Raw genomic sequence first — 72,089 nt, 5'->3', positions numbered from 1 at the left:
AACACATGTTCACTTTGAATGTGGCCTTAGTAGAGTCTTTAACTAGTTTGCCTTGATTGATGCACTATGTAATGGAATTGGCATATTTAACTTGAGACTAGCGGAAATTAATGAGAGTACTTTTGAGAAATGACTTTGTGAGCATAGCGGGTGAACATAAGTGAAGGTAGCAACATAATCATAGCAATTAGTTAACTTGGCATGAACAATACTTTTGCAACAGAGAGAATTTAGAGAACATGAGAACAATTGAGGACTGGATTTATGTGGAGCCGTCCCCCCTCCAATAGGCATTTGTATTATGATTTCTCCCATTAAGAGAGACTTTTACAATACAATCTTTGTGTTCCTTGTAACCTAGGTGATGCAATGAAGATGGAAAGCTTCATGCATCATAAGCATAACATAAACTTGAAGAAAGCTTTAACTATCCCAAGCCTCAGTCCCAAGACCTCATCACCTTTGAAGGTGGAGAGAGCTAGTAGGGAATGAGGGTAGGGAAGAGGAAGAGGAAACATTTCATAGGAGAAAGAATCAGCTCCTCACTTATCATAACTCTTCTTGCTAGCATACATAATAGCATAGTAATGAAGAAGAAGGAGATGGCAAGCTTAAGCATTGAAGCATGGCTCTTGGTTGGATTTGCACTCCATAGCCAAGAGTGTTGGTGTAGGCTCTCAACCTCTACTTGCTTGGAGAAGGAGAGGGAGCTCTTGCACTTTGCATAGCACACAATGAGAGTGTTTGTGAGTGTGTTTGGGTGAGTATACCTTGTAAGAAACCCCCTAGATTTCTTGGGTCAGCCCCCCCTTGTAGCTCATGCTTGAAGCTCGTTGCACCCCTCCAGGCCTAGCCAATCACAAGAAGGAGGCATTACAAGCAGCAAGGGTAGCCTTGAGACAAGTGTCCCCCTTTCCCCTTTGGGAGAGAGGACTTGATAAATGAAAAATCAATAAATTAAATATCCTAATTATCATTGGACCCCTTGGGTGGCAAACCAATAGGCTTCAGGCACACCATGAGGGCAACATGAGGAGGAACTTGACAAGTGTCCCTTCTGCTTTCTTTGTACCATGCATGTCTTGTGTGAGTGTGTGGGTGTTCTCTCTCATCCCCCCTCATGTAGGGCTCGCCCCCTCCTTGTAGGGATTGAATATTTGACATTTTGACACCTCAAGCCCCTCATGCATAGGCCCAGTTCCCACCACAAGCTTGGCCCTTAAGCACTTTAAGCTTGGGCTGGGTTCTCACCTCAAGTGCAACCCTAGCATCTCAAGCATGTCAAGCACCTCAAGAATCTCAATCATCAAGCACCTCAGTCATCAAGCATGACAAGCAGGACTAGCATCTCGAGCTGGGTCAGGTTCCCGCCTCAAGCTCGGCCTAGCTTACCTAAGGTCAAAGGACTTTTACACACATTATTGGAGGTCTTCAATGAAGGTAACCCTAAGGTATTATGCTGCATTGGTTAAACTTGCTCTTTGATAGACCATCTCTCATTTGATAGATCATCTCTCATTTGGGCCCCTTTACCATTGGCCCCCTGTTGAGATAGATCTATAAGTACATGTCTATATCTTAACACTTGTTCCCGTTTATTCTCCCACATTAAGTGATCAATTTAATATGAGAAAATCATTTGGGTTGGTTAGATATCAGATATTAGATTTTATGACATTACCTCTCTCTTAAAATCTTAATCGTCCTCGACTATGAGGTAGAAGAGATATAAAGCCTTAGTCATTAGTCAATTTTACTTAGCGGGTAGAGGATCCCTTTTTACCCTAGGACATCTTTCCAAGATGGATGACTAATCCATTTGGTGCTTGGGAGACATAGCTGCCGCAAGCATGTCTTCTCTTTATTCCATTTCATTCTCCCAAAGTAGAGTAACAAATTCTACTTGGTGTTTGAGAGACGCCGTCATCACAAACATGATTCTAAGCATACATATTAGTTAAATTTGTGCACAATTGAAAAGAGGGCTAGTCGTATAAGACAAAAACATGAGTCATTTAAAAGAAATTTGTACATTTGCTTACTGTAATGTAGCATTGTAAGCATTGACAAGGTTCATACTATCCTTAAGTTGTATTCCTTGCATCCATCTAGCATCTTCAAAAGGATAATTTTTGAACTTAATAAGATACCGTCGGATAATCTTACCATGTCGTAGTACCTTGTCTTCATGCCGAAGGACAGCTTCGGGTTGTAGCACCTCTTCTTGGTCTTCAACTTCAGGAGGATCTTCAATAATTGGTTCACTTGGTGGCTCGCCTTTGTAGGGCTTAAGTAGGCTTACATGAAAGGCATTGTGTATGAGCCAATGGTTGGGCAACTTGACTTGATAAGCCGTCTCATTGATGGGCTTCAAGATTTGGAAAGGACCATAGTATCTTTTTGCTAGTTTAGCATAATATTTTTGATGGCCTGTAGGATTTTTGCCTGTCATTTGCCTTAATCGAGCCTTAGGAAACTTGAGTAAGACCCAATCATTTTCTTTGAACATTAAGGCCCTTTTGTACTTATCAATAGCAGCTTTGTGCCTTTGTTGAGAGATGGATATAGCCTCCTTAATCTTTTGAAACGATTATTGTAGGTCACGGCTATACTCATCGGCGGCAAAGATGTTCCCATGTACTTTGAGTAGCAAGGGACTTTTAGGTCTTCCCTCAATGATCTCAAAAGGTGCTTTTCCCGTAAACGTATGTACAATATTATTGTAGGCATACTCTACAAGTGGTAAGTACTCTTCCCATTGTGATCGTTGATCTACTTCGGTAACATAAGTCTTGAGTAGATCGAGCATCATAAGATTGGCTATCTCACTTTGGCCATCCGTTTGTGGGTGATAGGCCAAAGAGAAATTCAATATTGTTCCTAGATTCTCAAAGAGACCTTTCCAAAAATTACTGGTCATTCTAGGATCTCTATCTGACATGATGGATGTGGGTAATCCATGGTGCTTGAAAATTTGAGATATGAAGAGAGTTGCCATTTGATGTGCCTTAATAGTCTTTTTGATAGGAATAAAATGTGCTTGTTTGCTAAACCTGTCTACTATTGTTCATATTCCCGTATTCCCATGGATAGACTTGGGTAATCCAAAGATGAAATCCATGGATATACTCTCCCATGGTGAATTTGGGATAGGCAGTGGCTGGAGTAACCCAGGTTGCTTCCCTCTATCATACTTGGTCTTTTGGCATAATACACATTTTGAAGCATACTCTTGTATGTCCACTTTCATGGTAGGCCAATAGAAGTATGTCACTACTCCTCGGAGAGTAGGTTGAATACCTCTATGCCCCGCATATGGAGGAGCATGGGATTCATACATAACTTTATCACGATGGGAATGTGTAACACATAGCCTATTGCCGTGGAGAAGATAACCTCATGCAGGTGAATGGTTCCTCTTTCTTCCCAAAGTAAGGGCTGACATTATGTCTCTATAGTCAGGGTCAGTAGCATACTCATCTATCATAGAAGATAGATCTTTGTGAGTAGCTATAGATACCGCACTAACTTTTGGTTGTCGTGAAAGTGCATCGGCCACTTGATTGTGCTTACCAGCAATGTGAGCAATATGAAATTAAATTGCGAAAGAAAATTTTCCCACCTCATTTGTTTGACGGAAAGCTTGGTTTGCATCATGAAATACTTGAGACTTTGGTGATCGGTTCGTAGAATGAATGGAGTCCCCAATAATTAGTGCTTCCATGTGTCTAGGGCATGTAGAATAGATAAAAGCTCTTTCTCGTAAATGCCCAAGACTCGTTCATCAGTATTGAGCCTTCGGCTCTCATATGCTATGGCATGCCCTTCTTGAAGCAAAACTACTCCAAGGCAATCACCACAAGCATCACATTGGACCTCAAATGGTTTTGAGAGATCCGGAAGTACGAGGATTGGTTGGGAAGTAAGATTCTCTTTGAGCTGATCAAAAGCATTTTTCTCCTTAGCAGTCCATACATACTTAACGTTCTTCTTAGTTAAGTCGTGTAGTGGTCCTGCTACTTGAGAGAATTTTGCTATGAAGCGTCTATAATATGCACACATACCAATAAATCTTCTTAGCTCATGTAGATTCCTTGGATTAGGCCATGCTTTTATTACCTCTAACTTTGATGGATCCATACGGATACCATCTTGAGAGATAATATGACCTAGGTATTGAATCTCTTGAAGGAAAAAATCACTTTTCTTTTGGTTGAGAAAAAGCTTATTCTCCCTCAATGCTTGAAAAATCACTTGGAGATGTTGCTTATGTTCCTCCAAAGACTTGGAGTAGATAATGATATCATCAAAGAACACTCCAGTGAATTTGCGGTATGGTCTAAAAATTTTCTCCATTAGACGATTGAATGTAGCTGGTGCATTACTCAAACCAAAAGGCATGACTAGATATTCATTAAGACCAAACGTTGTGCGAAACGCGGTCTTTGAGATATCTTCATCCACTATCCTTATTTAATGATAGCCACTCTTAAGGTCAATCCTACTGAAGTAGGTAGAGCCTTGTAGCTTATCAAACATATCTTCTACCCGAGACACGGGAAATCTGTTTTTGATAGTGATATGGTTTAATGCTCGATAGTCAACACACATGCGGTATGTACCATCTTTCTTTTGCACTAAAAGGACCGGAGAACAAAAGGGAGAGGAACTAGGCCTCACCATCCCTTTGTCTACCAGCTCTTGTACTTGCCTCATGATCTCCTCTTGTTGAGCTTGTGAGACTCGATAAGGAGGCTTGTTAGGTGGTGAGCTTCCAGGAAGGAGCTCAATGCAATGGTCATCATCCCCTCGTTTTGGAGGTAAGTCTATAGGGATATCATAGATGAACACATCTTGGAATCCTTTTAGAAAATTAGAGAAGTCTAACTCTTCTTGATTCCTACCAGTTACTTTTGATGAAACATTAAGATCTTTTGGACACTCTTTGACAAAAATCATATATGCAGAAACTGAGCTCTTCATTGATTTATCAAAACCAGGAGAATTTACAAGTGGAATAGTGCGACCACGCTCACTAGCATCTATATACATATTATTTCCCCTGTAAGTGAAGTAAATTCTCCTTTCAGGGAACTTCATATTGGCAGCCATGTGATCAAACCATGGTGCCCCTAAGATAACATCCTCATGTTGGAGAGGAGAGATGGAAAAGTCTTCTTTGTCGACATAGCTTTGGACATGAAGCCTCAACTTCCCAATCAAGGGAGTAACAGAGGATTTTTGTCCCTTGAAAGTTGCGTCAGCGGTTACCATATCTCCCATCACGAAAGCTTGAATGCCCAACTTGGTGGCCAACTCCATTGAGATGAAGTTGTGAGTAGAGCCAGGGTCAAACAAGATGAATGCATCATGCTCTCTTACCTTTACCCAAGCATAGGAGAGTGATGAGCCTTTGCAATGACCATCCACTTTTGGAGCTTCGATGGTGGAAGCCCTAGGAGTCTCATTGCGAGTATTCTTCTTGGGGCAAGAACGATAGCCATGTCCTTGCTCCCCACACTTGAAACACTTATGGTCCTTGCGAAAAGCTTAAATCTCTTCAAGAGAGAGTTTGTTTTTACCTTTGTAAACTCCCTTCTCCTTGGACCGATTGTTGTTGTTGCTATTGGAAGTTCTTTGGGAAGAATTTTGAACATTGGTCTTCCCCTTTGCATCATTTTTGTCATTGTTCTCCATGGGCTTGACATTATGTCTAGCCCCTTGATGGAAATTGATGCTTGAAGAAACCATGGTGTGATGGATTACTTCGCTAATAGTACCAAGTCGTTGAGAGTTAATGTATTCGGCCATCTCTTCAGGTAATCCCGCACGGAATTGTTGCGTTTGCTCGGCAAAGTCTATCTTTTGAAAGATAGTAGCCTTGAGATGTAAATCCCAAAACTTTTCTACATATTTGTGGATAGACTCATGGGAGAGAAGCTTCAAGATGCGCCATTCGGTAAGCACTTTGTCCTTTGCATCACTTGCAAGGAATTGCTTCATGATGGAAACTCGTAGAGTTTTCCATGTCTTTGGGGCTTCACCATTTCCACGAAGGCTAGCCCACCATTGACGAGCTGATTTTTGGAAGTGCATAGCTACATGGCATAGCTTGGAGGACTCTATGAATCCCTCATCTCCAAAGTCCGCATCAAATTGTTGGATGAAGGCCAACACTTTGTCGGTAGCACCAAAGGTACCATCATAGGTGAGAAAAGAGATACTCTTTCCTCCCTCCTTGAACTTCTTTAGCTTTTGTGACCTTCGCCATGCAGGAAATGATTTGCGATGTCCTCCCCTCTTGTATTCTCTAGGAGAATAGCCATAAGTTTCATCGGAAGAGGAGGAAGGTGAAGAAGAAGGAGAAGAGGGTGACCTCTTCCTAGCCCTTTTCTTCCTTTATTTCCTCTCTCGCCTTTCAGAGTGATGAGGAGAAGGACTATGTGTTGATCTTTTCCTCTTGGGAGGAGTGGGCGATCGTCTAGACCACCATCTTCGTGGAGCCACATCTTCAGAGGAACTTAAACTTTCATTGCTTTCTTGCTCTTTGGATTCCTCCTCTCAAATGGGAGAGAGTCTTCTTTTGGGGGTCTCTTCAAGAGGCCTCCTAATCTCTGTCTCCTCTTGGAGAGGAAGGGAAATTCCATAAGCACGAAGTTGTTGAGTAACTTTGGCTTGCAAAGCAGGGTTGCCCATAGCTTGCTGCAACCTAGTGACGGGGTAATTCACAAACATGGGAGCATCATCATTAGCACCTTTCATGTGAAAAATCAAAGCTATCAATGTTCATTCTACTCTCTTGATTATTGTCAGCCATGTTAATAAAATTTATGTATGTACTTAGTGTGCGCTTTGGCAATTCAAAACCTTAGTTGCCACTCCTCTTAGCCTTTGAAAATCTATTAAGTATCTACACCCACGGCTCGAAGTGGTTAATTATAGAGAGTAGAGGAGTAGGTCTAACATAGCGGAGTTGCCAAGGGCTAGCTCCTTTCGGAGTTCTTATGGCTCAATAATGGTAATGCTGGCAAGTCTAAAAAGACTCCATTATTAAGTCCAAATCTCCCGAGGTGTGCACCATCCCCCACATAGTGGGCTCAACAAAACCGAATCCCAGTTCCACTTACCCTAATATAATTAACAACATCAACCATTTATAGGCTACTTAAGGACCTCTCTTCTTAAGAAAGAAAAGAGAAGCCAAATGCTCTGATACCAATGTAATGGAATTGGCCTATTTAACTTGAGAGTAGCGGAAATTAATGAGAGTACTTTTGAGAAATGACTTTGTGAGCATAGCGGGTGAACATAAGTGAAGGTAGCAACATAATCATAGCAATTAGTTAACTTGGCATGAACAATACTTTTCCAAGAGAGAGAATTTAGAGAACATGACAACAATTGAGGACCAGATTTATGTGGAGCCAGTCCCCCCTCCAATACGCATTTGTATTATGATTTCTCCCATTAAGAGAGACTTGTTACAATACAATCTTTGTGTTCCATGTAACCTAGGTGATGCAATGAATATGGAAAGCTTCATGCATCACAAGCATAACATAAACTTGAAGAAATCTTTAATTATCCCAAGCCTCAGTCCCAAGACCTCAAACACCTTTGAAGGTGGAGAGAGCTAGCAGGGATTGAGGGTAGGGAAGCGGAAGAAGAAATATTTCATAGGAGAAAGAATTAGTTCCTCACTTATCATAACTCTTCTTGCTAGCATACATAATAGCATAGTAATGAAGAAGAAGGAGATGGCAAGCTTAAGCATTGAAGCATGGATCTTGGTTGGATTTGCACTCCATAGCCAAGAGTGTTGGTGTAGGCTCTCAACCTCTACTTTCTTGGAGAAGGAGAGGGAGCTCTTGCACTTTTCATAGCACACAATGAGAGTGCTTGTGAGTGTGTTTGGGTGAGTATACCTTCTAAGCAACCCCCTAGCTTTCTTGGGTCGGCCCCCCCTTGTAGCTCATGCTTGAAGCTCATTGGACCCCTCCAGGCCTAGCCAATCACAAGCAGGAGGCATTACAAGCAGCAAGGGTAGCCTTGAGACAAGTGTCCCCCTTTCCCCTTTGGGAGAGAGGACTTGATAAATGCAAAATCAATAAATTAAATATCCTAATTATCATTGGACCCCTTGGGTGGCAAACCAATAGGCTTCAGGCACACCATGAGGGCAACATGAGGAGGAACTTGACAAGTGTCCCTTCTGCTTTCTTTGTACCATGCATGTCTTGTGTGAGTGTGTGGGTGTTCTCTCTCATCCCCCATCATGTAGGGCTCACCCCCTCCTTGTAGGGATTGAATATTCGACTTTTTGACACCTCAAGCCCCTCATGCATAGGCCCAATTCCCACCACAAGCTTGGCCCTTAAGCACTTTTAAGCTTGGACTGGGTTCTCACCTCAAGTGCAACCCTAGCATGTCAAGCATGTCAAGCACCTCAAGCATCTCAAGCACCTCAATCATCAAGCACCTCAAGCACCTTAGTCATCAAGCATGACAAGAAGGACTAGCACCTCGAGCTGGGTCGGGTTCCTGCCTCAAGCTCATCCCTAGCTTACCTAAGGTCAAAGGACTTTTACACACATTATTGGAGGTCTTCAATGAAGGTAACCCTAAGGTATTATGCTCCATTGATTAGCCTTGCTCTTTGATAGACCATCTCCCATTTGGGCCCCTTTACCATTGGCCCCGTGTTGAGATAGATCTATAAGCACATGTCTATATCTTATAACTTGTTCCCGTTTATTCTCCCACATTAAGTGATCAGTTTAATATGAGAAAATCATCTGGGTTGTTTAGATATTAGATATTAGATTTTATGACACACTATGTAGATAGTAAGAAGTTACAAAGTAATAGTGATGTGGATTTTACCTAATGGTGTAGCTTGTGCTAATGGATCCATGGCATCTCTCCTCAAAGATTTCACCAAAATCTTCACAACCTCGCATCACAAATGAGATTCTGCATTAAAAGATGTATGGAGGAGAAAATTTGCACATTGTAATATTTAAAAATGGAGGGAGATTCATTTCATGCATTGCAATGCTTGTGCCCATCAAAAAAAGAAAGACCCATATGTATGGTGTGGAGTTGGCATTGTTCTCCACATTTCTAATAATACTGTAGGGAACATGCCCTTCACTTGCCACTTTTATCCCCTCCAGTGTTGAAGGGAGACCTATGTTTCTCCTCCTATGTTGGAGGGACTTTCTTTTTCTAAAAATACTGCAATTGCACAAGGAAGAACTCATTACCACTAATTTTTGTTTGCTTGTGATATTCTAAATTGCCATGTTGTGGTGTACTCTCCAAGTGTCCCTTTGTTGGACATCACAAAAGTTCTTCAATCCTTGTCACATTCATCTACAATTGTTTCAATGAAGAAAATGTAAATTCATTTCCTTAATTCATACATGATGAATTTTTTAATCTAAGGACTTTCAAGGTCACATAGGGGAAATCAAATACGGAATATATGTGTACCTTTGGTATTCATCATATGCATCAGAGCACAATGTTGGATGAATCTGCTCAGAAACCTCCCTTTCGTTGTTCTACCACCTTGCCACTAGTATGTGTTTTGCCATCATCATCACTTTTGCAACTTTTGCTAAGATGTTGACTGTCATATTCACTTTTCTTTATCATGCCTACCATTACCTGCACTAATTCTGATGTTCTTGCTCGCGGGGTAAGTTGATTCTATCATTTTTTTTGTCGAAAAAACACATACACAAACTTGCGCTCTTTGGGGCAGGCCGTAAAGTTTATAGAGAGACGCACTCCAATTAGATTGTAGGGAGTATCCAAATGCTCTCTCTCTCTCTCTTCTACCTCGATAATCAAGTAGGTGATACTCTCTCTCTCTCTCTCTCTCTCTCTCTCTCTCTCTCTCTCTCTCTCTCTCTCTCTCTCTCTCTCTTCTACCTCGATAATCAAGTAGGTGATACTCTCTCTCTCTCTCTCTCTCTCTCTCTCTCTCTCTCTCTCAGTGCAGCCGTTTTTTGACCTAGTAGACAGCAGTCCACTCTTTTGATCATAACTTCTTCATCCGAACTCCGATTTGGGTGATCTATAGCCTCAATCGAAGAGCACGAAGTCCTCTACGCATTGATGTAAAGACAGAAATTTTCAGAGTTATGGAAGGCGTTTCTGTAGCAGCATTTCCGAAGTGAGCAGGTTCAACAAAATTGATTCTCATCTCCTATTTTACATACAATGTCTTCCGGCACTCGCAAGGGTTCTTCTTCTTCAACAAGATCCACAACCATTGTGGAAAGTGATCCAAAATCTCCTAAGTGTGGAGATAGCAACACAACCACCCAACCAACGACATCGGAAACCATGATCATGGCGTACTTGGTATCATTGCAAGAGACCGTAAACAAACAAGGCGAAGACTTACGAGCACTTGCAATGGAGAATGGCACACTAAGGGTACTTGTGGTTGAGAATGAAAATCTCAAGAGGACACTTGAGATGCAAACAACACGTTTGATGCAACTTGAAGAGGAAGTCAAGGAATGTAAACGCTCTCTTGTGGACTTGAATGCTTTGAAGGAGCGGATGAGCAAAGTAGAGCATGATCATGTATTGAAAGAGGAGAAATTTGACACTATGAGCCGGGATGTATGCGACATGAAAAATGTATGCACAAACAAGTCTTGGGCTGATGTATGTGGTAGCAATGTGGTTTCTAATTCCTCACTCATGCAAGCTATGGTTCAAACAAAGAATGTTGAGAATGTGGATGTGGAGGAGTTGAAAGAACGGGAGCGACGTTCCAAGAACATTGTTATTCGTGGAATTCCCGAAGAGAAGTTAGAGACACCTCCTTCTCTTGCCATTGTTATTGAAGATTTCTTCAAAACCCACTTTGGCATGTCCGGAGTTATGGTCTATGGAGCACACAGAGTGGGGAAGCAAGGAGCTCCTCGCTCGGGAGAACGGCCAATTGTATGCACCATGCCGGATGAGACCAAGCGAAAGATTATCCTTGATAATAGTTGGATCTATTTGAGGGATACAAAATGTTTTGTATGTGAAGATCGCACTATTAAGCAACAAAATATGCGTCGCAAGGCATATGAGGAAAAGAATAATAAAAACAAGGAGATCACTCATGAAGAAAATGTGCCCAAGGAGGAGGCAAGTCTCTCAAGCAAATAGGGATGCGTGACCTATGAGACCGAGTTACAATTGAAAATATGCTTTTGGAATTGTAATGGATACCCATGGAATGCGGGGGTTGGCATTGATGAACTAACAAGCAAAGCCGATGTACTTCTTGTTGAAACTTGGGAGCATGATACACAAAGGATTGACGGCTTGGAGGATTACAATGTACATTCATTGATGTGGTCAAAGAATCTCAAGCAACGAAGAGGACAAGGAGGGTTAGCATGTATGGTTAAGAAAGGATTGGAAGATTTTGTATCAATTGTGAAAGATGACAAGTACAAACGTTATGTATGGCTGAAAATTATGACACCAAAAAGAGCACCCATTTTTGTAGCCAGTTGCTACATTCCTCATCATGATTCTCCCTTTTATGCTTGCATGGATAGAGATCAACCATTTTCTGATTTGGAAGAGGACATTGCTTATTTCAAAGGTGAAGGTGATGTTATTGTATTTGGGGATATGAATGCTCGCACAAAAACATTGCAACATGATACTCAACAATTTGATATGCCATACATTTCAAGGGAGTTGGAGGAAGTTCACTTGTATGATCATACTTCAATGGATGAGAAAGAGCCGGATCACTATGGAAAGTTACTTTTACACATGTGTAATAGCACGGGTATGCTCATTGCCAATGGTGTATCTTTGTGGAGTGGAACCAATGGATTTACATGTAGAAGACATAATGGGGATAGTGTGATTGACTATATGCTACTCTCTGAAGCCATCATGTATCGCATAAAGAGTTTTATGTTTGGTCAATGGACCCCGGAATCCGACCATCGCACCTTATGTATTGACCTTTCATGTGGAGAAGCAACTAAGCATGATAATCTCAGCCAAAGGAAAGAGAAGTTATCACTATGTATGGATTTCAAACGGGCACCAATTTACATTGAAATGGTTGAGCAAAAATTATGGATGACAAAGCTTCAATGTGATGCACCATTGGAAACTAAATGGGAAGCTTTCAAAAAAGCTATTTGTTCTTGTGCGGAAGAATGCTTTGCCATAAAGCATCTCCATGGTATCAACAAAGATAGATCACGCAAAAGGTGGTTTGATAAAGAATGTCAAGATGCTCGAAAGTCCTTGATAAAGCTTGATGCAACTATGGACAAAGACAACTATCAAAGTCATTTGCATACATACAAGGCATTGATTCAAAAGAAGAGAAGAAGATGGGAAGTAAAGCAACAAGAATTTCAAGTCCAAGAAAAGGCACATGCATGTGGAAGATTTTGGAGAAACTTGAGAGGCAAGCGGATTGAGAATTTTGGTAACTTGAGTCTAGTGGATATGTACACACATTGTAGGCAATTATATGAGCAAGAAAATATTGAAAAAATGCCATTTTATGGTTCACTCCCATGTATGCCGTCTTTTTTTACTATTGAGGATGTATGCGGTGGGCTTGAAAAGTTGGCCACTCGCAAAGCGGGAGATCTTCAAGGTATCAAGCCGGAGATGATCAAATGGACGGGAGATTTTACCCATGAGTGGATGTGTGATATGTTCAACCTTGCACTTCAACATGGTATGCCTTATGATTGGAGTACTAATTGGGTTAAGCCTTTGCATAAAGGAGGGGATGTAAAGAATGTAAGCAACTACCGGACTATAATGATTGGGTCTCTTATGGCAAAGTTGTTTGGGTGCATAATGGAAATGAAATTGAGTGATTGGGCTGAAGAGAATGACAAGCGTGCAAAGGGACAAGCGGGTTTTCGTCGATGCCATAGCACCATTGATCATCTTGTCACTCTTCGTGTTCTCATGGAGGAAAGTCGGTTGAAAGGCAAGCGATTGTATTGTTGTTTTGTGGACTTTAAGAAAGCCTTTGATATGATTCCACGTAACAATTTGTGGAGAAGGATGGAAGAACTCCAAGTGCCAAGTGAGTTTATGCTTGCGGTTTCTCGAATCTATGAGAAGGTGATTTGTCAATTGCGCATGGGAAGAGAAATTTCAGAAATTTTTGTAAGCACTATTGGGGTTAAACAAGGATGTCCATTGTCACCAACTCTCTTTGGTCTATGCATCGATCAATTGGAACAAATGGTACTTGACTTTATGCAAGAAGAAGGCATTGAAGAGGTCACTATTTGCAATGCGGTAATCATGCTTTTGTTGTATGCGGATGATGTAGTGCTTCTAGCACACACTTTAGAAGATGCACAAAAGCTTATGGTTGTCCTTGAGAACTTTTGCTTGCATAGTGGGCTGATTGTAAATGAATCCAAAACAAAGGTTATGCTTGTGAAAACCAACCATAAGGAGAAGCCATGCATTGTGTACAACAACGAGACACTTGAAGTTGTTGAGAGCTTTAAGTACCTTGGCCTTGAGGTTCCATCCAATCACAAGTGGCATGAATGTGCTATGCGTCGTTTGGAAGCGGGAAAGAGAGCATATTATGCATTTGAGAACATGTGTAATGCGGGAAACATCAAGTGTTGGGTTCTCAAGAAGTATCTTTTTGATGCATTGGTGACACCGGGTCTTCTTTATGGAGTTGAAGTGTGGGGCGGGAGCATCTCAAAGTCTACTTGGAAAGAGTTTGAGAATGTCCAAAAGCGTTTTCTTACAAACTTTCTCCAAGTTAAGACACAAACACCATATATGCTCCTACTTCTTGAGTCGGGATCTCTTCCAATTGAGGTTATGGGCATGGAAAGGGTTGTGGAGTACATGATAAAGATGCGTCAAAACCCCTCACATCGACTTCCTACAATTGCATGGGAAGCAAGCAAAAAAGTTCAAAAGACGCATAAAAGCAAGATCTTGAGCACGGGATGGATGCAAGACATAAAGAAGTGGTTTGGGAGATGGGATGCATTACACTTGCTACATGATGCTTCAATTGACTCTCAAATGAATGAAGCTTTTCTACAACGCCAATGTATTACGGCTTGGGAGGAATCCGGTGGGTCACGCTTCATACATTACACCACCTATATTGCCCCCAACTACAAAACCATGTTCTTCGCTGAGAGAGGAAACCGTACTCACACTTACATGCTTGAGCCTATTCCCTTGTCCGCGATACGCACTATCGCAGCAATTCGGCTTAGCTCCCATTTCCTTCGATGCGAGATAGGGCGTTGGGGCAATGGAGAAGAGTCAAATCGATTGTGCACATTATGCTCACTGCAAGTTCGAGAGTCTGAGTACCACACACTACTAGAGTGATCAGCTTTTGATCACATCCGAACTTGCTTCTCTCACATTTTCAGCCATAACTTAGACCTACACACTTTCCTCTCCCAGCCAAAGTGTGGGCTCTCCATTGCGACTCTCATCACTACAATTTTGGAGCATCGAGAGTCACTCATCAGCCATACACATACTACATCACATGTAACTTTGGTCCCATAGGTCATATTTGACCTCCGAGGACGATAATAAAATCTATCTATCTATCTATCTCTCTCTCTCTCTCTTTCCCTCTCTCTCTTTCTCCCATTCCAAGAGACAAAATTTCAGACAGAAAGTTGTTCAATAACTTTTTGTGCTCTGTGAAGTACACCACATTTGACATACGTGTCAACCAAGGCAACACCAAGTACAATGTCTTTTTTCACTATGCCCTAGCTAACAATATCATCATAAATTCTTTTGCCCGTATCAACATCTTGCATTATATCACATGCCTTCAAGATATACAAGTGTACGTGATTGTATTTGGAGAGATGTCCTCTCTTTGCATATGTTGAAAATAGCCCAGAGATTCCTAGGCCTGCCTCTACTGGGAATATCTCGCGATCAATGCATTCCACGAGACGACGTTGAACTAGACATGAATCTCATCAAGAACTTTTTGTCCTTTATGAGTGCACCACATTTGGCATACATGCTGACCAAGGCAGTGCAAAGCACAACGTTTGCTGTCAACAACCCTTGACTAACAATATCATCATGAACACTTCTACCCATTCCAACATCTTCAAGCTGCACATGTTGGTGATTGCATTTGGAGAGATTCCCTCTCTTTGTATATGTTGAAAATACTTCGGAGCTTCTTGGCTGCACATATCCCGCAATCAATGCACTCCAAGAGACAACATTTCGTTTAGAAATATGATCAAGGACTTGTTGCACTCCGACAAGTACACCACACTTGACATACATACTGACTAACGTGTTGGCTAAGTAACCCACTTCGCAAATATCAACATGTATCCTACTACCTTCGTATAAATACTTGTTCTTAGCACAATCTTTAACTGAGTTCTTCACAAAATAAAGACTCGGTCATTTCCTCTCCATGTCTTTTTGTGTAGCAGATATTGCTCTGCCTTGTGAAAACAAAACGAGTGCTGCATAGAGAGAAAACAAAGTGCACACACACCCTCACTTGCAAAAATCAAAGGTTCTTACCTTCACCAAAGCAGTGGCATATGGTCCCATGGCCTCTCTCTTCTTGCTCCAAAGTATTCAAAGTCTTCACTTCCCCTCCTTGCACCCAACCCATTAGCCTTCGATGGAGCCACATACATTGCAACCATCTAAGCATCTACACTACCCTGCTATGAAGCTCTTGTGTCTTCAATTATATGACGGATTATCTAGCAACCATGGCCAAACCTGCAACGAACAGACCCGAGTGAGTTTTTTGGGTAAGGCTACCACCATTGAGTGCACCATGACAAACAATATGTAACCTCTATCGACAAGGAGTTCTTTATGACGTATGCCACATTTGGCATACATGTCAACCAAGGCAATGCCAAGTACGTCGTTTTTTTCCTAGAATATCGTAGTGAATTATTTTGCCCATTTAAGAATCTTGCATAATGCCACATGCCTTGAAGATACAAGCATAGTTGATTGCATTTGGAGAGTTCCCTCTCTTTGTATTTGTTGAAAATAGCCTAGAGATTCTAGGCCCTACCTCTATTGGGTGTATCCTAAGATCAAAGCATTCCAAGAGATGACATTCCAGATAGGAAGCTCGTTAAGAACTTTTTGTGCTTTATGAAGTACACCACATTTGGCATACATGTTGACCAAGGCAATGCCAAGCACGACATTGTTTTTCAAGAACCCCTGACTAACAATACATCATGAACTCTTTTGCACATACCAACATCTTGCATGATGCCGGATGCCTTCAAGATTCATGTGTAGATGATTGCAGTTGGAGAAATACCCTCTCTTTGCATCTACTAAAAATAGTTCAAAGCTTCTTGGCCTTGCCCCGGTTGGGCATATCCCGCAATTGATGCACTCCAAGAGACAACATTCCTAATAGGAAGGACTTGGTGCACTAGGACAAGTACACAACACTTGACATACACAATAACTAATGTGTTGGCTAAGTGTTATTTTCAAGTAACCCACTAACATGAATATCAGCATGTATCCTGCTACCTAAATACAAATCCTTGTTCTTAGCACAGAATTTAAGTGAGCTCACAGAAGAAAGACACAAGTGAGTTTCTTGGGCAAGGCTACCACCACCGAGTGCATCATGACTCAAACACTATATACAATTTCTTGACAAAGAGCGCTTTATGAATTACACCACATTTGGCATACATGTCAACCAAGGCAATGCCAATCGTTTTTTTCAACAGCCTCTAGCTAATAATATATCCTAAATTCTTTTTTCCATATCAGCATCTTGCATAATGCCACATGCCTTCAAGATACAAGCATACATGATCGCATATAAAGAGAAACCCTCTCTTTGCACTTGCTAAAAACATCCTAGAGCTTCTTGGCCCTACCTCTGTTGACAGATCTTGCAATCATTGCATCATAAGAGACAACATTCCAAACAAGGAGCTCCTCAAACACTTTTTGTGCTTTATGAAGTACACCACATTTGGCATACATGTTGACCAAGGCAGTGCCAAGCATGATGTTTTTTGTCAAATACCCTAACTAACATTAGCATCACGAGCCCATACCAACACCTTGCATGATGCTAGATACCTTCAAGCTCCACGTGTAGGTGATTGCATTTCGAGATATTCCTCTCTTTGCATTTGCTAAAAACAACCCAGAGCTTCCTGGCCCTGCCCCTATTGGGCATATCAATGCATTCCAAGAGACAACATCCCATATAAGAAGCTCGTCAAGGACTTGTTGAACTCGAATAAGTACACCACACTTAACATACATACTAACTAACGTGTTGGCTAAGTAAGTGTTATTTTCAAGTAACCAACTATCTCGAATATCAACATGTATCTTGTTGGCTCTCTCTCTCTCTCTCTCTCTCTCTCTCTCTCTCTCTCTCTCTCTCTCTCTCTCTCTCTCTCTCTCTCTCTCTCTCTCTCTCTCTCTCTCTCTTCTTTTTCTTGTTTTTCTTTGAAGGTGCAAACTATTCTTGATCACTCGACTCTTCAAAAAGAAGATCAGCTAGTTCACTCCATATTGAATGCAACCGTGGATGGCAACTTGAGGAATCCTTCAGTATTTATATTATTGAAAGCATGTGAGAAGGTTTGAGTATTGCATGGAGGTCTTTTGAGTTTGGCAACAAGGGACAAGACTCCACCACATAATTGTTTTTGATCACTTGACTCCTCAAAAAGAAGCTCGCCTAGTTCATTCCATATTGAATGCAATCGTGGATGTTGAACTTGAGAAATCCTACAATACTAATACTATTGAAAGCACGTGAGAATGTTCAAATATCACATAGAGATCTTTTGAGTTTGGCAACAAGGGATAAGACTCCACCACAGAGTATGGAGTCCATTCAAAGCAGTAGAAATGTATCTGCATTTGCATTGTCAATGTCCATACACAACGTTCCTTGGAGGAGTGGACCGTTCAAAATATTGTCTTGCAAAACATCTTTTCAAAAAACTGCACCACCATTTTGATGGCAAGTCCACGAAGAAAGGCTTTCCTTTTAGCTAGACAAAGTAGAAACTCTATGATTTCTTGGCATCATCCATGTCCGTGACATTGACTATTAGTCTACCAGACCTTATAACAGCTCCTAAGGCAAAAAGTCCATCTCGCTTCTCTTGACCTTTCATGGACAACGTAACTTCTAATGTTTTACAAATGATCTTCGAGATAGACCATTTTTAGCCATGGAAATGCTTCAAACAATGATGTTAGAGCCATTGCAAATCCTTGCCTTGCATAGTCTCTAAAGGAAGCGACACCGTGGACCATGCGTTAGAGAGCATACTAGACAGAAGGTGAAAAGTCATTGAGGCTATTCCTTCAACTACCTCGCCATAAAGCATATTTCCATTGGAGTGGGAGGCATTGGAGGTGCTCAGGTGTCTCTGTTCCTCCTTGCGAGTTATACCTATATTGTTAGTGCCATTACGGGTGCCCTTTTATTTTGTTATCGTGTTGGTTGTAGCAAGGTTGTAGCATCCTCCTCCTCCTCTTTCTCTTCCGCTTGTTCTTTGTGCACCTCCTTCTGCTATCACTGGGCTTTGTTCTCTTGCTGCTCTGAGATTCACTCTTTACCTTTTTCTCTCTTTCCCTTGCTTGCTAGTTCTTGACCTTTCATGGGCTTGCTGCTGCAGCAGAAGTCTGTACACCAATTCAACCGGTATTGCTTCTCTCTCTCTCTCTCTCTCTCTCTCTCTCTCTCTCTCTCTCTCTCTCTCTCTCTCTCTCTCTCTCAAAGAAATCTATAACTAACCAACCCAAATGATTTTCTCATATTAAACTAATCATTTAATGTGGGAGAATAAACGGGAACAAGGGTTAGTAGGATATAGACATGTTCTTATAGATCTATCTCAACACGGGGCCAATGGTAATGGGGACCAAATGAGAGATGGTCTATCAAAAAGCAAGGTTAAACAAAAGAGCATAAAGACTTTAGTGTTAGATTCATTGAAGACCTCCAATAGTTAGTGTAAAAGTCCTTTGACCTTAGATAAGCTAGGATTGAGCTTGAGGTGGGAACCCAGGTGGGAACCCAGCTCAAGCTGAAGGTGCTTGACATGCTTGATAACTAAGGTGCTTGAGGTGCTTGATGACTGAGATTCTTGAGGTGCTTAAGGTGCTTGATTTGACTGAGGTGCTTGAGGTGCTTGTCATGTTTGAGATGCTAGGGTTGTACTTGAGGTAGGAACCCGGTCCAACCTTGAGGGGCTTAAGGGCCAAGCTTCTGGTGGGAACCAAGTCCAAAGTTGAGTGGCTTGAGGTGTGAAAAAGTCAACATTAATCCCTACAAGGAGGGGGCGATCCCTACAAGAGGGAGGATGAGAGAGAACACTCACACACTCACTCAAGGCAAGCTTGGTACAAAGAAAGCAAAAGGGACACTTGCCAAGTTCCTCCTCATGTTGCCCTCATGGTGTGCCTAAAGCCTATTGGTTGGCCACCCAGGGGGTCCAATAATAATTTATAAGGTTTAATTAATTGTTTTTACATTTATCAAGTCCTCTCTCTCAAAGGGGAAAGGGGGACACTTGTCCCAAGGCTACTCTTGTTACTTACCTCCTGCTTGTGATTGGCTAGGCCTGGAGGGGTCCAATGAGCTTCAAGCATGAGCTACAAGGGGGGGTCAACCAAAGCAAGTATGGGGCCTTCTTAGGGGTATAATCTCCCATACACACTCACACACACACTCTCATTGTGTGAAGTGCAAAGTGCAAGAGCTCCCTCTCCTTCTCCAAGCACGTATAGAGGTTGAGAGCCGACACCAACACTCTTGGCTATGGAGTGCAAATCCAACCAAGAGCCATGCTTCAATGCTTAAGCTTGACATCTTCTCCATCTTGATTACTATGCTGTTATGTATGCTAGCAAGAAGAGTGATGATAAGTGAGGAACTAATTCTTTCTCCTATGAAATGTTTCTTCTTCCTCTTCCCTAACCTTATTCCATGCTAGCTCTCTTCACCTTCAAAGGTGTTTGAGGTCTTGGGACTAAGGCTTGGGATAGTTAGTGATTTCCACAAAGTTTATGTTATGCTTGTGATGCATGAATCTTTCCATCTTCATTGCATCACCTAGGTCACAAGGAACACAAAGATTGTATTGTAACAAGTCTCTCTTGATGGAAAAAACCATAATACAAATACTATTGGAGGTGGGGAACAGCTCCACATAAATCCGGTCCTCAATTGTTGTCATGTTCTCTAAATTCTCTCTCTTGCAAAAGTATTGTTCATGCCAAGTTAACTAAATTCTATGTTTATGTTGCTACCATCAATTATGTTCACCCGCCATGCTCACAAAGTAATTTCACAAAAGTACTCTCTCTAATATCCACTACTCTCAAGTTAATAGGCCAATTCCATTACATTGGTATCCGAGAATTTGGTTTCTCTTTTCTTGCTTAAGAAGAGAGGTCTTTAAGTAGCCTATAAATGGTTGATTTTGTTAATTATATTAGGGTTAATGGAACTGGGATCTATTATCGGTTTTGTTGAGCCCACTATGTGGAATATGGTGCAGACCTCGGGAGATTTGGACTTAATATGGGAGTCGTTTTAGACTTGCCTACGGCTTTACCATTATTGAGCCATAAGAAGTCCGAAAGGATCTAGCCCTCGGCAATTCTACTATGTTAGACTTACTCCACTACTCTCTATAATTAACTACTTCGATCCGTGGGTGTAGATACTTAAGAGCTGATTTTCAAAGGCTAAGAGGAGTGGCAACTAAGGTTTTGAATTGCCAAAGCATACACTAAGTACGTACACAAATTTTGTTAACATGGCTTACAGTAACCAAGAGATTAGAATGAATATTGATAGCTTTGATTTTACACATGAAGGTGCTAATGAAGATGTTCCCATGTTTGTTAATTATCTTGTTACTAGGTTGCAGGCAAGCTATGGGCAACCCTGCTTTGCAAGCCGAAGCGACTCAACAAATTCGCGCTTATGGAATTTCCCTTCCTCTCTAAGAGGAGAGAGAGCTTAGGAGGCCTCTTAAAGAGACCCTCAAAAGAAGACTCTCTCCCATACGAGAGGAGGAATCCAAAGAGTAAGAAAGCAATGAAACTTTAAGTTCCTTTAAAGATGTGGCTCCACAAAGACGGTGGTCTAGATGATCGTCAACTCCTCCCAAGAGGAAAAGATCAACACACAGTCCTTGTCCTCGTCACCCTGAAAGGGAAGGGAGTTAACAAAGGAAGAAAAGGGCAAGAAAGAGGTCACCCTCTTCTCCTTCTTCTTCACCTTCCTCCTCTTCCGATGAAAGCTATGGCTATTCTCTTAGAGAATACAGGAGGGGAGGACATCGCAAATCATACCCTGCATGGTGAAGGTCACAAAAGCTAAAGAAGTTCAAAGAGGGAGGAAAGAGTATCTCTTTTCTCACACAATTAGATGAGGCCTTTGGAGACGAGGGCTTTACAGCGTCCTCCAAGCTATGCCATGTAGCTATGCACTTCCAAAAATTGGCTCGTCAATGGTGGGCTAGCCTTCGTGGCAATAAAAAAGCCCCAAAGACATGAAAAACTCTATGAGTTTCCATCATGAAGCAATTCCTTGCAAGCGAAGCAAAGGACAAAGTGCTTACCAAATGGTGCAGCTTGAAGCTTCTCTCTCATGAGTCTATCCACAAGTATGTAGACAAGTTTTGGGATTTACATCTCAAGGCTACTACCTTTCAAAAGATAGACTTTGCCAAGAAAAAGCAACAGTTTTGTGTGGGATTACCTGAAGAGATGGCTGAGTATATCAACTCTCAATAGCCTGGTTCTATCACCAAAGTAATCCATCACACCATGGTTTCTTCACGCATCAATTTCCAACAAGGGGCTAGACGGAATGTCAAGCCCATGGAAAACAAAGATAAAAATTGATGCAAAGAGGAAAACCAATGCTCAAATTCTTCTCGAGACACTTCCAACAACAACAACAACAATCGGTCCAAGGAGAAGGGAGTTTACAAAGACAAAAACAAACTCTCTCTTGAAGAGCTTGAAGCTTTTAGCAAGGACCATAAGTGTTTCAAGTGTGGGGAGCAAGGACATAGCTATCGTTCTTGCCTCCCCAAGAAGAATGCTCGCAATGGGACTCCTAGGGCTTCCACCATCGAAGCTCCAAAAGAGGATGCTCATTGCAAAGGATCATCACTTTCCTATGCTTGGGGAAAGGTAAGTGAGCATGATGCCTTCATCTTGTTTGACCCTGGCTCTACTCACAACTTCATATCAACGGAGTTGGCCAACAAGTTGGGCATTTAGGCTTTCGATATGGGAGATATTGTAACGCTTGACACAGCATTTAAGGAACACAATCCTTTGTTACTCCCTTGATTGGGAAGTTGAGGCTTCATGTCCAAATTTATGTCGACAAAGAAGACTTTTTCATCTCTCCTCTCCAACATGATGATGCTATCCTAGGGGCCCCATGGTTTGATCGCATGGCTGCCAACATGAAGTTCCCTGAAAGGAGAATCTACTTCACCCATAGGGGAAAGAAAATGTATGTAGATGCTAGTGAATGTGGTCATACTATACCACTTGTAAATCCTCTCGCTTTTGATAAATCAATGAAGAGCTCTGTTTCTACGTACATGATTTTTGTCAAAGAGTCCCTAAAAGATCCTAATGTTTCATTAAATGTAAATGGTAGGAGTCAAGAAGAGTCTAATTTTCTAAAAGGATTCCAAGATGTGTTCATCGATGATATCCCTATGGATTTACCTCCAAAATGAGGGGATGATGACCATCGCATTGAGCTTCTTCCAGGAATCTCACCACCTAACAAGCTTCCGTTTTGAGTTTCTCAAGCTCAACAAGAGGAGATCGTGAGGCAAGTACAAGAATTCGTTGACAAAGGGATGGTGAGACCTAGCTCCTCTCCCTTTTGTTCTCCAGTCCTTTTAGAGCAAAAGAAAGATGGTACATACTGTATGTCTGTGGACTATCGAGCACTAAATCATATCACAATCAACAAATTTCCCGTGCCTCGGGTAGAAGATCTGTTTGATAATCTACAAGGCTCTACCTACTTCAATAGGATTGACCTTAAAAGTGGCTATCATCAAATAAGGATAGTGGATGAAGATATCCTAAAGACCACATTCCACACAACGTTTGGTCTTTATGAATATCTCGTCGTGCCTTTTGGCTTGACTAATGCACCAGCCATGTTCAATCGTCTAATGGAAAAAAAAATTAGACCCTATCGCAAATTCACTGGAGTGTTCTTTGATGATATCATCATCTAGTCCAAGTCTTTGGAGGAACATAAGCAACATCTCCAAGTGATTTTTCAAGCATTGAGGGAGAACAAGCTTTTTCTCAACCAAAAGAAAAGCGAATTTTTCCTTCAAGAGATTCAATACCTAGGTCATATTATCTCTCAAGATGGCATACGTATGGATCCACCGAAGTTAGAGGTAATAAAAACATGGCATAATCCAATGAATCTACATGAGCTTAGAAGCTTTATTGGTATGTGCGCCTAATATAGACGCTTCATAGCAAAATTCTCTCAAGTAGCAGGACCACTGCATGACTTGACTAAGAAGAACGTTAAGTATGTATGGATTGCTAAGGAGCAAAATGCTTTTGATCAGCTCAAAGAGAAGCTTACTTCCCAACCAATCCTCATGCTTCTGGATCTCTCAAAACCATTTGAGGTCCCATGTGCTGCTTGTGGTGATTTTCTTGTAGTAGTTTTGCTTCAAAAAAAGCATGCCATAGCATATGAGAGCTGAAGGCTCAATACGGATGAATGAGTCTTGGGCATTTATGAAAAAGAGCTTTTAGCTGTTCTACATGCCCTACACACATGGAAACACTGCTTATTGGAGACTCCATTCATTCTATGAACCGACCACCAAAGTCTCAAGTATTTCATGACGCAAACCAAGATTTCCGACAAACAAATGAGGTGGGAAAATTTCCTTTTGCAATTTAATTTTCATATTGCCCACAATGTTGTAAGCACAATCAAGTGGCCGATGCACTTTCACGATGACGACCAAAAGTTAATGCGGTGTCTATAGCTACTCACAATGATCTATCTTCTATGATAGATGAGTATGCTATTGACCTTGACTTTAAAGACATAATGTCAGCCCTTGCTTTGGGGAAGAAAGAGGAACCATTCACCTTGCAGGATGGTTATCTTCTCCATGGAAATAGGCTATGTATTACCCATTCCCTTTGTGAGAAAGTTATGTATGAATCCCATGATCCTCCCTATGCGGGGCATAGAGGCATTCAACCTACTCTCCAAGGAGTAGAGACACATTTCTATTGGCCTACCATGAAAGTGGACATACAAGAGTATGTTTCAAAATGTGTAGGATGCCAAAAGACCAAGTTTGATAGAGGGAAGAAACCTAGATTACTCCAGCCATTGCCTATCCCAAATTCACCATGGGAGAGTATATCCATGGATTTCATCTTTGGATTACCCAAGTCTATCCATGGGAATACGGGAATATGGACAATAGTTGACAGGTTTAGCAAGCAAGCACACTTTATTCTTGTAAAAAAGACTATTAAGGCACAACAAATGGAAACTCTCTTCATATCATAGATTTTCAAACACCATGGATTACCAACATCCATTGTGTCAGATAGAGATCCTAGAATGACCAGTAATTTTTGGGAAGGTCTCTTTGAAAATCTAGGAACAAGATTGAATTTCTCTTCAGCCTATCAACCACAAACGGATGGCCAAAGTGAGATAGCCAATCTTATGATACTTGATCTACTAAAGACTTATGTTAGAGAAGTAGATCAACGCACATTATGGGAAAAGTACTTACCTCTTGTAGAGTATGCCTACTACAATTATATTGTACATATGTCTATGGGAAAAGCACCTTTTGAGATCATTGAGGGAAGACCTAAAGGGGGCCTAAAAGTCCCTTGCTACTCAAAGTACATGGGAAGATCTTCGCTGCCAATGAGTATAACCATGAACTACAAGAATCTTTTCAAAAGATTATGAAGGCTATATCCATCTCTCAACAAAAGGCAAAAAGCTGCTGCTAACAAGCATAGAAGGGACTTAACAACTAAAGGGCAAAAAGCTGCTGCTAACAAGCATGAACTACAAGAATCTTTTCAAAAGATTATGAAGGCTATATCCATCTCTCAACAAAAGGCAAAAAGCTGCTGCTAACAAGCATAGAAGGGACTTAACAACTAAAGAAAATGATTGGGTCTTATTTAAGTTTCCTAAGGCTCGATTGAGGAGAACGATGGGCAAAATCCCTACAGGCCATCAAAAGTATTATGCTAAGCTAGCAAAAAGATACTATGGTCCTTTCCAAATCTTGAAGCCTATCAATGAGATGGCTTATCAACTCAAGTTGCCCAACCATTGGCTCATACACAATGCTTTTTATGTGAACCTACTCAAGCCCTACAAAGGAGAGTCTCCAAGTGAAGCAATTATTGAAGACCCTCCCGAAGTTGAAGACCAAGAACTGTTGGAATTAGGGTTGCAGAGAAATACACACAGCTTGGAGAAGACGAAGGAAGCTCAAGGCACACAATGGAGAGTGTATTACTTCGTGTGCAATGGAAAGATAGATAGCCCTAGAGTGATGGGCGTATATACAATGCACGAGGGAAAAAACCTCCTAAAGAGGGAAAAAATGCCCCGGCGGTCCTAGTGTGTTCACACACATCACTACCACATGTATATGGTAACCAATCCCCCCTGCAGTGATGCGGTGAACGAGAGCTGGCACATGAGTAAAGGGAAGTGTCATGCCTTGAGGACAGGATCAGTCCACAAAGGGGAGTAAGCCCAAAGCTTTGCGGAAAGCTTCAAGCTTCTCACGAGACAATGCCTTTGTGAAAAGATCTGCAAGGTTGTCCTGTGTTGGCACATAAGCCAAGCTGATCTCTCCTGATGAGAGCCTCTCCCTGACATAGTGGTAATGCACCTCAATGTGCTTTCTGCGAGCATGAAAAACTGGGTTCCTCGCAACTGCCAATGCGCTCTGACTGTCAGTGTAGATAGTGTTGGCAGTGTCCTGTCCAACACCCAAATCAGCCAAAAGGCGTCTGAGCCATACACACTCAACCGTAGCTGTGAAGACTGCCCTGTACTCAGCCTCACAACTCGAAGTGGCCATAGTAGGTTGCTTCTTGCTCAACCATGATATACATGAACTTCCAAGCATGAAACAAAAACCTGATGTGGACACTCGCGTGTCAAAACAACCAGCCCAATCTGAGTCCGAAAAAGCATGTAAGTCTGGCGGCAATGATCCCCCCTTGGGATAAAACAAGCCAAGATGTAAAGTGCCACTAAGGTAGCGAAAAATCCTCTTGACAGATTGCCAATGCTTAGACCCTGGGCTATGCATAAATCTGCTAACCTGTGAGGCTGCAAACTGAATATCCAGCCTCGTGTTGCATACATAAATGAGGCAGCCAACAGCAGTTTGGTAAAGAGTGACATCAGCAGGATCGCCAGCATCATGTAGACTCAACTTCAAACCTGTTTCCATGGGAGTGGCAATAGGTTTGCGATCCTCAAGTCCAAACTTACATAGCAATGTCTCTATGTAACTTTTCTGACACAAAGCAATACCACCATCACACTGCTTAAACTGTATACCCAAATAATGATGCAACAGCCCCAAATCTTTCATCTTGAAAGTAGCATTCAAATCAGCCTTAAATTCAGCAATATGTCTCTCATTTGGTCCAGTGATCGGCAAATCATCAACATAAAGAACCACGATGAGAAATACATCACCCTCACGCTTTACATACAATGTGCTTTCTGTTGGACTGTTACGAAAGCCTTGTTTGACCAAATGAGTGTCAGCTTTCTCATACCAAGCACGAGGAGATTGCTTCAACCCATACAAAGCCTTGTTACATTTGCACACTTTGCCCTCTTGTCCTTTTATGACAAAACCGCGAGGCTGCGTTACATAAACTTCCTCAAATATGTCACCATTCAAGAAAGCAGTAACAATGTCTAATTGATGTACATCCCAACCAAAATGAGCTGCCAATGCACATAGAAAACACACAGTAGTCATACGACAAGTGGGAGCAAAAGTCTCTTCATAATCTATGCCTTTTTGCTGTGCATAACCCTTTGCAACAAGTCGAGCCTTATGGTGATCGATTTCACCATCCGGCTTGCGTTTCAACTTGTAAACCCACTTAGTACCAATGGCCTTTTTGCCAGGAGGCAAATCACATAAAGTCCATGTGTCATTTTCTATAAGTGCATCATATTCTGATTGCATGGCAGCCATCCAATTTTCTGAATTCTGTGCTTCATCAAAAGTCAGAGGCTCCTCAACATCATGTAAGATAGACACAGCCAAAGCATAACAATCTGATGCATAAGATGCATGGCAAGAGCCTGAACGAGTACGACTAGACAAAGGTGCATCCAATTTACTGTCACGCAAAGTGTGCACCAGCCATTATGGCATACCTCTAGCCTGCTCATTTTCAGCCCTTTCCTCATCAAGTACATCATGTACATCTGCATCAGTAATAGGCTGATCTAAAACATTTTCAGAAACCCCCATAGGCTGTACATTTGCCTCATTGGAACTTACATTCGTATTTCCACCACTGAAAAGAGGCAACAAAGTGTCATAAATGTCTTGTGAGCTTACATTACTGTCTCTAGTACATGACAACAAGGGCTGAACAGAATCTTCCACAAACACTACATCCCGTGAAACCAGAATACGTTTTGTTTGCGGACGATACAACCTGTAACCTTTGCTTTCAGCACTATAACCAACAAAAATACATTTGGCAGCCTTATCATCCAATTTTTTGCGCTGCACTTGTGGCACCAAAGCATATGCCAAACAGCCAAAAACACGCATGTGCTCAATAGAAGGCTTTCTATCATGCCATGCTTCATATGGAGTAATAGACTGCAAAGCTTTCGTAGGATACCTGTTAAGTACATAAGTGGCACACATGATGGCCTCAAGCCAAAAAGAATGCAGTAAAGCTTGACTTTTGACCATACATCGTGCCATTTCCGTCAGTGACCTGTTTTTCCTCTCAGCAACACCATTTTGCTGAGGTGTATAAGGCACTGTACATTGGTGTTTTATCCCACGACTAGCCAAAAATGCATTAAATTCATGAGACATATACTCCCCCCCTCGATCGGAACGGAGGGTGCCCATAGTACATTTCGAGACATTTTCAGCCATAGCCAGAAATTGTTTGAAGTACATAAAAACTTCGGACTTCGCTTTAAGCGGAAATACCCATGCATGCCTGGAGTAATCATCAATGAAAGTCACGAAGTACAGGTAATTGCCCAAGGATGGAGTTTGCATGGGCCCACAAACGTCACTATGCACAAGCTGCAACCTGCATGTGGCCCGAACTGAACCATCCTTTGGAATTTTAGAACGCTGCATCTTACCCAAAATACAACCTTCACAAACATGTTTGACAGGTGCTTCAAGAGGTGGCAAAGAAGCAACCATATCAGATTTCTGCAAACGCAACAAACTGGCAAAATTCAGATGACCAAAACGTGCATGCCAAAGTTTTGCATCTGAAATAGCCCTTGAATCTACAACAGCATTTGCAAAATTTTGTCCACACTTGTCATACAAAGTGAGCTTATACAGCCCACGGCACAAAAGGCCAGATGCAACAATTTCATCACCAAAACTGAGATCATGAACTGTACATCTGTCATCCACAAATTTGACTACAAGTCCAAGTCTAGCAAGTACGGATACAGACAAGAGATTCTTCTTGATCCCAGGTACATAAAGTGCATCAACAAGTGTGAAGGAACTGCCATTAGCAGCAGTGAGCACAATCTTTCCAACTCCCTGAACTGGATAAGAGGCGTTGTTGGCACAAGTGACTGAATTCCCATGAGGGACAGACTCGAGAGAGGTAAACAATTCACGATGTGAGGTAATGTGCTTTGTAGCACCACTGTCGAAATACCACACATGTGAATCTGCAGCAACTGACAAGCATGCATCATGGACAACAGGATTGTAAGTGCACTCTGCGCTAAAAGCCCATTCTGCATCAACATCAGCAACATAGTCTCCTTTCACAGAAGACTCAACAATGGCTGCATTTGTAGTGGAACCAGTATTTGCATTGGAACCACCCTCTTTCTTCTTAGCCTCTTTGGCCTTCAACTTAGGACACGACTTGATCAAGTGATCATTGGCTTTACAATAATGGCAACGCATCTTCTTTTTGCCCTTATCACCAGAATTGCCAGACAAAGTGTTGCCAGCAGAAGCATTAGGAACATAATTTTTGCCACTCGTAGCAGAACCATAAGAAGTGGCTGCATTACTGTTACCACACTTTCTTTGAGAAGCAATGAAAGCCTGTTCAACTGCACGCTGTCTAGTCCTGTTTTTTCTGGACAGTGACTCTTGCAACAACAATATAATGTGCATAATGCATCAAACTTGACAACTTCTGGATTTCCTTGGGTCATCAGTCTCCAAGTACTAGCAAAAGTCTGGTAGGAATCTGGTAAGGCATCAAGAACAGTCTGCACAAGGGAACTGTCTGAAATGACTTCACTTGCAAAAATAAGCTGCTCATTGATATCCTTGACACTAGCAAGGAAAGTATCCATATCATCTTCCTCATGCATAATCTTTGACTCCAGCTCTTTAGGCAGCAAAGCAATTTTAGCCTCATTGCGGCTTGCATAAAGACCTACTAGAATATCTCAAGCCTGCTTTGTAGATTTTGCAGAACGGATGTGAGGAACAATGGTGCGCTTCACAAACAACGCAATCAATGCATGAGCCTGCGCATCCTTAACATCCCAACGAGCTTGTTCTGCCGTAGGCAAAACAACTCTAACAGCTGCAATCCTTGCAGCAAGACCTGCAACATCCTCAACATTGCTTACATCCTCAGAACCAGGACGTACATCAATGCCCTGCACAATGTTCCAGACACCCTTTGACACAAGAACATGTTGCATCATATAAGCCCACATAGGGTAGTTGTCCCCATCCAACCTGTCCTCAGCAGCAAACATCTTGAACACATCTGTGTTGTTGTTGCCAGCCATGGTAAATGCTGCACCTGATGTGGAAACTGCCCGAAAATAGGAGAAATGGAGCGGGAACAACCCGTGCTATATAGAACAAACCGTAGAAGACTATAAGGCACCTGTTATGCAGAAAACGGCACTGACAGAAATTCTGCACAAAATGACGAAATAGCCTGTGCAGTAGTGTCTGTAGTGGAAACGGAGGCGGAAATGAGCCCAAATCAAAATTCTGAGCAGACCGAGCTCTACGAGTCTACCCAAAAAAAATTTCGACCTGCGAACGCTCGCCAAAGCTCACTGAAATCGGAGAAAGTGAGCAGGCGTGTGCTGGAGCAGCTGGCGACTAAGCCCGGGAGGACGTGACCTGCTCTGATATCAATTGTTGGAATTAGGGTTGCAGAGAAACACACACAACTTGGAGAAGACGAAGGAAGCTCAAGGCACACAATGGAGAGTGTATTACTTCGTGTGCAATGGAAAGATAGATAGCCCTAGAGTGATGGGCGTATATACAATGCACGGGGGAAAAAACCTCCTAAAGAGGGAAAAAATGCCCCGGCGGTCCTAGTGTGTTCACACACATCACTACCACATGTATATGGTAACAAGAACAGGTGCTACAACCCGAAGCTATTCTTCGGCATGAAGACAAGGTACTACGACATGGTAAGATTATCCGACGGTATCTTATTAAGTTAAAAAATTATCCTTTTGAAGATGCTAGATGGATGCAAGGAATAGAGCTTAAGGATAATATGAACCTTGTCAATGCTTACAATGCTACATTAGAGTAAGCATATGTACAAATTTCTTTTAAATGACCAATATTTTTGTCTTATAAGGCTAGTTCGCTTTTTATAGTTCTCTTTTTACTGTGCACAAATTTAAATAGTATGCATGCTTAAAATCATGTTTGTGATGACGACGTCTCTCAAACACCGAGTAGAATTTGTCACTCTACTTGGGAGAATGAAATGGACTTCAGAGCAGACATGCTTTGCGGCAGCTATGTCTCCCAAGCACCAAATGGATTAGTCATCTATCTTGGAAAGATGTCATAGGGTAAAAAGGGATCCTCTACCCGCTAAGTAAGATTGACTAATGACTAAGGCTTTATCTCTTCTACCTCATAATCGAGGATGACTATGATTTCAAGAGAGAGGTAATGTCATAAAATCTATAACTAACCAGCCCAAATGATTTTCTCATATTAAACTGATCATTTAATGTGGGAGAATCAACGGGAACAAGGGTTAGGATATAGACATGTGCTTATAGATCTATCTCAACACGGGGTCAATGGTAATGGGACCCAAATGAGAGATGGTTTATCAAAGAGAAGGTTAACCAATGGAGCATAAAGACCTTAGGGTTAGATTCATTGAAGACCTCCAATAGTTAGTGTAAAATTCCTTTGAGGAGAGATGGTCTATCAAAGAGCAAGCTTAACCAATGGAGCATAAAGGCCTTAGGGTTAGCTTCATTGAAGACCTCCAATAGTTAGTGTAAAAGTCCTTTGACCTTAGGTAAGCTAGGACTGAGCTTGAGGTGGGAAGTCGGCCCAAACTTAAGGTGCTTGACGTGCTTGATGACTAAGGTGCTTGAGGTTCTTGATGACTAAGATGCTTGAGGTGCTTAAGGTGCTTGATGACTGAGATGCTTGAGGTGCTTGTCATGCTTGAGATGCTAGGGTTGTACTCGAGGTAGGAACCCGGTCCAAGCTTGAGGGGATTAAGGGCCAAGCTTGTGGTGGGAGCTGGGCCCAAAGTTGAGTGGCTTGAGGTGTCCAAAAGTCAACACTAATCCCTACAAAGGAGGGGGTGAGCCCTACAAGAGGGGGGATGAGAGAGAACACTTACACACTCACTCAAGGCAAGCTTGGTACAAAGAAAGCAAAGGGGACACTTGTCAAGTTCCTCCTTATGTTGCCCTCATTGTGTGACTAAAGCCTATTGATTGGCCAATGGCCACCCAAGGGGTCCAATGATAATTTAAAAGATTTAATTAATTGTTTTTACATTTATCAAGTCCTCTCTCTCAAAGGGGAAAGGGGGACACTTGTTACCCTTGTTACTTGATTTACCTCCTGCTTGTGATTGGCTAGGCTTGGAGGGGTCCAATGAGCTTCAAGCATGAGCTACAAGGGGGGGTCAACCAAAAGCAAGTAGGGGGCCTTCTTAGGGGGTATACTCTCCCACTCACACTCACACACACTCTCATTGTGTGAAGTGCAAAGTGCAAGAGCTCCCTCTCCTTCTCCAAGCAAGTAGAAAGGTCGAGAGTCTACACCAACACTCTTGGCTATGGAGTGCGAATCCAACCAAGAGTCATGCTTCAATGCTTAAGCTTGACATCTTCTTCATCTTCATTACTATGCTATTATGCATGCTAGCAAGAAGAGTGATGATAAGTGAGGAACTAATTCTTTCTCTTATGAAATGTTTCTTCTTCCTCTTTCCTACCCTCATTCCCTACTAGCTCTCTTCACCTTCGAAGGTGTTTGAGGTCTTGGGACTGAGACTTGGGATAGTTAATGCGTTTCCCAAGGTGGTTTACGTTATGCTTGTGATGCGTGAAGCTTTCCATCTTCTTTGCATCACCTAGGTCACAAGGAACACAAAGATTGTATTGTAACAAGTCTCTCTTGATGGGAGAAACCATAATACAAATGCCTATTGGAGGGAGGGACCAGCTCCACATAAATCCGGTCCTCAATTGTTGTCATGTTCTCTAAATTCTCTCTCTTGCAATAGTATTGTTCATGCCAAGTTAACTAAATGCTATGTTTATGTTGCTACCATCAATTATGTTCACCCGCTATGCTCACAAAGTAATTTCACAAAAGTACTCTCTTTAATTTCGCTACTCTCGATTTAATAGGCCAATTCCATTACACACACACACACTCTCTCTCTCTCTCTCTCTCTCTAGGGTGTGCTCCACAATTAGCTGACTTTGCTTCGCTTTTCCAGAATTATCTCACGACCTTTTTCCATATCTATATCTAATGATTATCTCCCTCCAATGATGTGCTGCCAAGTGGTGTAAGTCTCCTTGCAATATTCTCAAAAACTATATTACATAGACAATCAAGGTAAAGAAGTTCAACCGTTGCTGCTTATTTTTGAACAAATGTGAGATAGCTAAGTGGTTAGAGCCAATTCTAAGTGGGAGAGGGTAGTGGGTTTAAGCCCCGGATCTGGTAAATTGGGAATCTTTTGCATTCCCTACGCAATCCAACGGTCACAACCAACCAATGATCTTGAGCCATTGATCCCACCTCCCAAAAGGAGGTGTCAATTAGTAAGGGGGGGCGGGGGATGTGAAAACCAACAACTGCCCGGTGCAAGCCTTGGCACTAAGTAGCACATATATTTAATGCGGGGGAGAGTAATGGGATCGATGGTCGGGGTTGGGGGGTGGGATCTCGTGGCGCACTAAACCTGGCAAATGCAAAAAACCGGTGCAAGCCTTGGCACTAAGTAGCACATATATTTAATGCGGGGGAGAGTAATGGGATCGATGGTCGGGGTTGGGGGGTGGGATCTCGTGGCGCACTAAACCTGGCAAATGCAAAAAACGAGGCGCGCCACCAAAAAAATAGGGGGCACTGAACTTGATGAATACACCTTCACGACTTGAACTCGTGATATAGGGGTCCACATTCAGTGTCGCATGGGCTAACCACCTCACCCACGTGCACATTGTATATCTCAACCCATTTTGACGCTGTAATATTGTGAGTTCGGGATGCATTGCCCACATAGTCGAGATTTAGTGTGTGTCCAGGTTTAGTTTTTGAGCAGACATCGACTGCGATCTTTTCGATCCTCTTGCGTGAACTTCCCCGCCATGGATCCCATTACTCTCCCCCGCATTAAATATAGGTGTTAGTGCTGAGGCGGTGCAAGCAACCTTCCATTCTTTAGTAGCCGACGGTACACTGAAAGTACATTCGGTTTCTGTTGGCAGCTATGGAGTCTCAAATGGTGCATATTCCTGCGGCCCAGCCCACTTCAATGGATCTCAAGGAGCTGATACAGGCTCTCTCTCACACACACACACACACACACACACACACACACACACACACACACACACATGTGCATGTGCTTGCTCTTCCACTGTAGTGTGCTCAATTTTCGCATACTCAGAGCATCAAACTTATGCTTGCGCTTCATGTGTTTCCGTAGAGGGAGATCATTCCAAAGGGATGCACAAGGCCAGAAAACTAGAAGACAAATCTAAGAAGGTGACAAGTTGCAGACACTTTGGCCAGGCAGGCGCCACCGACGAGAACAACGTGAAAATTATCGGCAAAGTGCATCAATGTGGTCCAATCCTGGACAAAGAGGAATCTGAGGAGATCCATTCTTATGATGAGGAGGATGTCTAATTTAGCCTACAAGACGATGGGGTGTACCACCTTGTTAGATCTTTGTTGTAGTCTTTAGCTTGAATTCATTCAGTGCAAACGGCATGCATTAGATTATCAACTCATTATCTTCACATGGGCCCATTTGGAAGGAAGGTCAGGACGTGTATGTTTCGTAGTGTAAACATACATTGATTGTCGTGCATGCGCACATTGTTGTCGTTGTTGTTTGCCTCCATGCATCAGCTTGGCTTGGTTCAATCCATTTTGCATGATAAGCTTTTGCATGTTTTATAATGGCTTTGAGGAGGTATTACCATAATTTGCATGGATGTATTGTATACATGGGAGCGAAAGAAAGACATTTGCTGGCAGCAATGCTCTTACAGGTTTGGTGCCTCTTACAAATGGTAAAGATCTTGTTTGCTATGCAGTTTAAGTACCAGCATACGGAGTTCATTTGTGTGCCACGAGACAAGCAAGATGACCAATTACGTAGTCTTCGGCAAGCTTCTGTTTCTTGAGGATTTTCTTTCTTTTTTTTGGTAGTGCTAAGTGTGTGTACAAATACTGAGGTACATGGTACTCAATGCTTTGAGTTTTCTCATCAGATGTTAAGGTACATGGTGGGGTACCCGTGTCTGTACTTGCTACCAACCTGGGAACATACTGGAATAGTTTGGGGGATAGTTCAGATGATAATGAACCCATGAATCCGTACGAGAATGCTAGACCTGATGATATTGCTTCAGAAGCCACCACCCCAACACATCATCGCAACTATCCTCCAAGTTCCGACGGGCTACTGTGTACGGGTATTATTTGTGGCTACTTAGTACAGCAGATTATTTAAGCTTCTGGAGCAATCAAGAAGGTAGCTTCAATTACTCATGATTGAACGTAACATATATGTAATGTATGTTTTTATTTGATATGTTATTACCGTAGGACCACATGACAAGCCAACAATCCGCACAGCTGATGATGTGGTTCAAGATGAACGGCCGGATAACAGTGCTAAGGCTTGATAAAGGAGCGAGATTTACCAGGTGTAGCTACTTTTGCAGAGACGAATGCATCATCTCCAGGTGAGGTTTTTCCTCAGCCACCGTCTAGCTTACCAATTACTTTTGCAATCTCAAAGACATAATCTCCAGGTGATGCTATGCCATTGAAGCCACCGTGCAACGGCCCCTGTAGTAATGCATCCGCATTGGATATGAATGGTGTCTTTTCTCAGGACCTTGTGCGGCCCACTTCACCTCTCAGGGGTTTATTGTCGCCCATTTGTGAGGGAGATATCACCTCTGACGCAAAGCTAGGCATTGGCAGGCACACGTCTGAGGATGGTAGAGACAGCAGAAAACACGGAAAGGAACACACTGTGGGAATAGTGCGTGAACCTCCTGAACTAGGTAGGTGTCTCGCCTCTGTCCCCATTGAAGCAGATGAGCTGGTATACAGAGATGGTGAGGGCTATTCTCTTACAGATCCACCTGGTTCATTGGATGCCATAGTCTATGCACCGAATGCAATTGCACAATGTCAAGGGCTAAGAGAATGTGTGGAGAATAGTTTAAAAGCATGTACAGATGAAGGGAAGTTTCCAAGTGCGTAGTACATCAACGAGGAGGAAACCAGCGACATTTATATTGGTGAGCAAGCTTGATGATGGCAAATCATTCTTCAAGGGCACATGCTTCAGGAAGAGTGGCAGCCAGCAGCAACCTTGAGGAAATCCTACCATGGATCAAAATTGTTGGTTTTGTAGTCTCAAGAGGCAACTGCAGGCAGAAGAGGAACATCCAGGCCAAAGTGACTAATGTTGGGGTTCGAATGTCTCCCATCCAAATTTTTAGTCTTCAGGTGATCTTAATGGCCACTTGTGTAGAGAGATTGACACTTTTAACAAAAATTAAAATTTATTGGGAGTCTTTGATGCCGATGACGAACAGTGCACTCTCTTGATGTTTGAGAGTGGCGTCGAAACCCTGTTCTCTCTCTCTCTCTCTCTCTCTCTCTCACTCGCTCTCTCATTCACAGCTCTCTCTCTGTCTCTCAAGATTTTTCACTGCCTCTCGAGTGTGTTATTTTATCAACATGAAAGTGAAGACATTATAATGACCGACGAGTAATTTAAAAATCATAGAATGATATTGAGCATCTAGTAAACAAGCATGTTGCTTATGCAATAAAAGCTGGAAAAAAAAGACACACATGTATTTCTCGAAATAGTTACGGTAATTGATCGAGAATCTATTCGGGGGAAACATGGCGCTAAATTAAACTATGAAGCTTAAATGAATTTTTAAATATAAAAAGCATTGATGTACTTAAATAATTGAAAGTGTATTGATTTGAAAATAGTGAATGGGTGTCTACATGAAAACAATGTGAATATTTCTGGTAACATAGTTCAGTGTGAGGAAACCATGTAGCTAAACTGAAGAAAATCTTAGCAAATTTAAAATTCAATTAGCATTGAGAATCTTTACAAATTGAAAAGCGCTATTGAGCTGGTAATTGTGTGCAGTTGTTGTCGCCGGGGTGCACAAAGTTGACATTCGAATTAAACTACATGAAAACAATGTGATTAGTTAAAACGTTTTATCATGCAATGAGTGTGGAAAACATGTAAATTAAAGGAAACCTTAGCGAATTGAATATACAAAAAGCTTCAAGCCTTGATGAACTCAAAGTTGAAGTGCACTATTTGACTTGGTAACCATGTGCGGGTATCGTCTGTCTGAATGTTTGTATCAAGTTATATGAAAACAATGTGAATACATCAAGAAACCTTCGGGTCTTGCAAAGGTTTCCTAATTTTTATCCAATTAGGGTTAATGTTGTAATCAATAAGGAGATGAGGTGATTAAGTGCACCTCTCTTTCTAACCTTTTCTGAGTGTGTTTAATGAATGGGACTTTCATTTTCGTTATTTTGCCATTGACATTGTTTTTGAGAGCTTTTGCCTCTACACTGTTTTTCATCAAAACTACACATTGATAAACGAACTACTCCACAGACTCACCTTCTTCTTCACTGCCTTTGTGTGCTCGACATCGTGATTAATAAGCCGGTAAAAAATCCAAAACTATTATCCTTTTGTGGTAAACTCGGAGAATGGACTACTCAAAATCTTCAAGTAGCTCTCTGGAACGCTGCATCACGAGCTGAAGGGCATCTTGTACATCTGCAAGACTTGGAGATTGTGCTCTGCTTTCGAGCCAGGGTGACAATGTTGTGAATCTCATGCCCATTAAACGGTTGCCTGCAGAGAACAAGGCTGGCAACCTTTGTTTCTGTAGCTTGAGAGGTATCAATCATCAAGGACAGGGTAATGGGTGCACAGCGAGATGCGAGACAAGAAGGCCTGATCAAAATCTCGCACGCGATTGGTGGTTAAGAAGAGACGCCTGCAAAATACTCGAGCAGACGGAGGAAAACACCTGTCATGAGATTGTGTTTAATGTCCACGCTCCAAATAGGCATATGCTTCATCAAGTAGTACTACCGCATGCCACCTCAGAGTTGTGTTAAGAACTTGGCAAAGGTGTTTCTCCAGCTGACCAGCCTCATATCCGAGCTCAAATGCACTGATAGCCCACAAGGGTCTGTGGAGAGTTTCTCTGCTGTTAGTGTCTAGCCTGTGCCAGGAGGCCCATAACACAACACTATACATCCTTCCCCTTTTCTACCACCATATCCAACCCCCTGCCTCTTTCATCCTTCTCTGACAAGTTGGTTGCAACAATGGCCCTCAGCATCTCCTTCTGCTTTGCACTCTCCATCACCAGCTGATCATAAGCTCGATCATTGAAATATATCTTTCTCAAACGCCCCACATCAAAGAACCCCTACTTTTTGAGGCTGAAAGAAACCCCATACACTAGTACAGGTGCAAATTTGAGCTCTTAAGCTAAATTCTTCTCCTGCTTCTATGTCCCTTTGTCTTTTCTCTTGATTCCTCACGTCGCTGTATTGGTGGTTGAGCATTGCCAAGTGGCCATTCTGGGTTCGCCCTTGCCTTATAAGCTAAGCAAATCCACCATCACCCGCCCCTCCGTAAATGGAAGCATCTGTTCGAAGCTCTTTCATAGGTACCCCAAGGACCCTTGGAAATGCATAAAATGAAAGAGCTCCTCCATCGCACATGCATAGAAAAGGCCCCCTTGATGTTCAATAGTTTCCATCATACAATGCCTCTCTTAGAAAGACCAGGGGCAAACTGACAAATTAGAGGTGAAGGGAAGTTAGGGAACCTCCCCATCAAACTCCTCAATTCAAAAACCTTTTAAGAGAGGAGGGTTGTTGTAAATGAGAGAGAGGGGGGGAAGACCTTTTGGGGTATTGCTTTGACCCTTGCCTCCATTGGCATCAACTTTTGGCATTATCATCATCTCCATGAGTGGATCCCTCTTGAGTTGATTCTTGGTGAAGGGCTGGCCATATGAGGAAGAGGTCCTTGCTCTCAGGTTCTTTAGAACAAAAGTTATTCGCCACGTGGGGCAAGAACTTGTGCAAAACAACAATAAGATAAGGTGAGTAGAGCTGGACCTTGACATGACGGGTGCTTTGCGGCCTAATCAAAAGGACACACAATGCCATCGTGTAGATTGTCGCTATTGTTGGAGCTGGTTGTTTCTTTCTTCATCAAGGTCGTGGGGAGGGGGGCCCTCGCCACTATATGGCACGGCTCCAACCCGGGGGGGTTCTATGGTGGGAAAGCAAAGCGAGAATCGTGATGCGGTCTCAACCGTCCAGGGAGTTGGTGAACTAGGGGTGAACTGGGGTGGGAAAGCGATTTGCACGTCTTTTTAGGAAGATTCTTAATCAATGATTGGAGGTGAACATGGGGTAAATTAGGCTTGAAAAGTAGATTTGCACATAATCCAAGGACAGTTAAGGGCCAGTCATGATTGCTTTGAGAAGACACATTTTAAAAAGCCAAAGCTTCACATTGAGGGACTCTAATGTGCACGTATAGTGAGGAGAGAGAGATTTGAAATTAGTGAACTAACAGTAAACTAGGGTGAAGTAGAAGTAAACTAAGGTTTTCTGACTTTACCATAGTGAACTAGGGGTGAACTAAGGGTAAACTAGTAGTGAACTTAGGGTGGCCTGAGAATGATTCCTGAGAGCATGGATTCATGGAATGTGGGTTTACAGAGGTGAACTAGGGATGAACTAGGGGTGAACTAGGCGTGAACTAAGGATGAACTAGAAGTAAACTAAACTCAGCTTCCGTCAATATGGAATCACTTGAAGACCATGCAGGCAACGAGATCATATCGAACCTAGAATTGGAGAGTGACTCAAGCAGTAGCAACACATGTGATCAAGCTAGTGACTCTTCAAGATCCTTTGAAGGTGATGAAGTCATCTCGTGGAGGACACAAATAAGGTTACCTTCCTTTGATCCACTAGCATATGTTCTCCCATTTTCTATTCTTTTGAAAGGAGTACTTATGAGTTGATGAAGAATGTGATTACGGATGACACTTTAATCACCTTGGAAGCTCTTAAATCTTGTGATACTAGAGGGGTGCTAGATTTGGGTAGATGGAGAAAAATGAAGGAAGGGTTGTGCTTGGGACAATCTGAAGATGGCATGAGTTATCTTTGCTTACCCTCATCATCTTCAAATCGCACAAAAGTGTAGATGTATCAGAAGTAAAAGTAGCTTTGGTGGATATTATGATTGAGCATAAAGTGAGGCTTGTTATGCTCCATTCCAGTAAGAGCTATGATATCTCTAAGACCACTGTTGATTACATCAGAGGTTTAGAAAAACAAAGAAGTGTGGATGCCCTTTCAAAGTCAAAGTAGAATATCTTGATGGTAACAAAAAGGCCTCCATTTTGTTGTTTCCTCTTAATGAAGGACATATCCCTGGCAATTTTGAGGATTTATACCACTTACCTATCCATCCAAATGTGATTGAGTGTTGTATGGAAGATCTATTTGATGTTGGCAATGCACGTAGTGTTGCAAAGGTGTCCTTATCAAAAGAACAATTATATTATGAACGGTCTTCTTGTGTTGATCAAGCAACCTTCAAATTCTTTATGATACAGAGGGAAGTTTCAATGAAGTCATTTCAAATACAAAATCAAGGTATTTACTGGGCTATCTCTTTGTCTGAAGTACACGATGTAATTTCTCTTGGTGAAACTAACGCATTTTAGGTATACTTCTCCTTTTGTGCTCCAAGGAAAACTTTCTAAGGATGATTGGACATGTATGCTGACCGAGGCTACAATGCTAAAGGTATCCATAAGATTTTGGTTTGTTTACAAGAGTTGTAGTGACCAAAAGTTGTTTGTACATAGTGCTTATTGAATCCTTTTTCGTGAAAACATGCAGGTGTGCTACTACCAGCCTTACAATCCTCATGCAACAGATGACAGTGAAAAGCCATTTATTCTTATCATTCAAGACTAATGGATGTTGTAAATGGCTATGCTATTCTCTCGGCATAACTCATGGGCTATTGATAGCACTTTCAAGACGAATGTGTTTGGGCTACCACTATATGCCACTGTCTTGCCAAACCAACATGGTGTGGGTATTCCAGTTTGGAAATGGCTATGCAATTCTCTCGGCATAACTCATGGGCTATTGATAGCACTTTCAAGACGAATGTGTTTGGGCTACCACTATATGCTGCTATCTTGCCAAACCAACATGGTGTGGGTATTCCAGTTTGGAAATGGCTATGCAATTCTCTCGGCATAACTCATGGGCTATTGATAGCACTTTCAAGACGAATGTGTTTGGGCTACCACTATATGCTGCTATCTTGCCAAACCAACATGGTGTGGGTATTCCAATTTGGTTTATGATGTGCTCTAATGACCCAGGCTTAGATCATGAGAGGATAGAACTAGAGATAACATTATCTACAATCCTATCTAGAATGGGGAATGTTCGACCTAGCACCCTTGTCATCGATGAATCTCAATGAGAGCTTGAAGCATGCTCAAAGGTCATCAATGGAGATGAGTTGTTGGCATTCTTATGAAACGGGACCCCGTGAGCAACGTTTTTGCCACATTATTGTGTGTTGGTTCCACACAAAGAAAGTATGGGTGGAAAATCTTCTTCCTGGCATAGGTTTGTAGACTCTTTTGTGTGAACGTAATGCATGTGTGGGTCCTCGTGCACCTTGATAACCAATTGTTCAAGTATATGTAGGTACCAAAGGAGCTCCAAGATCATTTTTATTCATCAATGACAACACATATGCATGCCTTCGACGAGGTAGAATTTGAGAATCACTACCAAGAACTTCTTCAACACTATGCAACTTATGGTAATGTGCGAAGGTATGTGACAAATGGTTGGTGTGGACGTGACTGCCCATGACGCAGAAGATGGACTAAGTTTGGTCGTTTATTCAATTATGGAAATGTTGACACTACCAACTTAGTGGAGAGATTGTGGCAGTACATAAAGTATACCTTATTAGATGCACGGCTCAATTAGATCTATTGTGGATCTCTTGCATGCTATTGTGGGTGACTCAACAATTGGCACTAGAATGGGTGGTACTTTATTGGAGTTCTTCAAACAAAAACAAGAAATAGGTAAGACAATCCCTCATGCATTGCTTTCTCTCTTTGTTATGAAAGAGGGATCTTAAACTTGATTTCTTTTGGTATTGTTACTCTAGTTGACTCAGTCCGCTACAACATCCGGGGCTCTTCAAAGCAACACACTACACGATTACATGGTGGGGAGAAAATACTATAATTGTACGAGGGTGATCCTTCCACCTTGGAGATTGTGAATGAGATGACATTATTATTCAAGGTTTGAAGTATTTCTAATCCAAGCCACTGGCATCATGTGAGCATGCAATGCAACTACTGTGATTTCCCAGATTGGGAAAACGAGTGTAAACACCGATATGCACTTCACCTAATCATAAAGAAGTACTTTCCACACTTGTATCCCTTCATTCCAACTGTGGATAATGAGCATGCCGTTGATAAAGATCTCCAGAACACAGAAGATACCAATGAATATTTAATGGATGTAACTCATTTGCGGATGGGGCTGATGATAATGAGGTCTTGAATTGTGTAAGCGAGGTCAGAAGCATACTTACAAGGATTGAAGAAGGCTTGAAGGAAAATGATCCGGCTCAAAAACAGTCTTGTTACGTGAACTCAACATTTGCAAGGATACCTTACTAAAGACCTCCCCATCGAAGGCGATTGAGATGCCTATGAGAGGAAGTATATGGCAAATACAAGCACATATGACTCAAACAAGACTTGGGCATGTGAAGAGGCCACAAGAAGTGGAGCCAAATATAGAGGTTTATGAACCAGGTACATCCCAACCAACAAAGCGAGCTCACGTAACTGGTATATTGCGAAGGAAACATCAACATGGCACCATGAATTTGGTGTCCACATTGTTGCACCAAAACATTCATGGTTGACCCTAGGGTTACCATCACATGTGCCGCTTGTCATGAATTATTGCCTTTATTGGCACGACATACCCCTCCGGATGGAGAGACCTACCTAATAGATAAACATGTGAGAATATGTGATATCCCAACAAATGTAGTATGCAAGATTATTTCTTGTACATCGAGAGAAACCCCAACTGATGAGATAGACATCACAATGGTTCAAGACAATGGTGAAGTTATTCGTAGTGTGTTTGCATCCCAATGGAGGCTTGTGCTCGTATGATGGATCCATTTTGGTCAAGTATATTTGGTTTAAACTTGGTTTACGTCTATTTTGCTTCTAGTTACACTTGTCTTCATACTCTTGCACTCAATATATGAGTTTACATTTGATATGCTCTAGGAAATTATGTGGTGCTCACACCAAATCCATCCCTAGTTCATCTCGAGTTCACCCTTTGTTCACTACTAGTTCACCCCCAGTTCACCACTAGTTCACCCCTAAGTTCACTTTTGGTTTACCACTATAGACCAAAAACCATGCTCACCCCCAGTTCACTCTTAGTTCACCCTCAGATCACCGTTCACTCTTAGTTCACCATTGTCATGCCAAAACTAATGCTCATCCCTAGTTCAACCCTAGTTCACCCTAGTTCACCCTTAGTTTACCACTGTAAGGCCCAAACCATGCTCTCGGGAAACATTCTTAGATTTGGTCCCTATATCACCCCTAGTTCACCCCTTAGGAACTATTCTCACTTTAGGTCCCTAGTTCACCCTTAGTTCACCACTACAAGGCCCAAAACCATGCTCTCAGGAATCATTCCCAAATTTCCTCCCTAGTTCACCCCTAGTTCAATTAGATTTCCACCCTAGTTCACCCTTAGTTCACTCCTAGTTCATTCAGATTCCTCTCTAGTTCACCCCTAGTTCACTCAGATTTCCTCCCTAGTTCACCCTTTGTGCACCCCTAGTTCACCCATAGTTCACCCCAAGGTCATCACTTATGAATAGTTTGCATCCCAAATGGAGGCTTGTGCTTCTAGTTGTCATTGAATTTGAATTACCTTAGTTTAAACATCACTTGCTTATATTTTATAGCAATTCCTCGTTACCATTTGGGCTTTTCACCCCTACAATAATTGGTCTACCAATTTGTGTTGATCACCCCATTAATAGCCAAGGCATACCCCCTACATGGTCACATGACCCTTGGAAATTTCACGATCAATTTTTCTCGCTTTTCTCACCAACAAATGTACCTACCATAACAACTTGAATCCAAATAGATTGCATTATTGCACTAGCTCAATCTTCACTCATAAGGTTTTGGCAACAAGTGCACCTACCTTGGTCACTCTTATAGAATTAGAATCAATCTTAACACATCATTTCTTACCACACATGAAATAGACAAATTGAACGACATATTCAATCTTCACTCTCATAAGGTTTTGGCAACAAGTGCACCTACCTTGGTCACTCTTAGAGAATTAGAATCGATCTTAACACATCATTTCTTACACACATGAAATATACAAATTGAAAGACATATTGGAAAGAACATGATAAGTTAGATCGTATAAAGAACAAATACAAAAACTCGATCATATAGCATTGCATTATTTGCAATTGTGAACTTAGATCACTCTTGGGAATTTGGAACCAGCCTTGATATATCCCTCTTAATATATACAAAAGGTAGGCAATCGATAGCCAGAGTAGACGCATGGAGAGACATATTGGAGGACACAAGATGGACTATATTGCATAAAGAACAAAAAATTTACATCATAACTCCATCATGTGGCATAAAAGACACTAGCTTATGGTGCACTTTGCTCTCATAAGATCTCAAAAGTTACATCACAAAAGTTTTACATATAATAAAGTGATTTCCAGTGCATGAGATAAAAAAGAGATGCTACATAAATATCATAGTCTAAAGTTTCCAAAACGCATCATCCTTGCACTCCATCAAGTCTTAGAGACCTTTTGCTCCAAGCTATAAGCTCCTCTTTTAGCCTTTGAACGGATTGGCGCTTGAACCAAGTCTTTGTGAGCTGTATATCAAACATACAGAGTTAGTGAACCATGTAAATCACTAAAGTAAGACCATCACATGAAGTTAAGTGTTTTCTCAATGAAAAACAATTACATACCCAGCTCTTTGATCGTTTGCCAAAGGCCACAACAATAAAATGCTTCATATAAGCCATACATAATTCAACCCACAATCATGGGCATTTGGTTGGCGAGGAACCTAAAGACATGTATCAATTTTCAATATTGTATAAATTAATCCTATCAGCATGTAAACGCATGCGTATAACACTTGAGCCATTGACACACCTCAGGTATTTCTAGTGGTGATCTAGTCCTTTTCTTGGTTTTTCCATGAAGTCTTTCAAACCCTCTTTCGAACAATTGTGAGATATAATCTCAAGAACCCTACAAGGAAAGCTCTTAGTTCCAACTCTCACCCAATAACCTCTATATTCCTTACCACATACATACCTATAGACACTAGCAAGATAGGTTGTGCCATTAGAATCATGCAATGAATTGAAGTACATGATAGCATGTGTCTCCCATGGAAATTTGTCAAGCTTTTTGAAGTGATTGTTGAAGATGACATAAAGGACCCAATGGTTCCTTAAACAAGACATACATATGCAACAAATTAAGCATGGCAACCAAACGTACATCACATCACGTTCAAGCTAAAAGAAAATGAATAAAGCATACTACTAACTATTGGTAGAAAAAGGAACCAATGTTGAGCCTCATATCTAAACCTTGCAAGTAACTCTTGATAACTCCAATGTCTTCATGGTGATGTAGTGTAACATAGTCATACCATAAACTATCCATGAACCAAACTTTGTCTAAGGCCTCTTTTGGCAATGTGTTTTCTATCCAACTATCACCATAAAAAACAAAGACATTGTGTTGAAAACTTACATAATACACGACATATTTCTAAAGCATTCAAATTAGCTTTAAACTATACTTACATCATAAACAAGTTCATTGTTTTTGTGGAATCTTTGGCATGGGAAATATCTCCAATCATTTTCATGTCCACTTCAAAGTTTATATTAGATCGATGAGATCTAAAGTGAATTGGTGATCCACTTTCAAAACTATATGTCAAAGCAAATTTATACATTAACAAATGGTAGAGAATACTAAATCTTTAGAGGATGGTAATATTCACCTTGCTTGTATGGACTCATTGCCATTACTACTACTTGCTTCCAAGTTAATTCCCCCTTTGCTTATCACCAAAGAAAGTGGCATGTCGCCTTTGCAAAGAGGAGAGTCACTAATCATTTGAATTAACTTTGACGAACCAATGGTCACCCGAATCTGAAGTATATTGACAAGATCAAGAGACGCTAAGTAACTATATGCATGATTTAGATTTCTACATGAAAAAGTTTTACCCGTTTCTCTCTTTCAATGGACAACAAATTTTCAAGAAAAGAAGCACCTAACGGTACGGGAGTACCCTCTATGAAGCTTCTTTTTTCCCGTTTGTTTCATAGGTGCAAGCAAAGGACCATGACCATCATCCAATGCGAGATTTGGCTACAAGACATGCAACTCATTTAACACCAAATTCAAAATCCGCATCATACCATACAAGTAGTCATTTAAAATAACGACACTACATGCGACATACCGAAGTACATGCTTGCCCAATATCAACTTTCTCCTCTTCTTTATGCCTTTTTCCACCGAGATTACGTTTCTAAAAAGAGACCAGAGTAGAAAGCAAAAAAGCAACTTGATCTTGATAAAATAAAAGTGTGATGGCTGGGATAGAAATGCTTACATTCATCTCGAAGCCCCCATCAATCCGTTTTTGTATACCTGCCGTGCGTGCATCTTTTGTGCTCATTTACTCCTCTAATGAATTGGCCATTTATCTTTCTACAAAAGCTTCTTTCGATCGCTTTGCTAGCTTCTCACTCTCATCAAAAGCATTCCATTTTTGAACCAAGGACTTCTCCCTCCCTTGTGGAAACTTTGATTTGTTTCTCTCGAACTTATAAGCCGCATCCTCGAACTGCACCTTTGATTGATTCTCGTATGTATTTTTCCCTTGACGAAGTCCTATGCACCAAGCCTCGAGGTCGACCATCCTTGCGTAGCGGGATATCACACTCAATGCCATGATCATCTCAAAGATGCTCGATCATGTCGACCCTCTTCTCGTAACATATTTTGTTAGCCTGACACTCTTCCGTTGCATTGCATTGACAAGTTCTTCTTCCATTGTCATGCACAATTTTGATGTAGAGCGGTCTCGCATCCTCCATCCCCCGTGATTGTTTGTTTGTTAGAAGGGGATCTTAATATTACTTAAGCTTTAGGGGGGGGGAGGGGGTAGTAGCAATGGACTTAAGCTTTAGGAGGGGGAGCATGCACTTAAGCTCTGTTTTTCTCCTAAAAGCGGGGCGAGAACGAGTGGAATGTGCTAAGGGAATTGGAATGCAATGCTGCTTAGTGTCGTAATAAGCAATGCTGCTAAGGGGTATAAGGAATCTTCAGAAGCTTGTTTTCCTGCTACTAAGGATATAAGGCAAGAAGCCCTGAATGCTTGTTGCTGAGGATATAAGGGAGTGTAGGAAAATACTCTAAGGCTACGGAGGAATAAGCTCTGATTGGAGGCAATGCAGGAAAGCCATGATCGTGAGCTGCTGAGGGTATAAGGCATCATAAGACCAGATAAGGCAGTGCAAGCCTTCGCAGGAAGGGAAGATTGAAAGCAGGGCGGCCGGGCCAAGCAGCGCATGCCTCACGAGTTGCCTAGTTCACAAAGATGCACGCAAGGGTTCGGCAGTGAATGCTCACACTCCCCCTCAGTAACTTCACCACCGTCCCCAGGCACCAGCCCCCCCTCCCCCTTCGGATGGCCCTCATCTTACTTACTCCCCCAGCCCTCGATCCCCTCTGGCCTCCAGCCGTGCCATATAGTGACAAGGGAGGGGGGCAATGCATCTGTATCGCTGATCTGTCGCACTTTATTTTGCAGAATGTAGCTCTGCAAGCATGCGATGCATGCCACATGAGTGCTGGTAATCTCAGCCATGCAATCCAATAAGTGTGTCCTAGATCAGCACGCAATATGTGCCCTGCTTGCAACAGCTCATCCGTCGTAATCACCTAAGAGTCAATGGCTCTTCAGATGCCACATCATCACATGGAATTTTGAATGTTACCCCTCCGCCTTATGACTATCACCCTCTGCAGGTCATGCAGGTCAGTGTACTGCCCCCCCTCCCAACGACCATGATGGTCGAGAATGGCCCTACTGTGACCATTCCTTGAAATAATGCGCTCCCATCATGGCTCCCACCGGTCACCATGAGGTCGCCCATTATTTCAAGGAATGGCCACTATAGGTCCATTCCCTACACCATCAAGGTCACTGGTTGGCGGGGAAAGGATTCTGGCCCTTCATGAACTGTCAATTCTGGATTGGAATCTTTGCTACAGCAAATCGGTTGACGACATGTCAACAGTTGTAATAATCGAGCTGCAACCTCTCAATCATTGTGAATGATTCCTAGCCCTGTCAGCAACTGTAATTAATCGATCAAGCTCTTCTCAATCATTGCTATTGATTTTAAGCCACATCAGTACCCATAATCCACCCCTACCCCATCAACCTCATCAGCATGTGTTCTCGACTGAACTATACCTATTGTTGCACGTTGTACCCGACATGCAAGGTGAATTCAAAGGTGCAGTAGCAGCCCAGCTAGAATGTCGAGGGTGTAGAATGCAACAATCGTGGCCCGCCTCCCAATTACTCTTGACGGTCGAGAATGGACACTTAGTGTCATTCGCTCATAATACATGCTCCCTAATGGCTCCTGACATCTGTCGGTTGCCAAGGGGTCATAGGTATTATGAGGAATGGACACTAGGTGTCCATTACCTACCCCGTCAAGGTCGGGAGTCGTCAAGGGGGCAACAAATCTGCACGCTCCATCCCCTTGCCTTTCTAGCTCAGAAGATCGGATGTGACCGTCAAATGATGGACAGCTTAGCAATCAAAATTTGCTAGAAGCTACGTTCAGTGTGCACACCAATCAGGATTCTCCAACTCAACATGCAGAATGTTAGAGAGCTATGCACAGTCTGCAGCTCAACCAGGTCTCTCCACCTCAGCGCTGTGAATATGACAGGTCAGCACCTAGAATGGGATGAGGTGCTGCCACCTCAGCACACGTAATATTGGTCGGTTTTCTTTGCGTGCGTACCTAATTATAGGTGGAGGGTGGTGCAATTGAATCATCAAAATGATGACACCACCACCCTGCAGAGTTCCTATGGAATCTCTCTGTTGCAACTACTGTGAAATACCTTTTTGGTATAATGATGAATGTCCCTGAATTATCTCACCCACAGTCCCAAATCAACGCCCCCAAACTTAGCTCATCTACCCACCAATCTAGCACTTTCATAAACGGCACCTCTTGCCTACAATGTATATAAAGAGATGTTGATATGTTAAGCGTGTGAAAGTCCTTTCATTATCAATACATTGAGATTTTATTCTCTGTCTTAGAGTACACTGCAGTGTGTTTCATTTCAAGCTTGATTAGTTTAGGTTGTTATTCATTCTTAGCACTAGTTCCTATTGCTTCACCTGGTATTTGATGTCTACAATGCTCGGAAAAGTAAAAAAAATAATGCCAAGGTGGAACTTATTCTCCACTTCAAAGATCGGCAAGTCTAAATGGTGAAGAAACTCGATCACCACCGCCAATGTCATTTGGAAGTTCTTTGAAAAGAACTACGAGCATACCGACCTCGTTCACTAAGTTTCCCTGATCAAGAAACTGGTAAACACCACTATGCATGAAGGTCAGTCCTCATCCAAGTTCTTAGAAACTTGGCAGATACTTCTAGACGAAGTGCTTATATCACGGCTAGCAATCCCTGAAGAGTTGCATTCTATGCTCTTGTTGGCCTCCCTTCCCACATCATGGAGGGCCTTCATCACCACATAAGCCACAATGGAAAATCTACAGCTACAAAATCTAGTAGCAAAGATTCAACAGGAAGAAACCCTTTGCGACCACACCAACAGCTCGCAAAAGTCCACGGCATTAGTCACTATGGCTAGACCTCACAATCCTCACCCTGGAAAGAAGACGTACAACCACTGTGGCCCTCCTCGTTAGCACCACAACCATGGAAAGAAGCATCATCCAAGCCCTAGGCAATGCACAAATTGCCATCGGTTTGGTCATATTGCCAAGGATTGTTGGCAACCCCGTAATCAAGGTAATTTTCTCCCTCCTGCCACATATTCTCATTATTATCCCTCATACCCTCAAGGGGAGGCTAGACCCTTTCTGTCCTCACCTTCGTCTCATGGCCAAGCTCATTATGCTGATATCTCTACATATGATAATAACCCTTCTTACCCTATGCAATTATATGCAGCTACATTCTATACTTCATCCCCTGATCTCTGGCTACTTGACATTGGTGCCACCCACCATATGACATATCAATTTCATTGGCTTTCAAATTTAACATATCTCTATACTCCTATAGAAGTCTGTCTCGGGGATAATAGCCTCCAACTCACTACAACCTATGGCGATGCCACCATCAATCTACCCAATGGCTTACGCACTACTATATCCAAAGTTTATTATGTACCTAGCCTAAAGAAAAATATTGTCTTTATTAGCGAGCTAACATCTTCATGTATTACCATCAAATTCACAAAAAATGGTTGCAACATACAAGCCCAAGATGTGAATGGATAGCATATCAATCTTCAGGGACCTCAGGTTGGGCAACTCTACCCTCTAGGTGATTCATCTCGTGCACATGCTCTTGCATCTTCTGCATCATCTTCCCCACATGAAAACACTATAAAATGGTACTATAGACTAGGACACATTTCTGAGCATGTTTTACACACCACCAACTTGCCCTCGGCTTGCCCAAGCACCTCACTCCCATTACCCTTTGTGAAAGATGCATTTTTGCCAAATCACATCACACACGTTTTTCCATCTTTGCCTCACGCGCTTACGCACCACTCGATCTCATTAAATCTAATGTATGTGGCTCCTTGCCTGTCAAATCACTCACTAACAACATATATATGCTCACCTTTATTGATGACTAGCTGTCTATTATATGCCTGACAAAGCTTCCACTACCACACATTTTAGCCACTTCAAAGCACTTGATGAAAACCAGCATGATCGGAAAATCAAGGTCCTTCGCATTGGCAATGGCAGGGAATACACCTCCAATCAGCTTAGGGATATTTGTCACACAACAGGCATTCGCCATGAATTCACCATCCATGATCACCCTTAACAAAATGGTCGGGCCGAGTGCAAGAATCACGCTATTTTTGACGATGATCATACCATGCTCATCCAAGCGAGTTTAGCAGACAATTAATGGGAAGAAGCTACGGCCATCGCATGCTACATTCAAAATCAGATTCCATCCTCTCGAAACCCAGCACGACTCCATACGCTCTATGGTATGGCCACACACCGAACCTTGGTCATCTCCAAATTTTTGGTAGCATAGCCTATCCTCTCAATACAAATCCCATGTCAAAACTATCTTCACGAGCCACTCGCACCATCTTCATCGACTACGGTGATTGCCTTGGTATCAAGGCATATCGCCTCCATCGACTCAAGATCCATAAGTTTATTCACGCCTGCACCGTCATTTTTTATGAAGATTTCATACTCTTCCTTCCTCTAGTACTCCCTCAAATCCATCTGATGCCTCTCCATCCTCTTCACTGTACTATCTTGCCCATCATTTCCCTCATGCCCACCTCCTCGAGAACCTCCGCATGACCCTCCCCTTATTTATCCACCACCTCCTCATTTGGTATCACCTCTGCATGCCGCCATTTGGAGCCACCTTCCCCTACATTACCCTCTCTCTCTCCATGCGCTATGCTTCCCCTGTGCATGGCTCGCCACCTTCTCTACGAGTTGCTCAGCGAGTTGTTGCTGGCGCTCTTTCTCCACGCTGACAAGCTGCTCCTGTGCCTTGCACCTCATGCCATAGCGTACCTCCATGCTCTCATCCTCCTACCACTACCTGCAATCAACTTAGCCCACCTAGCACCCACCCCCAGCCCCTTTTTCAGCTTCCGCCACCTTCTCAACCTGTGCCCCCACTTGCAGCCTCGCCAGGCCCTGTCGCTACCCCAACCCGAAGCCCCCAACAGTGTGCTATTCTTCATAGCCGCCCCTTGGGACCAACTCAACCTTACCCATCCCCTTGCGCTCTCACAAAGTCCCCTAGCCCTGCTGCACCATCCTCTGCTATTTTCCCAACTCGAAAACAACGGCTGCAACATACCTTTAACTTAATTTCTCTTGGCGACAGTTCCCACCCTCGACCACCAGCATTGCAAACCCCAGCCTCGCCCACCATGGTTTGGACTTACCAAACCACCCGCAAGAGTACTATGCCCCACCTTGCCGCCTCATTGTTGGCAGCCCCTACCCATGAACCATCTCGCTCCGCATCATCACATCCAGCTCCAATAACCTCACCATCGGTTTTCTCATCGGTGGATGATTCTCATGGCACCCCATCAAATCAGCCCATCTCGTCCGGGATTGACGAGGTTGAACCTCTTACATCAATCTCGGTGATATCTCCCACAACATGCACATCTTCGGACTCATTGCCCTCCGCACCACATCTTGACCAGGCAGCTTCTAGTAGCCGCATTCGCACGCGCTCATTGGCGGATATCTACGTTGCCACAAGTTTCTCCGTTGTTCTTCAAGAGGAACTCCATTCCACTGCTCCACCTGTTTTGATAGAAGATATTCTTCCAATATCGATCGTCGATGCCCTCTCATCTAGTGAGGGAGACTTATGGCGTGCAACAATTCAAGCTTAGCTTCAAGCTCTGGAAGAAGCTCATACTTGGGATCTTGTTCCACCCCTGGAGCATCACAACATAGTCACATGCAAATGGCTTTTGAAGAAAAAATTACTTCCCCCCGATGGCACAATCAAACATTACAAAGCACGTCTTGTCTCTCATGGCTATACACAGAGGTATGGTGTAGCTGATTATTTTGACACATGACTGCCATTTAGACTTTTAATCGCTATAGCCGCAAAGTATAATTTACCTCTGCATCACCTTGACATTAAAACCGTGTTTTTGTACGGTTTACTCTTATGAGCTCGTTTACATGACCGAACCATCGCACTTTACAAATCCCTACTATCTCGATTATGTTTGCAAGCTAAATAAGCCCATATACGACCTTAAACAATCTGCAAGTGAATGGTACACTCGCATACACAATTATCTCATTACATGTGGTTGGACGCGACTAACTGTCGACTTCAATATCTTTATATGGCGTACAAGTGATGGCCTTGCCATTCTGGGTTTATTTGTGGATGATATCCCACTCATTGGCACCACCAAAACCATGGTACTACGTGCCATCGACTATCTCCAACAAGAATTCCCTGTCAGCCACAAGGGAGCCATGACGTATTTTCTTGGCATTCAAATCCTTCGTGACCCCTATGGAAAATGGATCAAACTCACTCAGGTAAAATACATCAAAGAGCTTCTCACTTATTATAGCATGAGCACATGTTCTCCTGAATTTAGCCCCCTTCCTCTGAAACACAACTTAGCACCTGAATTCCATGCTTACACTCCCACAAATGAGCTCTATTGGCCCTCTCTTCATTATCCCAAGTGTTGTGGCCAGCTTCGATAGCTCATATCATACACTCGCTTCAATCTTTGTTACACCGGCCATATTTTATATAGAGCTATGTCATAGCCATGCAAAGCACACAAGCAAGCCGCAAAACGCACACTTCGCTACCTACTCACTACCAAACACTATGCTCTCACCTATGCTTATGATTCCACTACACCCATCTCCCTGAGTGGCTATGTCAACGCCAATTGGGTAGGGGATGATCCCCGCTGCTTCTCCACAGGTGGATATATCTTCTCTATTTCAGGTACACCCATATCTTGGCAAACAAAGAGACAATCTTCAATTGCCTATTCATCAACTGAAGCCGAAAAATATGTTGTTGTTGCCCTTGCTTCTAGGGAAGCATTATGGATTTCTGAGCTCATTCATAAATTTCATCTCCCATACCCTATCTCGGACGAACCAATCATCCTCTATTGCGACAACCAATCTGCAATTGCCCTCGTTGCTTCCCCAAGTTTCTCCAACAAACTTAAGCACATCAAAATCAGCTATCACTTCATCAAGGAATTGGTAGCCAATGGATTTTTAAAGCTGCAATATTTATCCACTGCACACAATTGGGCTGATTTCCTCACAAAATCTGTATTTGCTACCACCCAAATTGCATCATGTTGTCACTTGTTACGTGTACCTACTGCTTGCCCACCTCATTGAGGGGGGATTCTCTTATGTAATGAGGTGTTCACCATTATGGGGGGATGTGAAATACCTTTTTGATATAACGGTGAACATCCATGAATTATCTCACCCACTAGCCCCAAATCAATGCCCCCTAACTTAGCTCATCTACCCACCAATCTAGCACTTACCTAAATGGCACCTCTTGCCTACAATGTATATAAGGAGATGTTAATATGTTAAGCATGTGCAAGTCCTTTCATTATCAATACATTGAGTTTTTACTCTCTGTCTTAGAGTACACTGTAGTGTGTTTCATTTCAAGCTTGAGTAGTTTAGGTTGTTATTCATTATTAGCACTAGTTCCTATTGCTTCACAACTACGACTACTTTTAATTCTACAGGAGTTCTAATATGCAGGATACTGGCTTCCCTCATAGCCAGACCTCTCTCTTTCTCTCTCACACATATCACGTGCACACTGACACGCTTATGTATATTTGTAGTGGTACACACATAGGCCATCTCTCTTGCTCTCTCTCTTCTTTGGCTTGCCCAATTCGGCCGCCTATCACGAGCAATATCGACTTGCAATGTCATCCACATCGCACAGAATATGACTCTAATTCTAGGGACGTGCATGATGGTTGAAATGTCATGGGATGAGCACAAGAAGACATTAATAGTAGGAGAAGAGGTGGCATTCCTTGCATTTCCTACCATCATGACGTCGATGATGATATAAAGCAGGCAGGCAGGCTGTATGGCTACCTCTGATGGTGACCTTGAGTATGATAATGATGATGTGCGTGATGAATTCTTTGCATATCCGATGAATACTTCCATGGTGGCATGAGCTGCTTAGCTCGCCATCCTCTTTTTGCTGCAGGGACATATGTCATCCAAGAAAAGCATGCTCTACCTCCAATCCCTATCTGTGCTTCTCATGGCCACCCTCCTCCCAACCCTTGATGGCTGGGGAATGGTCATTTAGTGACCATTCCCCATAATGTTGACTCCCACATAGCTCCCGATTTCTGCCAGTAGCCATGTGGTCGTCAACATTATCAAAAATGGTCATTAAATGACCATTCCCTACCCCTTCACAATTGAGAGTCATGGGGATGCACATATGGGCCATCCATCTACTTAACGTTCTGCTTCATAATGCAGCTCTACAACCGTGGGATGCACTCCACATCTGCAGGCAAAAAAGTGAGCACCTTGTCCAATGACTGCACTGTAGTACAACACTAAGAATTTCCACCAGTGTGTGCCACATCAGCAGCTGGAATCGTGTGTACCCTACTACAATCAAAGTGGGCTAACTCAGCAACCAGAACTCATGCTTCTACGTCCAAGCCTGGCCCCCTCCTCCCGACTGTGAAGGCCAAGAATGGTCCTTGAGTGACCACTCCCTAAAATCCTGCTCCCATCAATGGCTCCCCACCTCTGCGGGTCACCATGTGATGATAGTGTTACAATGAATGGTCACTTAGGGACCATTCCCTACACCTTCCAAGTTCCTTCCAAGTCAAACCACCATCTTTCATGGGTAGGCCATCTCCAACCTGGATCCTTCACATCCATCAAGGTTGTTGGTCGACGGGTAGAGGATCTTGACCCTTCAACTGCTGCCCTTTGTTGATCGCAATCCCTGTTTGCAGCCGAGGGATTGACGACGGCTCAACAAACAAAAAATTAGTGCATGTATGCCAAACAACCTCCCAAGTCAGCAATGGGAATCATGCCTGCACTTGATACCTCAACACGCATTTTCCAAGTAAGAAATGAAAAAAGAAGTGAAAGTAATGGGAATCGCTACAGGTGAACTAGTTATACAGTATTTTGTAACGTACACAATCTTTGCATTGTACCTGGCCACCCTCCCACAGTGTACCTGGACCCCCGAGCAACCTTGACGGCCGAGAGACCATTCTCATAATATTGACTCCCACCATGGATCCCGGCTTCCGCTGGTCGCCATGTGGTCGTCAATATTATGGTTTAAGGAGAAGAAAACTCCTGATCTTGGGATGCCACCTTGCAATCCTATCATCTTAACCAGGGTGTGCTTGTTACTTGGTAAGCCAAAGGCTCTTTTTTCATTCAATGTCTAAACGCATAAGTCACTACGTGGCATAGATTTAAACTTTAAAAAAAACATCGCTGCCATGAAAAGCTCTAAATAAAAAAACTCCACGTGAAAAGCTACCAAGTGAATAAAATTAAAAAATAAATCTCTACAAGCAGTTCACAGGTTCCCCAGAAGCAGGTCGGAGCTTTGTCTGTAGGTTTGTCTCTATCTACTCTTTGAGAGAGAGAGAGAGAGAGAGAGAGAGAGAGAGAGAGAGAGAGAGAGAGAGAGAGAGAGAGAGAGAGAGAGAGAGAGAGAGAGAGAGAGAGAAGGCTAAGATGCTAGTAGATGATAATGGCTTTGCTCATGCATGAGATTTAATGGAACCATCAAACACGATCCCTAGTACTACCTTCTCATTCTATGATCTATGGTGCTGTAAGTGGCCGCAACGCCCATCTATGGTGCTGGAAGTGGCAATGTCCAGCTAGCTGTACTGGCACCTTATACCTGTTCACATGAAAGCAAAGAGCCATGAAGAAAATCCTACCTCGTCAACATGAAAAGAGCATTCTTTAGTAACCTAGATTTAGTAGGCAAAGCTCCTTCCTATTCATTCTACCAGTACAAGGTCGACAATGTCATTGTTTGCCTCATCAGCATAATGGAATCGGCCTTCTTTTGTAGTGAAGCCTCAATTACCTAACTATAAACCTACTTGCACCTTCCCCACGTAGCGATCATAGCAGCTTTGTGTGCAACAAGACCCAATGGCTAGCTGAACAGTATGTCCATCTTCAACTACCACTCAGCTCGTTTCTGCAGGCATGACTAGTTATGGCCAGCATTATGCGGCTGCAAGTATAGCTCATGCATATTCAACAACCCTGTGCCCTCAGCCATCCTTCAATGTTCATGGAAATGATATGCAGCAGGTCCCCATGCCTAATTCTCAAGATTCACATCAATTATTTTCTTTGCTATTTGCCTGTGCAAAAGCAAGTCGGGAACAACCAAAAAGGAGTACCAGAGACCTTTCAAACCTTGGTTATATTTTGTAGATCATCAAGATGGAGGGTACTTCGGATGCTTGTCGACGTGCTAAGCACTCTCAAAGATCAGATATTTCATGCGATCAACCCATGGTAGAGGTTTATTCTAGTGCTATTGAAACAGAAGATATCAGATTTCAATCGATGATTATTTTGCCTAATCTGCAGTCGAATCACCAAACTCATTGCCTTTGCAGGCCCGTTCAACACATTCTTCTGCTAATGCTATTAGGCTGTTGCATAATTGGTGATGCAGATGGCAGAGGCCGAAGAAATGGAAAGAGTAGATGTCAAAATCGACATGAAGGAGAGAAGCTTAGCAGGATTGATGACACCGAAGCTTATGACGGTTATCCTCAAGTAATTAAGCCAGCCGCTTCAATGCTAGCTACTTGTGTTTTTAGTAGAGAGTGTGAGGGGATTAGTGGCAGAAAATTCAATGCCAAGGGAAAGGCATTGGGGAATATTTCCACTAGTGCAAGTCATGGTTTGATGAGCCGTTGGCTTTAGTCGCACTCCTCCTCCAGCTCTGTTGATAGTTTATCTAAAAATTTGATGAGGAGAGCATTTTGGAACGATCTGCAGACAAACAAAAACATCTCTCACGACCAATTCAATGTAGATTATGGTGTCTGTGGGAGTTGGTTAATGTGTAGCTCCAACGAGATGTAGCAGCATTGGAGCGGAAGTCAAGTAGTCAATCATGCAAGTGCCTACGATGCCGACCAAGATCAAAAGAATAATCAAAGAGAAGAAGCGAGAGCTAATTCTTCCCCATACAAAGATTTGATGTTGAAGAAGCCGAAGAACATGGACTGCGGAGTAATGGCATTTATGGAGATAGACATATCAATATGTCAGCACCTATTAGCCTCGACCAGTAGTTCGCTGCTAGCCATTCAACACCTGGGTGAGATAGCAAATACTTTACAGAAAACATGGCCAATATTGTGGCATGTAAAGAGCTTCTCTTGCTAAACCGCATGCAAGTGGCAGCCAATGCGTGTGCATTTGAGATTAGCAACAAAAATATATTGTAGTGTTGCTCTTCAGCAGCTGCATACAAAGCAGGTAATGTTGGTGGTGTGGATTTGAATGCCCAACAGTTACAACTTTGGAGCTCCCTTCTTGCCAATAACCAAGATTCGGTGGCTGATCCTATGAGCAAAGTACCATGTACGTAGCAGCTATCGGATCAAGCTCAGATTGCTACAGATGGCAGACATCAGTATGGTACTATTGTAGCCAACACACCTCAAATCTACTCCAAGGCGGGCAATGCAACTCTATTCACATCTTCTCAAAGGTCTTTTGTGCAGCAGGCGGTTGAGGTAGAAACTCCATATCGCAGCTATAGTATGTCAAACAGGCCGAGTGCAATTATCGCCAACAACAACTTAGCATTCCATAGCACATGACATGCTGTTGTTGATATTTTTTCTGAGTGCGGAACCAATTTTAGTGTCAAGAGGACATAGTTTGTGATCTTGTTTTGCAATCTCAAGAGTCACAAATTATTTTATCTAGTTGTACACTCAATATATCGTATATGTTGGGTGCCAAACACCCTCTTGACCAAATACGTTCCTCATGATTTTGCATCTTATCTCGATTTTCTTTTACAGTTGCATCAGCTTTCTTTGCATCTCTTACTGGCTTAGCATATAAGATCCATTACATTGACAAAAATTCGAGAAGGGTTGTCTGGACAGAGGGGTTGACTGGGGTGCTGTGGATTGGAGGGTCGTCAAGGCTTGAGAAGGAGAGTTGGCCACAATATGTAGTGGTGGCGGCAACATCGATTGGATTGAACATATGAAATCTGGTTGTATGCAAAAAAGGGCTAGATTTGTCATAGGCTTCATACCGCCACCTCAATTGCATCATTAATAGAACTAATAGTACCTCTGTAGTAAGCACTGGCGTCTGCATCTTTTGGATGGATCGCACCTTGAAACTCTTCAAGTTGCATCTTTTGACTAGAGATATTAGTTTCTAATATATGGTTATTGCATCCCTTGCACGCGGAAAGTGGTTATTGGAGGCCCAAAATCGATGGATCTTTAGAGTTGTTTTTTGCTCATTACTACTCAAAGCACAGGACTCATGGATGTTCAGAAGCGGACCCTCAATGCAGAAAACAAATCTATTGCTCTTGAAAGTGAGATCACTGTCAAAGGTATCAATAGATCTTTAACAGTTGTTGGTGACGAGCTTGAGTATATTGTCTTTATGGCCACAAAAACACACTCATTACACCCTCACCTTTGGGCGGTGTTGAAGATAATTGCTACTTGATTGAGACCTTGATTAAAACCCCTTGGAAATAACATACTTCAAATAGAATGGAAAATTCAACGTCGTGATGCCTTGAACCGTATGTTGATGTGTTGAGAAGTATAACGTGGGTCATTTACAAGTTCTAGTTGGTCATAACTTGCAACAGTACCTAGTAGGATGTTGAATGCAAGGTAGTATGTGCTTCATAACTGCTAAATATGACAACGTTCCTGCTGCCACTTTTTGGCTCTGTTTTGAAGGTGAATGATATTGAGCAGAACACCATCCGTACTAATGCCCATGAGCATCATGTAATAGCAGTTCGCCAGATGCACGTTTTGATTATTGATGAGCGGACTGAATATAATGCCTTCTGCTATGGGGATGCCGACCTTAAGATGCCCATTATCTTATGTAGTTTAGGAAGCATGATACATAACGCGGGTTAGTCAGCAAGGAGGCAACAAGACATACTTGCTGACCAAAGCAGCTTACAACACACACACACACACACACACACACACACACACAGAAGTATTACAGATAAAAGGACATAGGACATATATTCACAACATTGTACGTTCCAATTGCACAAGCGTGACTCCAACTCAACAACACTACAAGGTCTGTTATCTTCATCCAATTTTTCATGCATATGCGTTTGCTTGGTGCAACACATAAACGCTACGGGGCTATGGCACCTCTGTTTGACATGCACTACATACTTTGCACTTTCAGTCTGTGACGTTTCATTACAAGATGATATGTTCAACTATTCACATTGCTTTTTTGTAGCTTGACTCAAATATTGGCATTTAAATTGGACAATAAAAAAGCATCAGTACAACATTGTAGGTTAGTAAAGCACCTTTTTAATGTTGTAGTTCATTCATGCTTTATCTATTTGCTTGTTTTAGAATTTTTTGCATTACTTAATTTTCTTCAGTTTATTTGGATCTCGTTTTCAGAATTATACACTCAATGTCGATCAACATCTGCACATGTTAGTTACACACACAACTCTTTGCAATTGGTTGCTAGCAAATGCATGTGATGTATTACAATAGTGAATACACAAGTAGTGAATGCAAGTGGTGTATCGCAATAGTGAATTCATCTTGTACATCTTTATTGTAGCTCTAAATAATTGATACCATTCTAGGTTTCTAAATAATTGATTGCATACTATATATATCCTCGTTTCTTCCATATTAGGTATCAGTATGAAGTTCTCAAGACCTAGAAGATTACCAAGCATCAATAATATATGGAGCAAACTCCAGCCAACTTGAGACTAGCTTATCGTCCATATGCTAGGTCATGGTTTGAAATTACTACATTGTATAAAGATTGGAGCATGCAATGTGACATTTTTGCTCACAATCTAGAAATATGTCCCTCCTGCACGGTGGCATACCTCTCATATATAAACGAGGTCAACAAACAAATGAAATAGACACTCATGCTACCCTCACTTCTATATCATTGTTGGGAGCTTTGCCATCGGAGTGGCAGCAACAAGACTTAGCAACATTGCATCTACAGTCTATTACTAGTTTAAGATACCAACTAGGAATTAACAATATCCCCTCTCTATTCACATGAGACTATTGAGAAATAATTGGACCATAAAGAGGTAGTTATTATAATTATAGACGAGCTATCCATGTTAACCCAAATGACTTTTGACCTTATCATAAGACAAAATGTCAACGTAACAAGTAGTACACTGGCAGATCCCTTCAACAACAAATGTGTTCTCTTGCTTGGTGATCTTGCCCAACTACCACCAATTTGTAGTCATACACGGGAGCTTTGTAAAACATGCCATACCACAAGCTCAGTCCACTGGCTACATGCAACTTTGTACAAGATGTCATGCTCTATAAGACATGCAACAGACATTGAATTTATTCAGTTCTTGATCATTATTCGTGAAACAAAACTAGCCGTACATGAGATGAATTGTACCTTGGGTGCATGTGTTATAGATGAAGTACATGTGCATGAATTGTGCCTTGGGTGCATGTATTATAGATGAAGTACATGTGCATGAATACATCAACAACCCTACTACGATAATCTGTACTCACAGATCAGACGTCCAACACTATAACAACCTTGCCTTGAATAAGTTGTACAATCAATTTGACATTATTAAACTTGAAATGAAGACAAACATGGGTAACATAAATGTCCTTCAATAGTGGCTCCTAGATCCTAAGTTCAATGAGTTGGATTTAATCGCAATTGACGTGCATTGCATGATCACTAAAAACATTGAGTTGACAATTGGTGCGGCAAACAGCGCAGCATGCATTGTCGATGCCATAATAGAGAACACAACAGGTGAAGTTACATGTATCACCCTTCTCATTCATTGTACCGTGAATAACTACAAAAGAAGAAAGGTAAAACACAAATAATTACAAAAGAACAAAGACAAAACACACTCGACATCCACCTTAAACATTAGGAAGTGAATGGGGTATAGGAGGGTCTCTTTATTTGGCAGTTTAAGGGAATGCTTATAGCTTAAGCCAAGTTTGACCAAGCCTAAAAGAGAGGGGAAAAATGCCTATGTGGAGATTTTATAAAAAGCCATTTCCATATTTTGAATTTGAAAATAGTCTATTTAGTAACCCAAAAGAGAGGTGGGTAAATGAATTTTATAATGTCCTTTTCCCACCCCTCTTCTCTCTCTAACATATAAAACACTCTCTCTCTCACTTAGAACTCATTAAAGGAGGCACTTTTTAGCCCCCTCCAAAAATGAAAATTTTTCCACATTCTCTCACTGTATTCTCTCTCTAAAATGTGAGCCAACTCTCTCTCTTTCTTTCCCCCCTTTTCTCTCATGTCACTTCCTCTTCCAATCATTAAGGAACATTCTTGGCTGCCTCTTTCTGAAAAAGTGCAGATCCTCCAAGGTTGCATAGTTGTCCTCTCTCCCACTCTCTCTTCCTTTATTGTATTTCTATCCCCCACTCCCTCCCCCCCCTCCCCCCCCCCCCTCTCTCTCTCTCTCTTCCCCCCCCCCCCCTCCATGCTTCTCCATTCCAGCTCTAGCTGAGTGCAATGGAAAACTCCATTACCTCTGTGTGCAACAGCATTTCTCTCTCTATAGTCATGATCAACAATTTGAATTCAAAGGAGATTGATTCTTACCTCCACAACATAATTCTTTTCTCCTATTTCTGAGTACTCTCCACTTCTTTCCTCCATAGACACCTTCACCTGCTTGTAGCAGTCACCAGTACACATTCTCACTAATTTGATTGATTAACTAACACAAATGTCATTCAATCCCCTGAAGTCGCAGAGCGGAGCGGAGCGTGGATCGGACTTTCTCACACACACACACACACACACACACACACACACACACACACACACACACACACACACACACACACACACACACACACACACACACACACACACACACACAGATACACAGTACGCAGAGATTCTTGTTTGAAGAGTTATCTCCCAAAAAACTTATTATCCACACAAATATAAGTGAGTATATACAAAGAGTTAGAGGTAAATGAGTTAGACGGGCGGCCGGCCATATCCGTATAAGAGGCCACTTGGGCTTTAATCCCAACAACCTCCCACTTGAAGTCCAATGTGGCACTTTAAGTAACTGTAAATCTATGAACATAAATGTACAAAGATTTACATGGCTGCCATCTATCCAATGCCCAATAACTCACGAAAATGCACAAAGCCCTCTCCTGGAAGTCCCTTTGTGAGTAGATCAGCAGGATTGTCCTTGGTGTGGATCTTCAGCAGTTGTATCTGCTTGTTTTCAAGTACTTCCCTAATGAAGTGATATTTCACATCAATATGCTTAGTCTTCGAATGGAACACTAGATTCTTTGCCAATTGTATAGCACTTTGACTATCACAATATAAATCTGGCATATCTACTTTGATTCCCAAGTGTGCTACCAATCTACCAAGCCAAATAGCTTCTTTGCATGCCTCATTTGCTGCAACATACTCAGATTCTGTAGTAGACTGCGTAACACAATCTTGTAATCGAGATCGCCATGATATGGCACCTCCAGCCAATGTAAAGACATAGCCTGATGTAGATCTCCTCTTATCCAAGTCTTCTGCATAATCTGAGTCAGTGTATCCTCTGACACTCAAATCCTGACTACCATACCATATGCGCATACTCTTTGTATGTTTTAAGTATCTCATGATACCTTTCACTGCCTCCCAATGTTTCTTGCCGGGATTTGACATATACCTGCTAACCACTCCCACTGCAAATGCAATATCTGGACGTGTAGCAATCATTGCATACATCAAACTACCCACTGTAGACACATATTGTTGAGCCAGCAGAGGATCACACCCACATTTTTGCTCACACTCATCATTTTGTAACCATTGATTGTAATAAATGTCTTTCCGACATTAATTTTTATTTGAGCCATTCATTAAGTAACGAGACTCAATTGAGTTTCCAGCTTGTAATCCGGAAGTAATTTCACTTGCTGATGTAATTAGTTAGAGATGTTCTCACCTCCAAGGCTGAGGTATATAAGCCAAAGTTTTTGTAACCTAAAGGAGGCAGATTATTAATCATAGTGAGTTTTTTGGAGCGCCGTGACTGTGTCTGAGAGAGAGAGAGAGAGAGAGAGAGTGAGAGTCTTATCTACTTGCTACGCGAACTACGGAGCCGCCATTGGAGAAGCGACACCGCCATTGTGTTAGCAACGGCGAGAGCTACGCACAGATACCAAGAGTGCGCGCTATCGGCTTCTATGTGTGGTAAGTTCCTACGAGCTTCGGTGTGAGTTTTCTTCCAACTCGTGTGTCGGAATGGAGCATGCAGCATATCTATAGAACCACAACGAGTAGAGCTACACATTAGTACCATCGGGGTCAAGTTTCGATCACCTGTATTTTTTGACATGTCTTCATACGCGTTTACCGCACGGAGTGGTTATAGATTGATTTTGCAGTTCAAGTCTTTAGGGTGTTGTTCTTACCTAGTGTATAGACTTCCCCTTGAGTTTGAGATCGATTCAATGATTCTTGATCCTGTTTCGTATAGCATTCGTTCGTAGTACGGATTTCAGTCACTTGCGTATTTTAGAACTTAGATTTGATTTCCTTAGTAGTGATTGTCGTTAGAAGGTCGAGTAGGTGATTTGACACCCACCTAGTTGTTTCCATGCGCTTGCGGGTCAAGCTCCGTCCTCGTCTGACAAATTCTGTTGTTGGTTGAGTTCTCGCTATTTAGCTTCCGCTAGCGGCGTAACCGCCTTAACATTTGGCGCCGCTGCCGGGGACGAGAGCCCTAAGTAGGTGACCTTAGACTAATCCTACGAGGTGAGTCGTATAAACTACTTTGTATACTACTCCGAAGATCTCGAGAGATACTAGGAAGTGGGGTATTCCTGGGTCTTCCGTGTTGACAGTATTTTTAGTTTAGCTTAGATTTGTTTGTTGTTTTGTTGGTGTTGAGTAGTTGTTGATAGAAGAAGAATTTGCTAGTCCGTGAGTGACAGTGGATCTCTTTAAAATCACAATTACCAAACCCATTTTATGATTAGGAATAGCTTAGGTAGGACTTCATTTGATCCTGATCTGGAGCTAGTAATCATTGGAGTATTTGCTTGATATGGTTGATTGCATGATAGATCACTAAACCATCGAGTTAGTAGTGAAACTTGCAATAAACAAAAGTCAGAGAAATTTTCTGTGTATCTGGGAGCTGCTGAGCACTTGAGAAAGCTTTAGGAAGGATTCTGTGCCAAAAAACTGGAAATCTGCAATTTCAGACATCATACACGTATGATGTCTAAATGACCAAACAGAGACCAAAACAGAAATTTTGAGTTTACCAGAGTGTTCAAAAGGGGGGTTATACCCTAATTTCAACTTAAAACAAGAGCATTAACACTCAAAGAAACCCAAAAAGACAAGCCGGAGTCCAAGAAACGCAAAGAATAGGAAATTTTGGATTCAGATCTTGTTTTTACATTCAAACTTGACAAAAACACTTGAAACTCAATTATAAACATTGGAGAAGGCTTAAAACCAAGAATAGTCAAAATCTGGGACAAAAGACATCATACGCGTATAATGTCTTTTAGCACATCCACTGCTTATTTTTGATATCTGACCTGACAAGATTGTTACAAACACTGTAGAAAGCATAAATATCAAGTCTTGACCCAAATTGATGAAAAAGACATCATACGCGTATGATGTCTTTGACCTAATTTTGGACATATTTTGATACTTTGCCAACACAGATCCATTGTAATAGCTGTCTAGAGGTTATATTTCAAGTTTCATCCCATTTGGATCACAATTGACCCAAAACAAGTCAAAAGAGGAAAATTGCCAAGAAAAGCCTAAATTAGCCATAACTTGCTCAAACAGAGTTCAAACTGAATTTTGTGAGTGGACAGAGCATAAGGGGGCTACTGAGAGTGAGCATAACCAAAATAGTCCAAATCTATGAAAAAAGACATCATACGCGTATAATGTCTTTTTCAGCATAACTGCAACAAAATTCTCTTGATGAAATAGAAGTTGTCCAACTGACAAGATTAAACAATTGACCAAGTATCAATCAGTTTGGATTAATTCTGACCACAAAAACTTGGGAAAACAAATTGCCGAGACAGAAAAGTTAAAGTCCTTTAGGGGAATTGATGAATTTGAGATCGGGCACGAATCTCCAGAATAACCAACCAAAACAAGGGGAACAAGCAAGTGTCATATTAACCGAGGGAAGTGTAAACCAAAGCTGGGTGCAACCATTAGAGCCGATCTTTGAAGGAAGTGTTTCTGATACTTCTTCGGAGAGATCTTACGAGATTTTCACCGAACACTTGGAACACTTGAACCTGAACAACAGAGAAAATATGGCAGCAGGATCATCAAACCCTTCCGCCACAATGAAGCTATTGTTCATAAAATATCAGTACGACAATGAGCAAGGTGCCAAGATCTACAAAGATGGAATGGACCGCTATTGTGGAGGGTACCATGTACTTGGTAGTCCTAAACCCTAACATTGTGGACAAGTGGGGATTGATGGGCACCAAAGCCAAAGTAGATGAAGAACTCGAGGAGAAAGCACCAATAATGAACTTCCCTGATGCGAGGTTAAGAAAAGAGAATGAAACTACAAGGATCAACACTGATAACATCTATGTGGGGCTATACAAATATAATAATGGGGAGCAAGATCTCTATTATAGATGTGAAGAACCCTACACCGGAGAGTTGACAGACCAAAAAAGACTTTATATCTTTACCTACACAAAGGGATCGGAAGTGAAAATTGCCGCTTACGACAAGTATGAGAGGCAATACTCAACAATGGGCAAGAAAGAATTAGAAGGATATACATACTTTGGGGGACCACTACATCAGTATTATGTTACTTCTAGCTCACAAAGACCAGCACCAACAAATGGAGTGCAAAACCCAATGACGAGAGGAGGACAAAGAACTCAGGCTGCTGACTCTTTCAGCCAACCTCAGTACTCGAAGCCCGGACCAATGGGATCATTACATTCCAGAGAGTCAATGGATACGAATCGAGGTAGTGCAGTTCCAATCCCCACGTATACCACTCCAGGTCCAAGGTTCGAAGCGGAACCATCACATTTACCTCCTAGTAGTAGACTCAGGGCAAGGGAACCGACAAGGGTAACCCATGAAGTCCATGATGCTAGAGAAAGCTTTAGCCGGGACACAGGAGCAATGAGATTGGTAGCAGACCATAGACGTATGAGACCATCTCAAGTAGCCAAGTGTATGCCAAAGAAGTATGGTGGTTCAGGAGATCCGTATGCACATGTGTCACTCTTTAAGCAAGTCTTAAGAGCTGAGCAGATAACAGATTTCCATACACAATACGAGGGATTTGGTCTTACTCTAGAAGGTACGGCATTGACATGGTTTCAACCACTGAATAGAGGGGGATTCCATGACATTGACCATTTTCTAAGAGAGTTTGCTGAGGAATTCTCAAAACGAGGGATTAAGCACAATACGGTCTCACAAATATATGCTTTTAAACAGAGAGAACACGAAAAAGTGAAGGAAGCTTCACTTCGCTTCAAACAATACATTGAGAGATGTCCAGTACGTGAATGACCACAAGATGACAGACTATCTGTTCTCTTTATTGAAGGATTGAGAAACGACACTCTCAAGAAGGACTTGCACTTGAAAGCTTGTACAAGTTTCGAGCAAGTAACGAGAGCAGCATTGTACTTAGTGGATAACTGTATAGTTTATGGAGAGGTGTCAGCCGATACAGATTTTGCATTCAGTAGCTCTTCCTCCATAGCGAGCTAGACTACCACTAAAAAGAATGTTCAAACAACAACCATGCCAAATGTAGAGCAAATGATAGAAGATGCTCTAAAAAGGATGGCACCATACCAAAAACCATTGCCAAAACCACTGAAATGGTGTGCTATTGAACAAAAATGGACAAACCATCCAACAGAGGAGTGCTATTACAACAAAGGGTATGTAAGGGAGTGTCAGTATGCACCTCCTGCTCAATTAGCACCACCTCAGGTACATCCAGTACCTCGATACCCAACGGGAAATGTACCAGGACCTATGGGGATAGAAAGACTGCAACCGGTATTGGGACAACAACCACCTTTACCAGGAGCAAGACCAGTGGGCATTAGATATGCACGAACCTTAGAGAATCAGGAAGAACAAGCCTTAGTGCCTGTTCAAGCCTATTATGAAGAATCTGGTGCACACATGTCTCCAACTGTGTATTACCCACCAGAAGAACCCAAACAACCAGAACCATGGGGCATGATTGGGAATGTTGGAATACCAACAGTTACAAGTGCTTCTGATGAAGAGAGATACAATTTGGACGCAAGAACATTGATGTTCATAGCTCATGGAGGGTTAATAGGACAAAGACCATCCTATCCACAAAGGACGAATCAAGTGGGACCAAGACCAGCACTAGGACCCTGTTACAAGTATGGAGGTGACCATCTGATGAATGTTTGTCCACATACGGAAATCATTAGAATTAACGCTTATTGCACTGAGTGTGGGGTTACTCACTTCATTGAGGATTGTTCAAAGAATCCAAACAAAGTGCAAAAGACGACATTGAATATGCTAAAAACTATTCCTACCAGCAGTGGGTCTGAAAATGAAACTCTGATACCAACGCAAGTTGTTACTAGAGCTCAAGCTAAGAAAACCACTAGAGAATCTGAGAATGGAAAGTTAGCGACTGAAGTGGTTAGTCAAGGACCGCGGAGTCAGAGAAACACATGGAAAGCTAGAAAAGCACGCATGAAGTTGAGAAAAGAACGTGAAGACGCTATTCTAGTTGAGGAACTAAAGCGAACTAAAGATAGATTAGAAAAACTTGAGAGTCAAAACGGGAAACGAGAGATGAGCCCGGAAAGAACGAAACAAAAGAGTATCAAAGAAACAACGAGCTTAAGCTCAGGGGGATCAGTGCTAGTCGACAAAGTACACGAACCATTGGACGCACTGATGAGAGCTTACGAAGCTAGGTTAAAGAACAACCAAACACAAGAACAGAGGTGGATGACATACCCAAACGCGGAATTGGAAAAACAGAGACTTGAAATGTGCCAGAGAATGATCGAGACTGCACAAGACTTATTAGAACCACCATGAGAAACAATGAATTGTGGAACGGAAAACCCAATTCAGCAAGAGACTATCATTTCACGGGTAGTTGAAAAGACTCACAGTGCACAAAAGTCTGAAGATGCACACAAGGATGACCGCATAGTATTGAACACAACCGATCAGGAGATAGAGAGATTTCATCCAGTCATACAAAGGTCTTACGGAAGAGATGAGGATTACAATGAATTTTGGAAACAAGTGAGAGAGGCAAACTTTGCAAATGAGCTAAGTTGCCAAGCTAATCAGACAAATTGGGAAAAGGACATCAGGAATCCTCCCATAGTGGAATTTGAGGCAGGATCTCAAGTGGACTTGGATCTGCAATCTTACTGGGGAGATGGGGGCTCTGTTAGAACAATGGAGAGCAAACCTCATTCACTGAATACCTTACCTTCATACTTAGGAGAGTATGAAGCAAAATCCGAGATTAGAGCACTTCCCTCACGAAGAATCTCATCAGAAAAAGTCATGGACTCGCAAGGATTGATAGAGATCTTGTCAACACCAGTGACATGCACTATCACTCTAGCTGAGCTTTTGAGGCTAAGACCACATATGTGGACCACTATAGGAAAATGCTTGGAGAAATTTGGGATAAAAGACCCAACATCGAGACTGCAAGAGGGTATACAAGAGCTGAGCAAACCACAAAAGAACGCTAAGCCTGTACCCTTAAACAAGGTCGGAGAGTATTGCGAAGGTGAAGAGGGGAATACAACCTTACCAGTTGAATTCCAAGGAGTGAACACGATGGCAATACTAGACAGCGGAGCTGGGGTAGCCATTGCTACAAAAGAAATCTGGAAAAAATGGGGGAAACCAGCAATAAGGAAGACTAGGTTGAAACTCCAATTAGCAGATGGACACATGGAGAAACCTATGGGGTTATTAGAGAAAGTCGTAGTGACTTCTTGCGGCATTGAATACGAACATACTTTTGCTATTGTCGATTTTGGCAAGGAGAATAACTATGATATCATACTGGGAAGACCATTCATGAGACAGTTGAAAATGGTCCAGGATTGGGGCTACGATCACATATACCTGAGAAATATGGAAACCACTACACGTGTGAACCTGAAAGACCATAGCTACAAAGATGTGAACCGAACACCAATAGAGGAGTTTGATTCAGCTACTTTGGCGGGATCCGAATTTCCAGCTTGGTTAGGTAAGCCCAATGAGTTATGGATGTGTGGGGCCTCGAAATGTGGAAGTCTGAGGCGAGAGGAATATGTTTTAGAAAGGGCTATCGAAGACGAAACTTATATAGGAGAACCCTTTCCAGAGGACACGCTTGAACCATTAGAATGGACACACATTCTAGCAACCCTAGATGTTTGTGCAATTCCGGATGGTCCCACAACAAAATTTTGTGACAAGGACGGGTACGACGTGGTTCCGTACTTCATGTTGAGAACTGTACTCAAAAAAGAAACTGAAAAGAACGATACACTGGAAAAGGAAGATGAAGAAGAGGTGTTTCACGACATTCCCGATCATCCAGAGTGGGGAAATGAAGCAGACAACGAGTCAACGGACAATTCAAGCAGAAACGAAGAAACTATAACGGATGTCAGATTTTATGATTTTCCGAACCAAACTAAACAACGCCAGAAACGCTATGGAGCAAAGAGAAAAACAAAGGGGGTTAGAACCAATCCGATGCCTAGAATAAGAGGAAAAAATCAATTCCTAATGCTAGTAAAGGCGGAAGATTGTGTTAAGGACAAGATTTCTGGAAGAATGAGAGGCAATGATCAAAAGAGCTTACGAAAAGACAAAAGAAGCTCAAGAAATCAAGTTCAAAGGAATGAAACGAAAACTGAAACAGAAAAATCAGAAAAGAACAAGCGCAATAGAGAACACACGGAGTCCAAGTTAGAACGTAGAAACAAGTACAGAGAGCTCAAGAAAACTCTGAAAGAAGTTTGGACGACAGAAATTGAGAGTGGAGAGGACGAAAACGCCAAAATCAAGGAAAACATGGATGTTACTTCTCACTACAAGAAATTCACACTAGAGGATAGGAAGGTGGTATTAACCCAACCTATTCGAGAGAGAAAGGTGAACGAATCTTATGACGGACCGGAGGATGCAAAAAAAGTTGATTTAGCAGCTCCAGGTGAGACACCTAGACCGGTGTACATAGCCACAGATTTGTCTCCAGGCGAGGAAGAGAGACTTTTGAGTCTTCTCTGAGAGTACAGGGATGTGTTTGCATGGTCTTATAAGGACTTAAGGGGAGTTGACCCATCGATATGCCAACACACAATCCCACTAAAACAAGATGCAAAGCCTAGCAGACAGAGACCATACACATATAATGATACATTTGCTAAGCGAATCAAAGAAGAGATAGATAAGCTAATGGAAGCTGAATTCATATACGAGATTGAACGCACCGATTGGGTATCTCCGATTGTGGTGATACCCAAGAAGAACGGAAAACTCCGAGTGTGTGTCAACTTAAAGAAAGTGAATGCTGCAACCATCAGGGACAATTATCCCCTGCCGATAACTGATCATGTTCTAGAGCGTGTATCAGGGAAAACAACATACTCCTTTCTTGATGGTTTTTCAGGATATAACCAGCTAGCCATAGCACCGGCAGATCAACATAAAACAACTTTTGCAACGGAG

The 72,089-nt window shown here is 42.1% G+C and overlaps 1 protein-coding gene and 2 pseudogenes across 1 annotated transcript; 2 read left to right on the top strand and 1 right to left on the bottom strand.

The window, feature by feature from the left end:
• Nucleotides 1-34,031: 34,031 nt before the first annotated feature.
• LOC147433466 (uncharacterized) lies at nucleotides 34,032-38,299 on the top strand. The gene is made up of 9 exons (XM_086490144.1): nucleotides 34,032-34,508; nucleotides 34,588-34,649; nucleotides 34,928-34,998; nucleotides 35,105-35,308; nucleotides 35,442-35,507; nucleotides 35,561-35,581; nucleotides 35,651-36,103; nucleotides 36,199-36,359; nucleotides 37,725-38,299. Exons 1-9 carry the CDS (start codon nucleotides 34,332-34,334, stop codon nucleotides 38,031-38,033), a joined length of 1,524 nt encoding a protein of 507 aa, XP_086346270.1. The 5' UTR covers nucleotides 34,032-34,331; the 3' UTR covers nucleotides 38,034-38,299.
• Nucleotides 38,300-39,745: 1,446 nt separating this feature from the next.
• Nucleotides 39,746-42,945, top strand: LOC147433465 (uncharacterized; annotated as a pseudogene).
• A 1,996-nt stretch (nucleotides 42,946-44,941) lies between these two features.
• On the bottom strand, nucleotides 44,942-46,224 carry LOC147433464 (uncharacterized; annotated as a pseudogene).
• Nucleotides 46,225-72,089: the final 25,865 nt, after the last annotated feature.

The sequence above is a fragment of the Adiantum capillus-veneris genome, chromosome 19, assembly GCF_014529385.1.
Source record: "Adiantum capillus-veneris isolate H3 chromosome 19, ASM1452938v2, whole genome shotgun sequence".
Classification (NCBI taxonomy): Eukaryota; Viridiplantae; Streptophyta; class Polypodiopsida; order Polypodiales; family Pteridaceae; genus Adiantum; species Adiantum capillus-veneris.
This window is presented reverse-complemented; position numbering and strand designations above follow the sequence as displayed.

Excerpts from the sequence above, each read along its gene's own strand:
- LOC147433466 (XM_086490144.1), top strand. The coding sequence starts at position 34,332 with ATGCACAAGGCCAGAAAACTAGAAGACAAATCTAAGAAGGTGACAAGT. Across the intron at positions 35,309-35,441 it reads CGACGGGCTACTGTGTACGG|GACCACATGACAAGCCAACA; the intron begins GTATTATTTGTG and ends TTATTACCGTAG. Across the intron at positions 35,508-35,560 it reads AGATGAACGGCCGGATAACA|AGACGAATGCATCATCTCCA; the intron begins GTGCTAAGGCTT and ends CTACTTTTGCAG.